General features: G+C 35.5%; 1 pseudogene; it reads left to right on the forward strand.

Moving 5' to 3' along the window:
* The first annotated feature begins 41,010 nt into the window (after positions 1–41,010).
* LOC136147881 (RUN and FYVE domain-containing protein 1 pseudogene) lies at positions 41,011–50,154 on the forward strand (annotated as a pseudogene).
* The last annotated feature ends 21,935 nt before the right edge of the window (positions 50,155–72,089 follow it).

A 72,089-nucleotide genomic window follows, 5' to 3' on the forward strand; every position in this document is an offset into this window, starting at 1 on the left:
GATGATGAAGATGATTCAGAAGATGAAAATAACACTGATAACAGAACTAACTCAAATGGACCATCTGCAAAATTGCAAAAAACCCCATCTTAACTAGCTTTTATGAAATTTAAAAGACTGCTACCATATCTTATTTACCACACACTGACATTTAAGGAAGACTTGTACTCTAATTTGGAAAGCATTTGTGTTTTTTTTTTTTTTCTTCCCCTGGGACAGTTTTGTTAAGGAGGAAACTTTTCTTATGTTTCCATCAAAGAAAGACATAAATGCTTAGAAATGAATCCCTTTTCTTGGGTGAGAAGGCAGCTTCAGATCATGGAAATAATATAGACATTTAATAATGTATAATATCCAGTAAGTTGGCAGTTGAATTCTTACTTTATACTTTTTAAATACCCATTGGATTAAATTGTGTGGTGTCTACCTCTTTTAGCTTCTGCTTCTGTTATAAAAATATATGTCAAGGTTTATGGAGAATAACATTTAAAGGAACTGACATGAGCAAGTGATGAAAATTAGGTGTTAAATTTAAAAATGTCAGGTACTTCGTGGTCAAGTGGCTAAGACTCTGCAATCCCAATGCACGGGGCCTAGGTTCCATCCCTGGATGGGGAACTAGATCCTGCATGCTTCAGCTAGAGTCTGCATGCCACAGCTAAAGACTCAGCATGCGGAAATGAAGACTGAAGATCCTGCACATGTGCATCTAAAACCCGGTGCAGTCAAATAAATAAATTAATTAATTTAAATTTAAAAATGACAATTCCATGTAAGTAGAAGGAAAATGGGAATAGTGAAAAATACTGAAGAGAAGGAGAGCCCTTGAGAGACCCAAGAAAACCTTGAATCCACACCTGAACTCAATATACAGACTTCTGGAGATGATACACTCAACAGATAGATATTTAACTTGTACCCTAAGAGAGTCAAATTGGGGTGTGCTTTTATGCTGTGATATGCTGTTTATGTTAAAATGGATATAAGTCTTTAGGTAAGCAACCTGTGATGACTATAACTTAGATATTTCATGCCATTCTATAGTCAGACTTTGATTTTGCTTAACAAGGAACTATTAAATCCTTTAACTATATATATATGTATATATCCTAAAAAAATAACCTATTATGTTTTACTGCTTTAGTCTTTATATTATTTCTCAAAGTATTTCTTTCCCAATATGTACATGAGTTGTTTATTGTTTAAAATTGCTATTACATATTGTCCTAACAAGACCTTGAAAAGAAGCATGCATACTCCATGCAATGTGCACTTTAATTTAAATTGACAAACATATCTGCTCAAATTAAAACAGCAGGATGTACTTGACCATGATGATGCAGTTTATAATTTCAGTGATTTTTAATCACATCTACATCATGAATTTTAATCACATCACATCATGATTTAAATGTTGATATTTTGGCTCTATCATTTATGTTATTTATTTTTCAACCAAAGTACATGGACACAATTAGTATGTACTCTGGGCTGACGGTTAATTTGGGCACTGTTTTTTACTGTTTTCTTCTGTAATATTCCATTATATCTCAAGCAGTTACACATCACCTATGGAATAAATATATTTAGAGACTATAAGGACATGTGTGAATTAATGAAAGAAGAATGAAAGGTCATTGTTACCCTGTCAGTTAATCTCAACTATACATCCTTGTTTCCTAGCAGTGGCAAATGGCATTCCTGCTGTTTCACTCTTCTTATCTCCCTGTCCCTTTTTAGATTAGGGAAGTTTTTACCTAAAGTTTTGTCAGTTTGGGGGATTTAAGAACATTCTCTGGTATGTGGAAGTCTCAGTTTCTTTTCTGTAAAAGAAAAAAAATACTCCTTTCTTTTCAGGTTTGCCCTGAGTCTAAAATGAGAGGATGCATATAAAATCTACAGGATAGACAAATGTAATTCTCCTCCTTTCTCATTTTGTTGAACCTAGTAATTAACAGTCACAAGAGAATCCCTTAACTATAAATTTAATTTGAGATGCAATTACAAGGATATGTTGGCCTCTGAAAGAAATTGATACTTGATGAAGGTGATTCTTACTGGAAAGAATAGAATCACATGGAAGATTAGAGATTTCAAAACCATGAGTGTAAAATCAGGACACAGGTCTCCATCGTTGCGGAGACTGATTGTATGGCATTTAGGGATTATGATGTCCCCAAAATTATAGATTAAATGTATGTTTTAGAAATGCTTTGGAACAAACTAGTCACAGTTTTTAAAAGGTAGAGGAAAAGGAAAGAGAATACTGCTTTGGGGTTGTAAATCTGACTAACAAACTATGGAGTTTGCAGCAGCATTGGCACAATTAAGGATACACTGACTTTCTCAAAAGTTACATTGTTTTTCGGAAGAGAAGTCCATCAGTTTACATAATTCAGGGCTACAAATGTTAGTGTGAGTAAACTTAAAGAATGTCTAATCTAGATACAGCTAAAATACACAGGAGTCATGATCAATTTCAGTGAAGTAGTCAGGTAGTGGGGCAATACCTGGAATCATGATGTATTCCAATAGAAATCCCAGTAGTTAAACATATTATTATATTGTTAACATATAAGACAACTAGAGAGAGTGAGAAGAAATTAGGATGGCAGAGAGATAATTCTGGGGAAAAAAAGAAAAAGATTGATACAAGGATTTCAGTTCAGTTCAGTTGCAGTCATGTCCGACTCTTTGCAACCCCATGGACTGCAGCATGCCAGGCTTCCCCGTCCATCACCAGCTCCCAGAGCTTACTCAAACTCATGTCCATTGAGTCGGTGATGCCATCCAACCATCTCATCCTCAGCTGTCTCTTTCTCCTCCTGCCTTCAATCTTCCCAGCATCAGGGTCTTTTCCAGTGAGTCAGTTTTTTGCATTAGATGGCCAAAGTATCAGAGTTTCAGCTTCAGCATCAGTCCTTTCAATGAATATTCAATACTGATTTCCTTTAGGATGGACTGGTTGGATCCCCCTGCAATCCAAGAGACTCTCAAGAGTCTTCTGCAACACCACAATTCAAAAACATTAATTCTTCTACAAGGATTTGGAATATAGTAAAAAGCATTAAAATTCCTTTTATATTTCCTCACTTAAATATGTATACAAAAAGTAAATGTAGTATTAATACATATTAGAGATTCATCATGTGTGTAAATGTATTTGAGATGAATATTAAAAAATCTGTTTAGAAGTGGAAATCTTCCAAATCTGAAAAATGAATTGCTTTCCCAGCCCTTACTGAGACAGATATTGGGGAGTACCCTTACTAGTGGCAAATTAGTGATATGTAACCCCTATCCACACATACAAATACATGAAAATTTTGCCTTGAGCTAACAGGCCAGGGCTAGCCCTCGGTAAGGGCAGAGAAGGAGGGCTTCTTCACTGATTCATCATTTTGAGCTGAACTTTAGTGTCCTCCATGTTCCACTAATGCAGAGATAGAGCTGCAGCTTTTCTTTTCATTTAAAATAGCAGGCTGAGTTTGGGAAGAAAACTGCATAATTTGAGAAGAGGGGTGAGGAGATAGGGAAGGCAGCGTTTTATTCACTAAATAAGTGCTGCTTATTCAGCTGTAACAAGCCAGTGAAGTCGGAGATTGCAAATGAGAAAGGAGAATCACAGGGGCCTCTATTAAATTCAGCTTCTGTTCTTGATTCAGTTTTATCACTTGCTAAACAAAGCTTGGATTTCAGCGATTTAGGGTTCACAAATTCAGACCAAGTTCTTTCTACTCAGTGAGCTGGGTCAGTTTGTAACCAGTCTAACTTAAAATTCATAAATATGACTTGTTTAATCTGTGGTGTGGACTGAGAGTCACTCAGGATTTTAAATCTCCATTTACTTTCCATTCCTGCAATGCTCCAGCATTAGAGAAATTCGACTCACACACACTGGGAAACTCTAGCTGATTTTGCCTCTGAGATATATTCAGTGTATTTTAGTTCCTTCATTCATCATTTCATACTACCCTTGATTGAAACTGCACTTGAACAGAACTCTCCCGAGTTACTCAGACCTGCAAAGCTTAAATCTAGTCACAGTTTATTGATGGAGACAGTAACACATAATGAAATGCCATTAATTCACACATGTAATATTGGTTTCTAATTTGACGCATCACATGTAATTATCAGTAGATTAGTTACTCAGATTCATAGCCTGGTGACTATGGGGAAAATGTGCCTACTTCTACAACCTGAACTGTAAGAAATTAGAATGATGTCTATTTCTTTTTTTTTTTTTCCATTTACTTTTATTAGTTGGAGGCTAATTACTTTACAATATGGTAATGATGTTGTAATGATGTCTATTTCTTATGAGGACAACTACAAAATCTCTGAAGCCTTCACATTGTTATAGATTTATGGCTCAATTCATAAACAGAGTTCAGGAAAATCAGCTCTGCCACTTGTTATTTCCCTGCAACTCTCATCCCAGACAGTGTTTGCAAAGAGCTTCATCTTGAAAAAAAGCATTTTATTTCAGTGCAACAGTTAGAGGCCATTATCCTGCTTTATTTGGGAGTAAAGGACATCAAAAATTGGCAGCCGTATTTCTGAAGCCCTGGCTTCTGGAAATATAAAGGGATTCGACGTTGATCAGCCTCTTAGGGGGCATGCTGGTTATTCAGGGCATGGACTCCTAACCTCTGATTCTGTGTTTGCTTAGTTAATGTGGAACGTTTGCTCCCCTAGTGCAATCCTGCTTCCACTTAACGTCTGTTGTGCAAGGATAGTTTCAGCAAGTGTTTCTGAATTCTGGAAACTACAGTCATGGGCATATTGAAGTTACAGCTGCATATTCAGAAAGACTGGTCTCTCTACAAGGGAGTGTAAACGTTTGTGGAAAACATTGTGTCTCTTGGTTTCAGAGTACCCACAGCCAGTCAGCAGGAAAGTGTGAGGATGTCAGGTAAACATAATCAAGCCATTTATGGAAAATGTGAGAGGAGAAAGAGGAAGGGTAATGAAGCATAGACAGAGCCAGGCTGTTTCCCAGTCTATTTAGCTAGATTGTCTTTCTCTAATTGGTTTTCTCCCTGGAGGTTAAAAAAACAGAGAGGGTGCGGGAGGGAGAGAAAGAGAGAATTTCAATATTATAAATCTATGCTTTATTACTGCTGCTTTCAATTTTTTTTCACAAAGAAACATGTAAGGCATTGTTGTGGAGCCCAGTAGCAACTCCATAGTTACAGATTTGTCAGCAGTTCCATTGTAGATTGTGTTCCTGAAGATTTCTGTTACAAAAGTAAAATGCTTGCTTTCAGGTAAAATTGGCATAAGTATTCTCAAGCCAGGAGCATTTCGCTTTGCTCATTATTTTAAAAAAATCTACAACAAGTGATTTTTTGTAAGCTTTTTTCTTCTAAAGACTTTTATTTACCTCTTACATGAATGTTGTACAAACTCTCAAATTCAAGGTCCAATTTATTAACTATCTAGAATATAATTACAAAAGGTGGTAATCTCCTAAACTCAAAGTTTTCTTTCTTTCTGTCATGATGAATCTAGTTGAATATCAATCATCAATGAAAATGGGAAATAGGGATGATCTGGATAAATACAGTTCCCAATAAATTCCTAAATTTCATCAAAACAAGTAGTCTGCTTCTTTCTTTTCCAGCAGCTCTCACTATGAATCAATCAGACCAAGAAATAAACTGAACTTACTATTGACCAGGAGACTTTTGTAGAAACTAATGTCTATGGCCGGTGAATTTTATTTTGGCCGGCCCCATATTAATTCTTTTGTCTCACTAATACTTTGCAGGTTATCACACTCAGTGGTTACACCTGATACACCTGTAAAGTCTTCTGATTTCCATGGGATGTTGTCTTCAGTCAGCTCTTGTATAGAAGTCCAGGAGCATTCTCCAGCACCGTGAGTTTCATTTTTTCTTTCCCTTTCAGAACCAATCTTAAGGTTTTTTTGTCATTTTGTTGGTCTGATATTCACATCGTCTGAATCAGAGCTATAGTCTAAAGAGCTGTCATCTTCTGAGACACAAGTATATATGTTGTTCAGACAATCAGAGAAAATACCTGCATAAAATTTACTGAAAAATTCTTCACTCCAAATTTTATGGTGTATGATTTTTGAAAATTTTATGTCTATAATATACACAAGGTTGGAACAAAAACCTTATAGAGCGAAATGTGAATAATAACAACAATCATAAGTTTAATAACGAACCCTTGTTCAGTTTTAAGGTCTATCTTTTCATGGGGATGTTAATTGTATTACTCTCTTAAAACCTATTGATAATATCTCCAGTCAATAATTTGGGTAACAAAAGACATATTAATATGTCTCAAGTCAATGATAACTAAAAATAATACCATCTCTATCAACTTTCATGAATTTACATGATCATGGAGGAGAATAGTCATTATAAGCAGTAAAAAAGAAATATATTTCAACAGTGATCTAAAATGAGGTCCAAGGTTCCTGGATAGACTTTGAGGAAACCCATGAATCTCTGACATTAACTCAACAGGTTTTGCGCATGTGCCTGCATGTGTATGAATATCCCTGTGTAAGAATATATATATGTACTCATTTTTTCCTGACAAAATGAGATTGAGTCAATGATCTAGAAATTCCATTAGTTTTTAGGCAATATATAACTATATTGTATAATAATATGTAACTATACATATTAATGTGTGCTTAGAAGTACATTAGTACTTACTAGTTCAACTAGAAGTACCTAATACTTTTGCTAAAACCTAGTATAATCTGAAATGTTCTTTTAAATATATAATTTTTAGCTATGTATTCATCATTTTACGCAAGAAAGATTGGACAAAGCACCACTGAATATGAACCTTGAAGAAAAGCACTTATAAAAATTGCGAAATGAATAGGAAAAATTGCGTAATAGGAAAAAAGAGATTTACTCTCTGATTCCAATAATATGACCTTGGGTTACATACAGATTTTCTAGGCTTCATTGTCTTCATTTGTAAAATGGGGCTGCTTATGACTCTAGCAATATATTGACTTTTGATCAATTATCATCAGTATTCATTTTTTTCCCACCCCATTATATGTTGAGAGAATTTCACTGAAAAGGCTGATTTTAATCAAATTTGTTCTGAAATGTTTAGGCAAATTTTCAATCATTTTTGTTGTTAAGTCTGATGAAGTTTGGGATTTGGACCTTATTTGCTTTTCTTAGACTTATGTATATATTTTTAAATTTTATTTGACTGCTCTGGGACTTAGTTGCAGCATCCAGGATCTAGTTCCCTGACTAGGGAACCAACTCTGGCTCTCCACGTTGAGAGCAAGAGTCTTAACCACTGGACATCCAGTGAAGTCCCTGCCTAATTTTGGTTTTGTTATTTCTCTCTTCCTCCATGACCACAAAATAGCAGAAATAAGGAACTTTTCTTTTTTTTCTTTTTTCTCCTACGAACATTAGTGGTGATCTATTACTGATTGTGAATATCAGAAAAAGTCAGAGATAACATGTGCTAAGGCCAACAGATCTGTCTGTTAGTCTTCAAAAGGTTATGAGACACCTCAGTGATACCAGAATACCTTGGAAAGTCACTAGAATGCTATTGAATGACATTAGAATGAAAAAAAATGAATGACTGGACATAAACATTAAATATGTCTGTGTGACCTTGTGAAAGTTACTTAACTAACCTATTGCTATTTGTGCACCTATGAAATAGGGATATAAAGTTATGAGGATAAAACATTATAATTATAGAATAATTACAAAATTATTTAACTATTATATTTGTCATTTTTGTTCTCATACCCTTAAAGTGATAGTGAAAGTCACTCAGTTGTGTCCGACTCTTTGAGACCCCATGGACTATACAGTCCATGGAATTCTCCAGACCAAAATACTAGAATGGGTAGCCGTTCCCTTCTCCAGGGGATCTTCCCAACCCAGGGATCAAGCCCAGGTCTCCCGCATTACATGCGGATTCTTTACCAACTGAACCACCAGGGAAGCCCTTAACCTTGATTCTACAAGTTGTATGATTATTTCTGAAGAAAAATCAATCCATAGATGATTACTGGCAGCAATGAAAGGTGTTGAAATCATAGCCTTTGTAAATACATACTGGAAGACAAAAAAAATTGCTCTGTTAAAAACACCTTTGATTTAAGGGTAGTCTGAATATACCTCTCCCCAACATTTTTGTAAACTGCTTCAATTGGATATATTAGTTAAGGCATACTTGCTTATGAAGTCACACTTCAGATGCTTTATATGAATGTTACAAGACATGTAATAATATGATTAATATATTCTTTTTCTCTGAGCAAACATAATATTTGCATTGACTTAAAATGCCTTTTGTATTCTGTACTCTGAAATTTCAGTAATCCTTATTTCATAATTTTATTTCTGTCTAGATATGACTTTTAAGGAATTTTTCAACACAAGACTATTAGATCCCTAATCTTAGCATTAGGAGTTATTTCAACTTCACTCTCAACCCACTGTTCAGCACTGTTCTAAAGCTCTCAAAGTAAGAACCAAGAAAATTGCATTAAAATTTCATCTAATGGTGATTTTGCTTCTCAAGGTGTTTAGAAGTTTAAGATTGCTTGTGACATCATATTTAGTTAGTGCACTAGGTCACTTGGCTGAAAATTCATATAATGCTCTAGGGTTTTCATGGGGAGTGGTCCTTAAAATATCCATCATCGGTCTACTATTTTTGTTAAGAAACTCTTCATCATAACTTTTTTTCTGTTTTTAAGTTCAAAGAAAACACGACTCTCCTGCAATACATTTTTTCCCTCATTTTTATCTCCTTTGGGAATTTTTCTCTTCTTCTAACTCTTTTTCTAAAGGGAATGTATAAAGGTAACAATATATATTTAATAATTTATATAATATACTGAATATTATAATAAATATGCAAATATATTTTTATATTTACATATGTACATATACACATTTTATATGCTTAATAAAATATGTGATCACATTTATATATTATGCATATTTGTATATTATATATTTTTTATATATTTAATAAAATATGTAAATATATATTTATATACCTGTCACCCAACACCTATATGTTTACAAGTTGGCCTGTGTATAATATCTTTGCTGTGTAACAAATTGCCTCAAAATTTAGCAGCTTGAAACAACCAATTAACTCTCTGACATGGTTTCTGAGGATTGGAATTCTGGCAGCAGCTTAGTGATATAGTTCTAATTCACATTTTCCCATGAGGTCACAATCAGGCTGTGAGCACATGCTGCTTTTCTCTAAAGGCTTGACCTCATCTCAGCTCATTCACCTGGCCAAGGAGAGATGGCTTTAGCTTCTTACCTCTTGTACTCTTCATACCATGAACTGCATGCCTGGCTTTCGCAGACACACTGACACCAGAGCGTGGCCAGGATGGAAGACACAGTGCCTTCCTGCTCTAATCTAGGAAGATACATACCATTACTTCTACAGAATTGTATTGGTCATATAGACCAAATTATGTGCAAGTGATATACATAAAGCTATATGTAGGCAGAGAATAATTCAAGGCAATCTTGAAAACTGGTTAATGTAGCCAACATGAAAAGTAAATAGTCAGGAAATAACTGGGATTTTTATTCACATTTCCTGAAATATTCGCAAAATTATACAGCTGTTGTTACTGTTGTTGTTGTCCAGTCCCTCAGTTGTGTCCATCTCTTTGTGACCCCCATGGACTGCAGCACACCAGGCTTCCTTGTCCTTCACTCTTCTGGAGTTTGCTCAAACTCATGTTCATTGAGTTGGTGATGCCATCCAACCATCTCATCCTCTGTTGGCCCCTTCTCCTCCTGCCTTCCATCTTTCCCAGCAACAAGGCGTGTTCCAGTGATTCAGTTTTTCGCATCAGGTGGCCAAAGTATTGGAGCTTCAGCTTCAGCATCAGTACTTCCAATGAATATTCAAGATTGATATCCTTTAGGACTGACTGGTTTGATCTCCTTGCTGTCTAAGGGACTCTTAAGAGTCTTCTACAACAACACAATTTGAAAGCATTTATTCTTTGGTGCTCAGCCTTTTCTACGGCCCAACTCCAACTCACACATCCATAAATGACTACTGGAAAAACCATACCTTTGACATACAGATGTTTGTCAGCAAAGTGATGTCTCTGCCTTTAATACACTGTCTAGTCTTGTCATAGCTTTCCTTCCAAGAAGAAAACTTGGAAGTGTTTTACATTCATGGCTACAGTCACCAGTAATTGTGGAGCCCAGGAAAATAAAGTCTGTCACTGTTTCCATTGTTTCCCATCTATTTGCCATGAAGTGATGGGGCCAGATGATGTGATTTTAGTTATTTGAATGTTGAGTTTTAAGCCAGTTTTTTCACTCTCCTCTTTCATCTTCATCAGTAGGCTCTCTGGTTCCTCTTCACTTCCTGCCATTAGGATGGTATCATCTGTGTAGCTCTGTTTATTGGTATTTCTCAGCAATCTTGATTCCAGTTTATGATTCATCCAACCTGGCATTTCCCAAGATGTACTCTGCATTTAAGTTAAATAAGCAGGATGATAATATACAGCCTTAATGTACTCCTTTCACAATTTTGAACCAGTTTATTGTTCCATGTCTGGTTCTAACTGTTGCTTCTTAACCTACATACAGGTTTTACAGGAGGCAAATAAGGTGGTCTGGTATTCCCATCTTTTTAAATTTTCAACAGTTTCTTGTGATCCACACAGTCAAAGACTTTAGTGTAGTCAATGAAGCAGAAATAGATTTTTTTTTCTGGAATTACCTTGCTTTTCCTATGATCCATCAGATACTGGCAATTTGATCTCGAGTTCCTCTGTCTTTTCTAAATCCAGCTTGTATATCTGGAAGTTCTCTGTTCACATACTGTTGAAGCCTATCTTGAAGATTTTTGAGTACTACCTTGCTAGCGTGTGAAATGAATGCAATTGTGCAGTAGTTTGGACATTCTTGGCATTGCCATTCATTGCAACTGGAATGAAAAACTGACCTTTTCCACTTCTATGGCCGCTGCTGAGTTTTCCAAATTTGCTAGTATATTGAGTGAAACACTTTAACAGTATCATCTTTTAGGATACAAAATAGCTCAGCTAGAATTCCATCACCTCCACTAGCTTTTTTCATTGTAGTGCTTCCTAAGGGCTACTTGACTTCTATGCCCTAGCAATTGTAAAAGGTGCTCTCAAGAACATTGGGGTACATGTGTCTCTTTTAGTTATGGTTACCTCAGATTGTATGCCCAGGAGTGGGATTGTTGGGTCATGTGGTAGTTCTATCCTATTTTTTTTAAAGGATTCTCCATACTGTTCTCCATAGTGGCTGTATCAGTTTATATTCCCACCAATAGTGCAAGAGGATTCTCTTTTCTTCACATTCTCTCCAGCATTTGTTTGTTTAATGATAGCCATACCAACCAGTGTGAGGTGATACCTCATTTATTGATTGTTTTTCTGATACTGAGATTCATGAATGGCTTGTATATTTTGGAGATTAATCCTTTGTCCATCGCTTCATTTGTAATTATTTCTTCCCATTCTGAGGGTTGTCTTTTAATCCTATTTATAGTATCCATTGCTGTGCAAAGGCTTTTAAATTTAACTAAGTCCCATTTATTTCCATTACTCTAGGAGGTGAGTCAAAGATGATCTTGCTGTTATGTATTTAAAATGTGTACTGCCTTTATTTCAAATATTCTGGGAGGTGGGTCATAGAGGATCCTGCTGTGATTTCTGTCAGAGTGTTTTGCCTATGTTCTCCTCTAGGAGTTTTATAGTTTCTGGTCTTACATTTAGATCTTTAATCCATTTTGAGTTTATTTTTGTGTATGATGTTAGAAAGTGTTCTAGTTTCATTCTTTTACAAGTGGTTGACCAGTTTTCCCAGCACCACTTGTTAAAGAGGTGATCTTTTTTCCATTGTATATCCTTGCCTCCTTTGTTGAAGATAAGGTGTCCATAGGTTCATGGCTTTATCTCTGGGCTTTCTATTCTGTTCCATTGATCTATATTTCTGTCTTTGTGCCAGTACCATACTGTCTTGATGACTGTGGCTTTGTAGTATAGTCTGAAGTCAGGTAGGTTGATTCCTCCAGTTCCATTCTTCTTTCTCAAGATTACTTTGCCTATTCGAGGTTTTTTGTATTTCCATACAAATTGAGAAATTATTTGTTCTAGTTCTTCTCTATCTGTTTGTGTCCTCTTTGATTTCTTTCATCAGTGTTTTATAGTTTTCTATGTATAGATCTTTTATTTCTTTAGGTAGATATACTCCTAAGTATGTTATCCTTTTTGTTGCAATGGTGAATGGTATTGTTTCCTTAATTTCTCTTTCTGTTTTCTCATTGCTAGTGTATAGGAATACTTGCAATGCTAACAATGAGAAAACAGAAAGAGAAATTAAGGAAACAATAAGAGATATTAAGGAAACAAAAGAGAATTAAGGAAACATGCCAGTCAGGATGGCTGCTATCCAAAAGTCTATAAGCAATAAATGCTGGAGAGGGTGTGGAGAAAAGGGAACCCTCTTACACCGTTGGTGAGAATGCAAACTAGTACAGCCACTATGGAAAACAGTGTGGAGATTTCTTAAAAAACTGGAAATAGAACTGCCATACGACCCAGCAATCCCACTTCTGGGCATACACACCGAGGAAGCCAGATCTGAAAGAGACACGTGCTCCCCAATGTTCATCACAGCACTGTTTATAATAGCCAGGACATGGAAACAACCTAGATGCCCATCAGCAGACGAATGGATAAGGAAGCTGTGGTACATATACACCATGGAATATTACTCAGCCATTAAAAAGAATGCATTTGAATCAGTTCTAATGAGATGGATGAAACTGGAGCCCATTATACAGAGTGAAGTAAGCCAGAAAGATAAAAACCAATACAGTATACTGACACATATATATGGAATTTAAAAAGATGGTAATGATAACCCTATATGCAAAACAGAAAAAGAGACACAGATGTACAGAACAGACTTTTGGGCTCTGTGGGAGAAGGCGAGGGTGGGATGTTTTGAGAGAACAGCATCAAAACATGTATATTATCTGTGGTGAAACAGATCACCAGCCCAGGTGGGATGCATGAGACAAGTGCTTGGGGCTGGTGCACTGGGAAGACTTAGAGGGATGGGGGTGGGGAGGGAGGTGGGAGGGGGGATCAGGATGGGGAACACATGTAAATCCATGGCTGATTCATATCAATGTATGACAAAAACCACTACAATATTGTAAAGTAATTAGCCTCCAACTAACAAAAATAAATGGGAAAAAAAAAAAAAATGTGTACTGCCTGTTTCTTTCCTCTAAGAATTTTATAGTTTTTGGCCTTACGTTTAAATCTTTAATACAAAAAAACAAAAACAAAAAAATAAAATAGAAAAAAAATGAATCTTTAATTCATTTTGAGTTTCTTTTTTGTGTATAGTGTTTAGAAAGTGTTTGAGTTTTGTTTTTTTACATGTAGCTGTCCAGTTTTCCCAGTACCACTTATTGAAGGGACTGTCTTTTCTCCACCGTATATTCTTGCCTTATTTGTCAAAGACAAGCTGTCCATAGGTACATGAGATTATCTTTGGACTTTCTGTCTTGTTCCATTGGTATATATTTGTGTTTTTGTATCAAAACCACACTGTCTTAATGACTGTAGCTTTGTAGTGTAGTCTGCAGTCAGGAAGGTTGATTCCTCCAGCCCCATTCTTCTTTTTTAAGATTGCTTTGGCTATCCGGGGTCTTTTGTGTTTCCATACAATTTGTGAAATTTTTGTTCTAGTTCTGTGACAAATGGCATTGGTAGTTTGATATGGATGGCATTGAACCCTTAGATTACCTTGGGTAGTATCGTCATTTTAATAATATTGATTCTTTCAGTCCAAGAACATGGTATATGTTCTTATAGTTTTCTGCATATAGTTCTTTTGTCTCTTTAGATGTTTTTATCCTTAGATATCTTATTATTTTTTTTTCAGTGGTGTATGGGATTGTTTCCTTAACCTCTCTGATTGATTTTTGTTATGAAACAAACATGAGAACCGAGAAAAACTTAATATAATGAATACCTGGATAATAACAAATTTTAAGTCATTTTAAGTCATATATCTTTTATATATATATATATGTGTGTGTGTATATATATATATATATATATATAGTTTTTGTCATATACTTTTAATCAAGTGAAAATTAAACTTATAAGGCCACCTATGAAATACTTTTAAAATAAGTTCTTTACCTCCCATCTTAGAGTTTTTATCATTTGTGTTATTATTCTCATGTATGTGTCTGTACCATGTACTTGCACATTCACAAATAATACACAACATTATCAGTTGTTTTTTTTTTCTGTATAAATGATAACATTTTGGCACATATTGTAACTCATTCATTTTAACTCCAGTATAGTGCATTGACTTAATATCCCTCAATTTATTTATCACTAATCTTACTAATGGATGTATAAAGTGTTTCTGAGTATTTCTAATTATGAGCAGAACTGAATCAATACTCATGTATTTCTCTCCACCAGCACATGCCTGAGAACTCTTTAGAATAAGCCTGGTTGTAGAATTGCTATGTAGTATGGTACATTTCACAGTTTGTCAGTTTATATTTTACTAGTAATATAGGAGAGTCATCTTATTTCCATACCCTTGCTTGATAGAGCCTGTGTTATTTTTTTCAATCTCATGTGTATGAAATACTGTATATCTCCTTTTATTTTTCATTTGCCTGCTTCTGAGCTTTAATGAGATGGATCATCTTTTTGTGTTTTATTGTTATTCAAGTTTTCCTATCTACAAGTTGATATTCTAATTCTTTATATATTTTTCTGTTGATCATTGTGTTAAATTGATATGTATGAACAATTTTCAAATACTGATTATTTTCAGTCATATATATATATATATATATAATAAAAATAAATATTACATCTTCCTAACCTATGCCTTAATTAATTTTATATATGTTACTTTATTTATATAAAACTTTTAAATCATCAAATAACAGAGTGTATTCTTTTTCCTTATGGACATCATTTTCTTATGTTTTAACTAAGATATCTTTTTCTACCTCAAAATCATAATGATATTCTTCTGTATGTTTTAAGTATTTTAAGATTGCATGACTAATGTGTGTGTGTGCCACACAGCATTGGCAATATTTATTGAATTTGTACGTGTTCCAGGTACCATTATAAACTCTGCCTATTTGGTTCTTAAAACATTATATGATATGCTTCATACTTTTACTTTCATGATCCAACAGAGGAAACTCGAGTGAAAAGGTTAAGCAATTGCCCAACAGTAGGCAGTCTGTGTTAAAAGATATATGCCCACTGGAATTCAAATCCAGGCATTCTGTCTCTTAAGTAAATAGACAGCCTATAATTTTAGTATTAACTCAATGCCCCAGATTGATAATGAAATATAGTCTCAAAATTCACATTTTAGGCTTTTTCTTGCATAATTAATTTAACATAATTAAATACTTTGTTTACCACTTATCTATATATGATAAATAATGTTACAGTTTGTATTTAGATAAATTTGTATAGCAAATTTATTTAGATAAATTTTTATAGCAATCTTTAGTACTATCACAATTAATTTATTATTTCACTGTATTAAATGCCATATAACTGAATTCCTTTAAAATTATATAAGGAGTTTCCAAAATTGAGAAATGACTCTCAAATATTTTCAAAAGAGAAACACTTGGCTTTTCTTTTCTACTAACTGCAACTTTTTTGTCCTATCAAAAAAGAATTGCTAAATTGCTATTTAAGTCTTAAAACTTCTCCTTCAAGTATACATAAACTGGTTATTTTTAATTTCTGTAGTTTTAAAATATTCTCTTGAATTATTATTTTATATTCTTTATTAACAGATTAAAGTAATGAGAAAGTGCCTCCCAGTACCCTTTTCAGTTTCTGGGCTTTAAATGCTGCCTATTTAGGTCCATCCTCACCACACCACCTCATGTATTCTAAATTTGTGTGAGATCACCCCTGACTGTGAATTTTCCCAACCCATTTTTACTTATCAATTCTGTGTATATAAAAATATGGTTTGAAGAGTTCAAATGTACAGCTCTTTCCACAGGATCAGAAATGATTGCGTAGCAGGTCTCATTTTAATTATCAGATCATCAATATTGAAGAGGCAGCAGGCTTTTTTTATGATTCTCAAGTTGAGTTGGCTTTGCTATTAGTTTTATTGAAAAATTATAGGATTATGCTACCAGTAGAAGAGGATGCAAAATTCAGAGCTGCTATAAAATTGTCTTTAAAAATACAAATGAAACAGTAAGTAGGATACGTGCAATGGTTTTGCATCCTAAGAAGATTGATAGTTAATATTTAAATAATTAACATTAACATCCTTCTTGTAAGACTGAAACATAAATTGTGGTTACTATTCTCTACATACTTACAAGAAAATGAAGGTTGTCCATTAGCCATTATGCCATGCTGATTCTAAACTTAAATAAGAATTTTAGGCATGGCTAAACGCATAAAGAAGTATAAAACTTTTAAGTATTATTTTTTCTTTAAAGCAGAGTTAAATTGGGTGCTGGCATTGAAGTGTCACAAAGAATAATGACAATAAACCTAAGTGTTAGAACAATATGTGAATTTACTTCGGAGGTATTACAAGATAGCCACATGATTCCAAAAACTCTCACTCTCATTGAGGGTATTTAGGAATGGGGATTTGGAGAATGAGAATTTCTCTAGAGATAACTGATCTGGCCTTAAACTACTCCACCCACCCTCAGGAATAGGAATCCCTGCCCTTCCCCACAAATCGAAAGAGAAAGGCTGCAGTGAGGTCATTCAGTTTGACATCTATTCTCTGAAGCAGAGTGGGATCTGTGAACCTAGACTGAAGGCAGAAGTAAAGAAGAAGGCATTTTGGTTGGGAAGTCCTACCACATGTGTTAGGTATATATTTCCCATAGACCGTATTTGTGCAAAGGGAGAGAGTGATTGATTGAGATTAAAATTAAGGTTTTGCCCAATAATTTTGCCATTTGGTATCTGCACAATTCTCTGAAGAGACAAGTTTTCTTGTGATTCTTATCTGTACCAGCAGATAAATGGTGAGTTTTGTGGTGGCCCTATATTGTCACACCTTAATTAATCTGAATCTGCATTTCCTAGTAATTCCTTATGTATATGGTTTCAGGCCATGGTGGCCATGGGAAAAATGTCCAAGGGACTGGAAGTTCAGCTCAATTCAGTCACTCAGTCGTTTCCGACGCTTTGAGACCCCATGGACTGCAGCACGACAGGGCTCCCTGTCTATCACCAACTCCCGAAGTTTACTCAAACGCACGTCCATTGAGTCTTTGATGCCATTCAACCATCTCATCCTCTGTTGGCCCTTCTTCACCCGCTTTGAATCTTTCCCAGAATCAGGGTCTTTTCAAATGAGTCAGTTCTTCACATCAGGTGGTCAAAGTACTAGAGTTTCAGCTTCAGCATGAGTTCTTCCAATGAATATTCAGGACTGATTTCCTTTAGGATGAACTGATTGGATCTCCTTGCAATCCAGGAGACTCTCAAGAGTCTTCTCCAACATCACACTTCAAAAGCATCAATTCTTTGGAGCTCAGATTTCTTTATAGTTCATCTCTTACATCTATACATGACTGCTGGAAAAACCATGGCTTTGACTAGACTGACCATTGCTGGCAAAGTAATGTCTCTGCTTTTTAAGATGCTGTCTAGACTGGTCATAAATTTTCTTCCAAGAGGCAAGCGCCTTTTAATTTCATGGCTGAAGTCACCATCTGCAGTGACTTTGGAGCCTGAAAATAATAAAGCCGGTCACTGTTCCATTGTTTTCCCATCTATTTGCCATGAAGTGAAGGGTCCAGATGCGATGATCTTAGTTTTCTGAATGTTGAATCTTAAGCCAACTTTTTCAATCTCCTCTTTCACTTTGAACAAGAGGCTCTTTATTTCTTCTTTGCTTACTACCATAAGGGTGCTGTCTGCATATCTGAGGTTATTGATATTTCTCCCAGCAATCTTAATTCCAGCTTGTGCTTCATCCAGCCCAGCACTTCGCATGATGTGCTCTGCATATAAGTTAAATAAACAGAGTGACAATATATAACCTTGACACACTCCTTTCCCAACTTGGAACCAGTCTGTTGTTCCATGTTCAGTTCTAACTGTTGCTTCCTGACCTGCATACAGATTTCTCAAGAGGCAGGTAGGTGGGCTGGTATTCCCATCTCTTTCAGAATTTTCCAGAGCTTGTTGTGGTCCACACAGTCAAAGGCTTTGGCATAGTCAAAAAAGCAGAAGTAGATGTTTTTCTGGAACTCTCTTGCTTTTTTGATGCTCCAACGGGTGTTGGCAATTTGACCTCTGGTTCCTCTGCCTTTTCTAAAACCAGCTTGAACATCTGGAAGTTCACAGTTCATGCACTGCTGAAGCCTGGCTTGGAGAACTTTAAGCTTTACTTTCCTAGTGTGTGAAATGAGTGTAATTGTGTGGTCACTTGAGCATTTTTTGGCATTGCCTTTCTTTGGGATTGGAATGAAAACTGACCTTTTCCAGTCCTGTGGCCACTGCTGAGTTTTCCAAATTTGCAGGCATATTGAGTATAGCACTTTCACAGCATCATCTTTTAAGATTTGAAATAGCTCAACTGGAATTCCATCACCTCCATTAGCTTTGCTTTTAGTGATGCTTCCTAAGGCACACTTGATTTCGCATCCCAGGATGTCTGGCTCTAGGTGAGTGATCACAGCATCATGATTATCTGGGTCATGAAAATATTTTTTGTATAGTTCTTCTGTATATTCTCGCCACCTCTTCTTAATATCTTCTGCTTCTTTTAGGCCCATACTATTTCTGTCCTTTGCTGAGCCCATCTTTGCATGAAATGTTCCCTTGGTATCTCTAATTTTCTTGAAGACATCTCTAGTCTTTCCCAATCTATTGTTTTCCTCTATTTCTTTGCATTGATCCCTGAGGAAGGCTGTCTTGTCTCTTCTTGCTATTCTTTGGAATTCTGCATTCAGATGGGTATATTTTTCCTTTTATCCTTTGCTGTTTGCTTCTTTTTTCTAAGCTATTTTATAAGGCTTCCTCAGACAACCATTTTGCCTTTATGTATTTCTTTTTCTTGGGGATGGTCTTGATCCTCACCCCTGTACAATGTCACAAACTTTCATCCACAGATTTTCAGGCACTCTGTCTAGCAGACCTAATCCTTTGAATCTATTTCTCACTTCCACTGTATAATCATAAGGGATTTGATTTAGGTCATATCTGAATGGTCCAGTGATTTTCCTCTACTTTCTTCAATGTAAGTCTGAATTTGACAATAAGGAGATGATAATCTGAGCCACAGTCAGCTCCTGGTCTTGTTTTTGCTGACTATATAGAGCTTCTTCATATTTGGCTGCAAAAAATATAATTAATCTGATTTCAGTGTTGGCCATCTGGTGATGCCCATCTGTAGGTTCTTCTCTTGTGTTGTTGGAAGAGGGTGTTTGCTATGACTAGTGCATTCTCTTGGGAAAACTCTATTAGCTTTTGCCCTGCTTCATTCTGTACTCCAAAGCCAAATTTGCCTGTTGCTCCAGGTATTTCTTGACTTCCTACTTTTGCCTTCCAGGCCGCTGTAATGAAAAGGACATCTTTTTTGGGTATTAGTTCCAGAAGGTCTTGTAGGTCTTCATAGACCTGTTCAACTTCAGCTTCTTCAGCATTACTGGTGGGGCCATAGACTTGGATTATTGTGATATTGAATGGTTTGCCTTGGAAACAAACAGAGTTCATTCTGTCGTTTTTGAGATTGCGTCCAAGTACTGCATTTCAGACTCTTGTTGACTACGATAACTACTCCATTTCTTCTAAGGGTATCTTGCTCACAGTGGTAGATATAATGGTCATCTGAGTTAAATTCATCCATTCTAGTCCATTTTAGTTCTCTGATTCCTAAAATGTCGACATTCACTCTTGTCATCTCCTGTTTGACCACTTGCAATTTGCTTGATTTGTGGACCTAACATTTCAGGTTCCTATGTATTATTGCTCTTTACAGCATCAGACCTTACTTCCATCACTAGTCACATCCACAACTGAGTGTTGTTTTTGCTTTGGCTCTGTCTCTTGATTCTTTCTGGAGTTATTTCTCCACTGATCTCTAGTAGCGTATTTGGTACCTACTGACATGGGCAGATCATTTTTCAGTGTCCTATCTTTTTGCCTTTTCATGCTGTTCATGGGGTTCTCAAGGCAAGAATACTGAAGTGGTTTGCCATTCCCTTCTCTAGTGGACCATGTCTTGTCAGAACTCGCCACCATAATCCGTCCATCTTGGGTGGCCCTACACGACATGGCTCATAGTTTCACTGAATTAGACCAGACTGTGGTCCATGTGATCAGTTGGTTAGTTTCCTATGACTGTGGCTTTCAACCTGTCTGCCCTGATGGAGAAGGATAAGAGGCTTATGAAAGCTTCCTGATGGGAGAAACTGACTGAGGGGGGAAACTTGAAAGAGACTTGAAAGGTTGAAGTAAATCTTAGCGATTAAATTCTGAAAGTCAATGCAGAGGTCAGGCAGTTTTTGTATCCCTAGTTGCTATTTCACTGACTCACCTAATTAGCATAATGCTGTACTTGAGCTCATAATTCCTGTTTCCTATATCTTCTCCTTTAGCTAGTTGGCCCAATGTGAGTGTGCAACTCCAAATCAAAGAAGGGCTTTTTATCCTGAAAATTACCAATAACTACATAGTTTTAGTTTATGAATCTTCCCTGATTCATAGTTTGTCTTGAAGTTTCCTTTATGTCCTGCAAGGTGAAGTTTGTCTCTGGTCTTATCCATGTCTAGCTTTCCTTTTTGATGGACAGTCTGACTGACCTGTAGGAACTCTAGGGTCATCACCAGATTCAGGACAACAGACAGCTTAACCATCTCCTGCAATTGTATGATTCCTGCAGTCAACTGTGTGTGCAGATGTGTGAGAGCATGCTCATTCATGTCAGACTCTTTCCAACACCAGGGACTGTAGCCTGCCAGGGTCCTCTGTCTATGGGATACCCAGGCAAGAACACTGGAGAGGGTAACTGTTCTCTTCTCCAGGGAATCTTCCTGACCCAGGGATTGAGCCTACGTCTTTGGGCAGGCTGATTATTTACCACTGTGCTACCTGAGAAGGGCCCCCTGCTGTATATTGCTTACTCTATATCTCCCTTTAGCAGTTTTGCTCCTCTGATCAAACTCAGACCTGTGAAAGCTGTAATAGAAAGAGGGTATATCCCTCAGAATTGAGAAAGAGGGTATATCCCTCAGTGATGGGGGAAGCAGGGGGATTACCAAAGAAACAAACAAACAAAAAAAAGCCTGCCCCCGGGAAGGACTCTGCTTTCTAATGCAGCCAAGCCCTGAACACAGGCAGCTTGACTGTTATTGCCCATGACTGCAAGCATTCAAGTCATGTCTTTTCATTTAAGAGAGAACCTACTGGGAAAGGGGGAGTAACTATCATTTTGTGTAAAGTCAAAAACTTTGAATTTTAAGATATGTGACTAAGCATTGTACAGTCAGTACTCTGACTGTATTCACTGTACTGAATTAGGCTCTGCTTTGTGATACAAGGTGATAGCAACTTGACTTAGCTGAGAGTTGGCAGAAAAGTTGTAGGTGGCTAAATTTTTATCTAATGACAAGTGAAAATTAGCCCCACTGAACAAAGTTAAATGGACAGAGTGGTACTATGTTAAACATGGTTTTGATTGCATCCCACTAGCTGTGCTTGTTCACTATTCATTGAACCAGTAGTTCTTGCTTTCTTTACTTCCCCAGTGTTTGTTTACTTTCCTATGTACATCTTCTACTTCTTCCTCTTTTCCAGTATTTTCTTGACTTTTATGCTTTTTGCGTTGCTCTAACATCATCTCTTTGCAAATGTCTCCTTAAGCATAATGATGTCTAAATCAGAATCTGTTTCTTTTGCCTTCAGTGACAACTAGCCCTACTGAGAAACTTCACTTTCACTTTTCACTTTCAGGCACTGGAGAAGTAAATGGCAACCCACTCCAGTATTCTTCCCTGGAGAATCCCAGGGACAGAGGAGCCTGGTGGGCTGCCATCTACGGGGTCACACTGAGTTGGACATGACTGATTCGACTTAGCAGCAGTAGCAGTTGCAACAACAAAGACAAATTAGTAGTCACAAGATTTGAGATTGTTTCCCCTTGGAATTAGGTGGAAATAACCAGCATCCTTTGTGGAAAGCACTAGAGTCTGAAGCTTTTGTCAATTTAACCACTGTGGGTTCATGAAAAATATGCTAATATATCAGGTTGGCCAGAAAGTTCATTCATTTCTAAGTAAAAGGCATATTTTTCATTTTCATGGAGAACTTTATTGAACAGCATATTTACTAACCAAACAAACCTTTTGGTCAACCCAGTAGTGTGACTCAGAACTTTTAGAGCACACAGCCTGATAAACTATGGGGATGTATTTCCTAGTTAAGTTTAAATCCCAAGGAAGAAAAGCCCAAGAAAATGTGTAAAAGTGTGTTATTTTTTATTCACAGTAAACTAGTGTGACTCAAAATATTAGGTAAAATATAAAATAAACAAGAATACAAAAAATGTCTAATATGAAAAACCACTAAATATATGCAAACCAACTTAATTCTTGGCCTGTTTGCTTGATATAAATTAATAAGTCATTTGTGATTCTGCTTCCAATTTTAATGATTGGCCTATGGTAGTGACATTACATCTTTCTTTCAATGAAATAATTTTTGAGATAGAAGTTTAATTATAGAATAAGGCACAGAAAATGTTAAGTGAAAATAGAAAATAACTTTGAAGGGGGATTGACATTGGCTTTCTGTTCTAGTATCACTGCCAGCTTTGGGCAGCCCAGTTCTGTCCCGTGGGGCAGTGATAATGGCAGAGAAACCATCTAGCACAGGCTGCTGCAGATGTTCTAATTCAAGGCCAGCTTGAAGAGTTACCACCAGAACACAGTTATCTACGTTTAAATGAGCTGCCAGCGCCGTCATTTGGCAGTGTTGAGTGAGCAGTGACGAACAGAAAAGAAAATCTAGTGAATAAAGGAGACAGTGACCATAATAAATAGTTGGTAGAAAAAGAGTAGGCTCAAGAGGAAATCAAAAGCAGAGCCATACTTGGGCAGGGAGAGAGAGAGAGGGAGGGAGGGAGGTGAGAAATAGGCAGAAACTGTAAACTGTTCACACAAGTTGAGTGGATCTAATATTACAATGGAAACTTACTCAAGAGGAGTTAAGTTTTCTGTAACGTCAGCAATGCCTCTTCTCCACTCTGGTTACCCTGGTAACATGACTCCTTTCTTACAATAATACCATTATAATGTGATTTTAAAAATGAACACAAATGACGTGAAAAGCAATTAAAGGGCAGATCTCAATCCAACTTGGAAATACTTGATGGAGGGGTGGGGGATTTGAAAGCTATTTGTTTCAAAAGAAGTGAAATCATGATGAAATTCACTGACTTGGACCAAGACAAGTAGACCATGTTACCTTCAAAGGCATTCTTTATTTGTGTGCTGCACAGGTCCACCCTTGGACCAAGGTAAATAGAAACCCTGTCTGCATTGCCATAGGCTTGAGGACCCACACTCTGGTTTCCTTCCAGCTGCCTCTCTCCATGAGCTGAGGCATCCCTGGGTCTGCTGGGATATATGCATTCAGACTCCATATACCTTCTGGACCATGGTATTGAACAAATCCTATGTGCTGGACTTTTGTATCCAATGGCCCCTAGTCTGTCCACAGCCTGCCTGGGTTCTCTCTGCTGCCGCCAAGTCGCTTCAGTCGTGTCCAACTCTGTGCGACCACATAGATGGCAGCCCACCAGGCTCCCCTGTCCCCGGGATTCTCAAGGCAAGAACACTGGAGGGTTCTTTCTAGGGTGGATTATATTAGTGTCATGGGTACCGCCAGGCTCAAGTGTTGGCCAAGGGGAGGTTGTTTGTAGAGACTTTGAGCTCTTTGTATAATACTTATCTGTTAGAGTCAACTTCAAAAGCGTGTGTTAGTCCAGGCCAAGGGACTCTTCTCTGCTGTGCAGGACTGAGCCAGGACTGGAGGAGCAGGGGCATACTGCATGGCTACATTTAGGCACTAAACTCTGTCCTTCCACTTAATTTTGAGGAGCGCATTTTCCAGATGAAGAGATTAGAGCATGTTTAACTCTTTGCTGTTTAGAGTTTAATGTAACATTTATATGTTTAGACATAGGGTTTTGAGCCTCCATTTCTGCTCTTGTCTTAATTTTGCAAATATCAAGGGCAGACCTGATGCTACATGTTATAGATAATTGTACTTATACTTGTGTTGATAGTACTTTTTTTTCTGTAAATGCTTTAAAGGTAAGATTGAATAGTAACCTACACCTATTATTTCTAAGTATTACTTAGAAAATCAGTAAATACAGAATTAACATGATGAATCTTATTCTTGTGAAACTGCTTTGGGCTTTCTATGCATACTGTCATCAAGGATAAGAAAAGTGAACAGACCAGGAGCCAAGAGAGAAAACATTTGCAAAGGTGGCTGCATAAACCTTTTTAAAGATAGATTAAAGATGAAGCACATGAGTTAGCAATATGGATATAACTCATGCAAAGTGCAACATTTTAAAATATATTATCTTGACAGTAAGTTTTGAAAAGCAACTCAGAAAAAGTGTGAGCTAATGCTTCTCAATTGACTTCTTTTGTTCATGACTTCTATATTTTGCCTCAAAAACTGATCCTATATTGATTAAAAGAGACAATTGATATGAAAACATTTTAAATTATATTATGTAAGTGTAAACATTTTTATGTTATCATGAATAAATAAATGACATAATATATGCATACATTATATACAATGAAACCATACTATATAAATATAAATATTAACCTAATTATAGTAAACATTTATGAAAATGTCTTTGAGCTCAATGTTGTATCTTACCAAGTAATCCCAAGACATGTCTACGCCATAGTAACTGAAAGGCCATAACAATTTTTACCCTCACATTTGATTTTAATATTTTATATAATCTTCATTGTAATTATTTGTGTATTTGTATAATACTTATCTGTTAGAGTCAACTTCAAAAGTGTGATGGCATTCACCAAAAATAATGTTGCAGAGAGCTAAGTGACCCATCCATTCCACTGCAGGACTCTGGAGATTCATTATGAGCAAGCACAGAGGAGAGGTCCCTGTCCCAGGGGAGCTTGCAGACCACTTGGGGAAAGGTCATGAAGCAGTCCTGTATTTTAATGAATATGTATAATTTCCCTTACAAAGATTAGTCATGAAGAAAAGTCACTAGATTGGGAGATGGTGGCTCTTACATTTTATGTAGCTTGTGAAACAAGCTAAGCAAGTGCTGATTTCAGTTATGTGCTTCCTGTAACTTGTCCCATTTACCAAGGATTTCATTCTTCTTATGACCATCTCTTCAGGAGTGATCCTGGATTTGTTATAATGAACACAATCAATTGAGCAGAAAACCAACAAGTGGTACTTTTATGACCAGAAATAAAACTCTGTGCCTTCTCCTTTCCTCTTTGGTTATTGTCATTTATAAAATTATGTTCTAAGGAATAGGAAGTGCAGGAAATTCTCTGTGAGAGAAACTATGAAGAAAGGTAATTACTATAATGGAAGCAATAAGCAATTACAACAGAACAAAAGGCATATAATACAAAAGTAAGTTAAATAAAATGCCGTGTCAAGAAACCATTGGTTTACAGTCTATGGTTTAGTTTAAGCTGAAGAAATTGTACAAAGATATTACATGGATTTAAAATGTCGGTATGGCAAAATATGGCAAGCAACTCTAAGGTAGTTAAATGGGGGATAATTCATATTTGTAATATTTTGTTCAAGCTATCCTATTTTTGTTATCTTTAAGTAGGTATCCAACTCAAGCTGAAAAATTATTAACTATTTAAAGAAACAAAATTTAAGCATTATGCAAATATAACGGTATTTTAAAGTCTTAATAACTGTTCTGGTTATAATATAATTGAATAGTTGGAGCTACTGATTAAAATTCAAAGTCCTTATAATTTTACAATTGTATTTATAAACATTTCATATCAATAAAACAATGAATTTAGAGACAAAATATGTTTCAATAATTACTCATTATTTTGCCTCTAGGCTATAATTATACAATATAACAATAATAATTTTCAAATAATAGAAGAAATGACCTTTGTATGCATTTAAAAGAAGCAATCCCTAACTGTTTCCTTCAGGTTATTAAGTTGAATCAAAATCTTTAGCCTGATGTTTTGGAGGATTTTACTTGCTTCTGTAAAATCCACAGTTTTTGTTTGTCATTTAAGCCCAAAAAGCAATTCTGAAAAGTTACCTAATGCTTCTCAAGCATAGTCTGGCTCAGAGTGTTGACTTTAGGAATAAATTGAAAGTATTAGAGATAAGTTCACTGGGAGTTAATGATAGATTGACTTATCATTACATTGTCTCACCAAAAATAATATATTTATTAAAATATAAATGCACCAGAATGGGATGAGTCTTAAATAACACCATTCATATCTATGGTAGATAACCAAAATAAAACTTAGAAATAATTTCTGTGCTTTTGATACAATTCCTTTTCCTGTTACATAAATTTGCAGGAAAAATGACTGAATGAAGACATGCAGATCTTCTAATTCTGATTTTATTAATTTGCCTTTTCTATGTACTAGATGTGGGATGATTGGGGTAGAATACAATTATTGATCAAAATCATGGGAGTTAAATTATGATGAATTTTAATATAAACAAATGTATCTATTAATATTATCAAAATGATGATTACAAGGTTCAGCTGGATCACCATCTCCAGGAAATTGTTTCTTGACTCTAACCTGATCTATTGGAGTTAGAGTGGATTACAGATCCCTGCTCTGTTCATTAGCACCCAGCCCTTGACTCTGCTGTGGCCTAGCTTACTCCATGTTATTGATAATGTCCATTCACTTATCTGTCTACTTCTTTGAACTGTGAGCTCGTTAGAGAAATTGATTGTGTGTCATCCATTTTTTTATTTTAATTTTTATTGATTTTATATTTTTAGACCAGTTTCAGGTTCAAAACAAAACTGAAGGGAAGATACAGGGGTGTCCTCTTTGACTATTATTCCCACATATGCATAGCCTCCCTCATTGTCAATGTCACTCAACAAGATGACACATTTTTTTTTAACCAAGAGTGGACCTACATTGGTGCATCATAATCATCAAAATTGCTGGTTTATACTACAGTTCATTCTTGATGTTGTAAATTTTATATGAGTTTGGACTTATGTCTCATCATTATATCACCAGTTCAGTTCAGTTCAGTTGCTCAGTCTTGTCCAACTCTTTGTGACCCCATGGACTGCAGTGTGCCAGGCTTTCATGTCCATCATCAACTCCCAGAGCTTGCTCAAACTCATGTTCATTGAGTTGGTGATACCATCTGACCATCTCATCCCCTGCGTCCCCTTCTCTTCTTGCCTACAATCTTTCCCAGCATCAGGGTTTTTCCCAGTGAGTCAGTTTTTGTATCATGTGACCAAAGTACTGGAGCTTCAGCTTCAGCATTAGTCCTTGCAATGAATATTTAGGACTGATTTCCTTTGGGATTGGCTGGTTTTAATCTCCTTGCAGTCCAAGGGACTCTCAAGAGTCTTCTCCAGCACCACAGTTCAGAAGCATCAATTCTTTGGTGCTCAGCTTTCTTTATGGTCCAACTCTCACATCAGTACATGACCACATACAGAATATTTTATCTGCCTTAAAATCCTCTGTGCTCTGCCTGTTCATCTCCCTTCCTCCCAAACTCCAAGCCCCTGGAAAGCACTTATCTGAACCTTTTATCGTCTCTGTAGTTCTGCCATAACCAGAATGTCACATAATTGGAATTATACAATATGTAAACTTTTCAGACTGGCTTCTTTCACTTAATAATATACATTTGAAGTTCTTTCATCATTTCATGTCTTAATAGCTCATTCTTTCTAGTGCTGAATAATATTCCATTGTCTGTATGTACCACAGTTTATTTATCCATTCATGTACTGAAGGAGATCTTATTTGCGTCCCAGTTTTGGCCAACAATGAGTAAAGCTACTATAAACATCCATGTGTAGGCTTTCGTGTGGGTATGTTTTCAACTCCTTTGGTTGAATACCGAAGAGCTGAATTTCTGGATCATGTGATAAGAATATATTCAGTTTGGGAAAACTGCCAGTCTTCTAAACTGACTGTACCATTTTGCATCCCCACCAGAAATGAATGAGAGGACTTTGGTTTCATCTCTTCACCAGTACTTGGTGTTAGTATTTTAGATTTGGGGTCATTCTATAAGGTATGAAGTAGGATCTTATTGTTGTTTTAATTTACCTTTCCTTGATGATGCATAATGTGGTATATGCTTTTACATGCTCACATGATAATGTACAATGATGCCACGTAATGTAGAGTATCTTTACACATACTTATTTGAAGATATATCTGTTATTATATCATCTCTCTATTATAATATAATGATAAATTCATGTCATAATACATTTTTCCAAACCCACAGAATGCACAACACCAAAAGTGAACTGCAGTATAAATTATGGACTTTGGGTGATTTGTTATTGCTTTTAGTTGCTAAATCATGTCCTACTCTCTATGACCCCATGGACTACAGCACGCCAGGCTTCCCTGTCTTTCACTTTCTCCTGAAGTTTGCTCAAACTCATGTCCATTGAGTTGGTGATGCCATCCAACCATCTCATCCTCTGTTGCCCCCTTCTCTTGCCCTCAATCTTTCCCAGCATCAGGTCTTTTCTACTGAGTCAGCTCTTCACATCAGGTGGCCAGTGTACTGGAACTTCAGCATCAGTCCTTCCAATGAACACTCAGGATTGATTTCCTTTAGCATTAATTGGTTGATCTCCTTGCTGTCCAAGAGACTCTCAAGAGTCTTCTGTAGCACCACAGTTCAAAAGCATCGATTCTTCAGCACTAAGCCTTCTTTATGGTCCAACTGTCACATCCATACATAACTACTGGAAAAACTATACAGACCTTTGTCAACGAAGTGATGTCTCTGCTTTTTAATACACTATCTAGGTTTGCCATACCTTTTCAGCTAAGCAACAGGTGACTTTTAATTTTGTGGCTGCAGTTACCATTTGCAGTGATTCTGGAGCTCAAGAAAATTAAATATGCCACTGTTTCCTCTTCTATTTGCCATGAAGTGATAGGACCTGATGCCATGACCTTAGTTTTTTTAATGTTGATCTTTAAGCCAACTTTTTCACTCTCCTCTTTCACCCTTATCAAGAGGCTCTTTAGATTCCCTTCATTTTCTACCATTAGAGTAGTATCATCGGTATATCTCAGATTATTGATATTTCTCCTGACTATCTTGATTCTGGCTTCCGTGGTGTCTCAAAAGGTAAGGAGTCTGCCTGTAGTGAAGGAGACCTGGGTTCAATCCATGAGTTGAGAAGATTCCCTGGAGAAGGAAATGGCAACCCACTCCAGTATTCTTGCGTGGAAAATCCAATGGACAGAGGAGCCTGGTGGGTTACAGTTCACGGGCTTGCAAAGAGTGGGGCACGACTGAGTGACTAGCACTTTCACTTTCATCTTGATTCCAGCTTGTAAGACATACGCCCAACATTTTACATGATATACCCTGCATAGAACTTTAAAAAGTAGGGTGACTATATATAGCCTTGACACACTCCTTTCCCTATTTTCAGCCATTCTGTTGTTCCGTGTCTGGTTCTAATTATTGCTTCTTGACCTGTATACAGGTTTTTCAAGAGGCAGGTAAGGTGATCTGATAGTCTCAACTCTTTAAGAATTTTCCAGGTTTATTGTGATCCACACAGGCAAAGGCTTTAGCATAGTCAATGACACAGTAGTAGTTGCTTTTGTTTTGTTAGTTTTTTTCTGGAATTCACTTGCTGTACCCCTCTGGTGGCAGATGCTGATAATTGGGGAGGCTATGCATGTATATGGTCAGGGGCTATAAAGGAAACCCATGCATATCTTTTCAATTTTAAGGTGACTGTAAAGCTTCTCTAAATAAATAAATTATTAATATGATTTTTTTTTAAAGTAAATGTTAAAAAGTTACTTAAGTTGACTTTCCTGGTGGTCCAGTGGTTAAGACTCCATGCTTCCACTGCAAGGGGCATAGACTCAATCCTCCATTGGAGAACTAAGACCCCACATGCCACAGGACGTGATGAAAAAAAAAGTGAATTAAGAAAAAGAGAATGATGTTAATAAGGATGAACTCTCTGGTAAATTACAAACAAAAATTCTAATTTGAAGAAAAATAGAGATAAGGTTAGTACTCAAATAAAAATAACAGAATTCTTAATATGTTGTTAGTTCTAGGTAAAGATTGAACTCTATGATTCTCAGAAACTGAAGTGAAGGGAAAAATATAAATCTTAAGATTCAACATAATCAAGTAAAAAAATTTTTCTGATATTTAAATTTCTGGATAATTTCCCCTGATGCCTCAAGGAACCACTGTGTGATATAATAGGCAAGGTTCTTTAAAAATCTATAAAATTACTACAAATGCAGACTATATGATAGCTCCTACAGCATTATTCAGTCCTAGCTGAGCACATGATGCCTCAGGCAAGTCCAATGAAAGCAATTGTTCAAGATGTTGAAATACTGACATCCAAGTGCAATCCTGAGATTCTGGCTCACTACCAAGTGCTATTCTCAGCATAAAGGGTGATACATGATCCAATGTCCTCCAAGAGCAGCCCCATTAATAGCAACCATATTTTCTGTTTCTTTTCATTTAACTTAATATTCAGGAGCAAAGAGTATGAGATTATAGTCTGTGGGAATCTGGAGACACAGTAGTCATTCTGTTGATTAAAAAGCCCATATGCTTTATAGTCAGCTAAGGATAGTTGATGTCTGAAAAGGAAACAAATTTCAAACCTGGTATTTTGTCTAAAGCAGCCAGGCCCTATCTACATGAGGATAGCGGAAGGAAATATTCAGGACCTGGTGTTTCCTTGGCAAATAATTCTGCCTCTGTTCCAACATAAAAATAAATAAGTGATTGAGGCCTTAAAGACTTATTCTGTACTAGATGGTTTTGATAATTTTACCCTAAGCCATTTTCATAGCAAATATTATCAATCATTCACGAGGGCCCATAAAATATTGCATTTTAAGTGATTTGACTTCCCAGTAAATGATTAAAAGCTGAATTAGTTGTAAAATATACCCTGAGGTAACTAAACATGTTAGCATGTTGTATTCAGTTGTTGGATATAGGCCAATTAGACATTGGAGAATATGTGTCAAAAATTGATTTCAGTTTTAGAGTAGTTAATACTAAATCATTCATTGTGACAAGAAATATATGCTACTAGATCAAATAATAAAGTTTTATCATCAACATTTTGCAGAATGCATATTGTTTGGCTGCTTAGAGCAGTAGCAACAGTTCATTCAGTTTTTATGAGAGACATGTTAAATCATTAATGCATTTAGAGAGAAAAAATGATAAAAACTATGATTTTGAGAAATTGGATTTTTGTATGTTTTCAACATTATATAGCCAGCAGTTTCATGGGTAATAAAATTATGTATCTATGTAGTAGACTCAATGACATTGTGTGCATTATATTAAATAGGATTCAACATCTATTTCTGCTATATTGACTATGCCAAAGCCTTTGACTGTGTGGACCACAATAAAATTTTTGGAAAATTCTGAAAGAGATGGGAATACCAGACCACCTGACCTGCCTCTTGAGAAATCTGTATGCAGGTCAGGAAGCATCAGTTAGAACTGGACATGGAACAACAGACTGGTTCCAAATAGGAAAAGGAGTACATCAAGGCTGTATATTGTCACCCTGCTTATTTAACTTATATGCAGAGTACATCATGAGAAATGCTGGGCTGGAGGAAGCACAAGCTGGAATCAAGATTGCTGGGAGAAATATCAAAAACCTCAGATATGCAAATGACACCACCCTTATGGCAGAAAGTGAAGAGGAACTAAAAAGCATCTTGATGAAAGTGAAAAAGGAGAGTGAAAAAGTTGGCTTAAAGCTCAACATTCAGAAAACTAAGATAATGGCATCTGGTCCCATCACTTCATGGGAAATAGATGGGGAAACAGTGGAAACAGTGACAGACTTTATGTTTTTGGGCTCCAAAATCACTGCAGATGGTGACTGCAGTCATGAAATTAAAAGGTGCTTAATCCTTGGAAGGAAAGTTACGACCAAGCTAGACAGCATATTAAAAAGCAGAAACATTACTTTGCCAACAAAGGTCTGTCTAGTCAAGGCTATGATTTTTCTAGTAGTCATGTATGGATGTGAGAGTTGGACTACAAAGAAAGCTGAGGGCTGAAAAATTGATGCTTTTTAACTGTGGTGTTGGAGAAGACTCTTGAGAGTCTCTTGAACTGCAAGGAGATCCAACCAATCCATCCTAAAGGAAATCAGCCCTGTTTGTTTATTGGAAGGACTGATGTTGAAGATGAAACTCCAATATTTTGGCCACCCTATTCGAAGAGTTGACTCCTTGGAAAAGACTGTGATGCTGGAAAAGATCGAAGGCAGGAGGAGAATGGGACAACAGAGGATGAGATGGTTGGATGGCATCACTGACTCAATTGACATGAGTTTGGGTAAACTCCGGGAGTTGGTGATGGACAGGGAGGCCCAGCCTGCTGAGGTCCATGGGGTGGCAAAGAGTCAGACATGACTGAGCAACTGAACTGAACTGAACGGAATATGTTACTTGAAAGTAAAACTTAGATGTACAAAGGTGTGATAGTATACATCATTTGAAATATACAAAATCAGACGAAACTCAGTATAATGCATTTTTTGCTGTTTTTCAACCATCCTTAATGGATGTTTATATTTGTCATGTCTCATCAGAAAAAACAACAAAAAGGCAGATATTTTCCTATGAGCGAATCATAGAAAAATATGTAGAATTAAATATCCAAATTGTATTTTTAGAATTAAAGAAAAAATTATATGTTATTGTTTTAGAATAAGAACATTTTTTTCTAGATAACACAGTTACTTTTTTATGATAGGTTAGAACACATGACACTCAAAGAATCAAGAAAGTCTAGACTAGGAACATCTTCAGTAAACAACAAATTATAACAGCTTGCCAGATACTATTCCTCAAAAAAGGTTATTTGGAGAGCTGAAATCATACAACAAAGGCATAGAGTTATTCATCTTATGTTGATGATGTAAAAATACTTGAAATAGCTCATCATCTTCCAATCTGTTATGCATTAATCCTGGACACCTATACAGAGCCAGTGAATTTCACTTACAGAGACTGATACCGAGACAGTCTGTACTGAATAATATCCTGACTGGACCACATTCCAGACTTAGTAGAATGAGGGGAAGTGGGTAAATGGAAAGCAGCATCTGCTGTGTCTCCTAAATAAAGCTGGTGTAACAGAGGTTTCCATAAGAATGATAATATTACGGAAGCATTTAAACATAATTGGATTGCTTTCAGTACAATTACCCTGTAAATGTGCTTTGAGTCTTCCTATGACCTTCTGTATCTAATTGGCAAAATTTAGTAGGAGGGTAGAAAAGCAATAAGGACAGGATGTTCATTTTACTGTTTCAGCGGCATAATTGCTACTTATTAATAGTAAGTTTTGCTTTTCTCTATCATTTTGAACCTCATTGTTGAGTTTCCAAAATAGTTTTATAGTATTTATATTTGTGCATACACTTATGCATTATATTTTATTTTATAGCACTGCAAAACACATTGATTTAATTTGTACTCCAGTATTATTTCATATCACCTGTCTCTGAAAATCTTAGCGTTTTCCATTAAACTAATACACAGATATTCTAAGATTCTGGTGTTAAACTATTTAAGAGACCTAACAGCTGAGCATGGGAGGAAATAAATGCATCAATAAGAATTAATGTGTGCTCAAATAATTATATTTCACTTGTGTCCTATCTTTTTATTGTAATATTGTTGATGGCCACGCGACATACCATTGTTACATGAAAATTCAGATTAGAAAGATTTGGTAGAATTATATGTCAAATATTAGATAGAGACTCACCTGAAAAATCACCAAAGTAGCACCCAAGTTACAGTCTTTTGATTGTTATACTTAAAAGTGAAAAGATAATTTATTTAGCAAAATGTATCACTTTTTAAAAGGTATATTTTGTTAATAGTTATGATGTTAATACTTAAAATCACTCTGGTAGCCAGTGGCAAGTTGTTGTCTATGTAAAAATGCCTGGTGGATATACTTTAAATACATGTTTTCCTTGTTGGGTCTCCCAGGTGGCTCGGTGCGTAAAGAATCTACCTGCAGGAGAGGCAGGAAAGGCAGTTGGATCCCTGGATCAGGAAGATCCCTTGGAGGAGGGCATGGCAGCTCACTCCAGTATTCTTGCCTGGAGAATGCCATGGACAGAGGAGCCTGGAGGGCTACAGTCCATAGAATTGCAAAGAATTGGACACGACTAAAGTAACTAAGCATGCACTCATCCTTCTCTGTACTGAAAAAAAAAATTCTTACAGGTTCATATTAAACCAAAACTATAACAATTATTATTGTAAATGTATGTTAAAGCATATCATTCTTCCCCTGCTCTGTTGATGCTTCTGGGAACTTTCTTTAACTTTTGAAGTCACCTTGTACTCGATAATCATTTTAATGGAAATTCTAGGACTCTTTTTCAACCCCAATTTTATTCTTACAGTTAATACTTTCAGAACTTACACAGGCCAAATGCTAATGCAAGAATGAACTTGGTGTCATTATGGTTATTAGAAAGGATTGAATTCAGACACAGTCACAAAGTCAATTATAAGTATAGTTAGAAGTGGGATAAGGATAGAAAACATAAGATTCATATGAAGAAATAGCCATTCATTCTTTGTATAATATTCCCAATATAAACACTAAGAAACTAGATTAAAGCTATCATTCTAAACTACAGCTCCACTTTTTTTCTGCTTATACATTAAAACATCTGTATGGTTTTCTGTTAAATGCTTGAAAACTGTGACCACTGTGCAATCTGATATATTAGTTGACACATGACTAGTATGGAGGATCTCAATGTGTTGTAAATAGAATAATATTTCATATTGTATAACTTTTTGGCAGTAACATTATGCAGGTACCATAAGATCAACTTATATAAAATAGAGATATAGTGATTTTTCAGTTTTAGTGAAGTAGAAATTGCTGCAATGCATTAGAATATGCAAATTTAAATTCTACTTGGGTGAACTTCTATTTAGAGACAAGTATTCTGCCAAGAACATAAAGCATTTGTAAAACAATGCTTTCCCAAAGTTTTATACAGTAGTCTGATACTTTTTTTAATAAAATGAAAGCTCACTTTTTTTTTCACTTGTTTAGGCATGAACAAGTTAAACTACTTTAAAGTTTGTTGTCTATAAACTATTGTCTTCTGAGTCAGTGATTTCTCTGAGCTTCATTTCTTTAACAAATGACAGCAATAAAGACAGTAAAGTAATGTTATAAAAGCAATTAACATTAATACAAGTTTTAGGAAATGTATGAAAATGTTTTTGAAACATCAATTTATGTCTTGAATCCCTTACAGTGGACAGAATATGCCACCAAACAAAGCCATTTCAAGAAAAAATACCTGATTAAAAAAAAGGTAGAACAGTGAAAATAAAACATGAAAATTTCTCAACTCTGGCTTTCTGTATAACAAGTCAGTGTGCTACATTAGTCATTAGTGCTACATTACGATATAAAAAGACAGAAATAATAGAACAGAGTGACAGAGGATGAGATGGTTACATAGCATCACCAACTTAATGAACATGAATTTGAGCAAACTCTGGGAGATAGTGAAGGACAGGGAAGCCTGGTATGCTTCAGTCCATGGGGTTGGAGTCAGACACAACTTAGCAACTAAACAACAAAATTGTCATGAAACTATTTTAACAATTTATATGAGTTATTTGCTCCTTGTTCTACAAGAAGATATTAAGTTTTACTTTATAAATTGTTTTCTATAAAACCACAAAGTTATTTTGTTAGTATCTAGAAGTTATGAAAGGGCTTCTCTGGTGGCTCAGCATTGCCTGCTAATGTAGGAGACACAGGTTCAATTCTCAGGTTGGGAAGATCCCTTGGAGAAGGAAGAATACTCCAGTATTCTTGCCAGGAGAATCCATGGACAGAAGAGCCTGGTGACCTACAGTCCCTGAGGTGGCAAAAGAATCAGACATGACTTAGCAACTAAATAACAGCAGAAGTTATTGAAACAGTAATATATTCAGAGACAAAATATTACTAAGAAGATACTATTGTAAAAGCAGATATTTTTTTTTGGAGAATCATGTGTTTATATGTTTTAGTAATGGAATACGTATCTGTTAGAATAATCTAGGTTATGCTGTTATAACAATCAATCCACAAACCTCAACAAAAAATTATTTTTTTCCATGCTTCATGTCCTTCAAGGTTGACTGGGGCCCTGTTACATGTTGTCCTCAATCTTTGACCCATGTTTACAGATAATCCCATCAACTGAAACTGTCAGTTTGATAGAGAGAAAAGAATTTGGTGTATCAAATGGCTTGTAAAGCTGTAGTGTCAAGTAACACATACTAGAAAAAACAAGTTATGTGGCCATGCCTCACTTGGTAGTGTGGTAAAGAGATTGCAGCTTACTAAGTTGTTGGGGGGAAATTAGTAATACTTGGTTTTTGTGTTAAGGACTAACATAGAAGTGCTAAGAAATCATATTTAACAATCAAAATCTATTATTATGCCAGTCTGGTTGTTAAAAGATGACAGAAAGACAAAACTGCATTACTGTACATTCTGGGCTTAACCAAGAGCAAGTCAAAATATATAATTATCACTAAAAAGCAAGTAAATAATTGTTTTAGAAGGTTCACAAAATAGCATAAGTTTTTCTATGGAATATTATAATGTTTTCACTATTTTAGAAAAAGAAAAAAGGAGAAAGAAAGGGGAAAATAGAGTAACTGTGGTTAGGTTCACCATTAACTTCCTTTGGTTTAAAAATGCATTACTAATGGCATTATTCTGGAAAGCCATAAAAAAGACTTTAAATTATTATTTTAAGATATGAGGAAGTATTATTAATAGACTGGGTTGTCTGGAGCCAGATTACCTGTGTTTGATTTTTAGTTTTATCATTTATTAGCTGTGTAACTTTGGATAAAATATCTAAATAGCTGTGTAACTTTGCTTTTTCACCTATAAACTTAGACTCATAATATAACTTTAAGAATTATTAAGAGGATTAAATGAGTTTATGCAAGAAGGGCCCCTAGATCACTACCTATTACTCTGTAAGAACTCAGTGGAGGTAAGTCAATTATTTTACAAATCTCTCCTATTTAACATAAAACAGCTAAGCCAAAAATGATTTTAGATTCTACCCTTATTCCTTACTATGTCACTGTATCTCTGAGGCATTTGAGGAAGAGTGTGTTCGGAGGCAGGGACTGGGGGTTTGCAGATCCTTATAGTAAGGCATACCCATTTCTAGTGGGGTGGCCCCCTCAATGTCTAGCCATTCTGTTCTTTCATATGGTACTTTGAAGTGTCATTTGTTACCCAAATTCCCTGACCTCTCTCTGTAACATTTAGAAAGGCACACAAAAAGAAGAAAAAAAAAATGAGTATGGTGGGGAATGGGTCATATACATACTAGGGGAAAAGATAGAAAAAATATGGTTTATAATCATTAGTGGCATGTCTATTTACAGGGTATTTTTTCCCACATAAATGCTTCCCTCCTTCCAATATGCCTATTTTCCTTTTATATGTAATCAGTTTTAAATCCAACTTAATTAAAATAAGTGGATTGCCTAATTAGAAAAAGAATAGTAAAAAAGGTAGAAGAAATTGTAAAGATCAGAGCAGAAATAAGTGAACAAGAAATGGAGAAACAGTATCAAAGGTCAATAAAACTAAAATCTGCTCCTTTGACAAAATGACAAAATTGACAAACCGATATACATACTCATCAAGAAAAAAGGGGAGAAGAAGACTCAAATCAACACAATTAGAAATGAAAAAGGAGTGGTTACAATAGACAATGCAGAAATAGAAAGGATCATAAGAGTATTATGAGCAACTATATGCCAATAAAATCGACAACCTGGAATAAGTGGGCAGATTCTTAGAAATGTTCAACTGCTACTGCATCAGAAAGAAATAGAAATTATGTGAAAGCCAATCACAAGCACTGAAATCAAGCTGTGATCAAATATTTCTCAAAAACCAAATCCCAGGGCCAGATGACTTCACAGGTGAATTCTATCAAACATTTAGAGACGAGCTAATGCCTATTCTTCTCAAACTCTTTCAGAAAATTGCAGAGGAAGGAAAACTTCCAAACTCATTCTATGAGGCCACCATTACCCTGATACCAAAACCAGATAAAGACATCACAAAAAAAGAGAAAATTACAGGCCAATACCACATGAACATAGATGAAAAAATCCTCAGCAAAATTCTAGCAAACAGATTCCAACACCACATTTAAAAGATCATACACCATGATCATTCTGAGTTTATCCAAAGGATGCAAGGATTCTTCAATATATACACATCAATCAATGCTATACATCATATCAACAAGTTAAAAGATGAAAATCATATGATAATCTCAATAGATGTAGACAAAGCTTCTGATAAAATTCAGCACCCATTTGTGATTAAAAAAAAAAAAAAAAACTCTTCAAAAAATGGGCATAGAAGAAACCTGTTAGTTGCTCAGTCATGTCTGACTCTTTGCAACTTCATGTACTATTACCCGCCAGGCTCCTCTGTCCCTGGAATTCTCCTGGCAAGAATACTGGAATGAATAGCCATTCTCTTCTCCAGGGGATCTTCTCAACCCCGGGATGGAACCCAAGTCTCCCACGTTGCAGGCAGATTCTTTACCTTCTGAGCCTTCAGAGAAGCCCGATAGAGGAAACATACCTCAACATAAAAAGGCCATATTTGATAAGTCCGCAACAAACATTATTCTCAGTGGTGAAAACTGAAAGCATTTCTTCTAAGATCAGGAACAAGACAATGGTGTCATTCTCCCCCTTATTATTCATCACAATTTTGGAACTCCTAGCCATGACAATCAGAGAAGAAAAAGGAATAAAAGGAATCCAGACTGGAAAAGAAGAAAAACTCTTGCTGTTTACAGATGACAGGATACTGTACATAGAAAACACTAAAGTTACTATCAGAAAATTACTAGAGCTAATCAGTGAATTTAGTAAATTCACAGGATACAGAAGCAATACACAGAAATCCCTTGCAATCCTGTATATTAAAAATGACAAATCAGAGAAATTAAGGAATCAATACCACTCACCATTGCAACAGAAATAATAAAATACCTCAGAATAAACCTACCTAAGGAGACAAAAGAGCTATATACAGCAAACTAAAAGGCACTCATGAAAGAAATCAAAGAGGACATAAATAACTGGAGAGATATACCATGTTCCTGGATTGGAAGTGTCAATATTGTGAAAATGATTAAACTACCCAAAGCAATCTACAGATTCAATGCAATCCACATAAAATTCCCAATGACATTTTTTTCATAGAACTATAATAAAAAATTCACAATTCATATGGAAACACAAAAGACTCCTAATAGCCTAAACAATCTTGAGAAAGAAGAATGAAACTGAAGGAATCAACCTTCCTGACTTCAGATTATATTACAAAGTCATCAAGAAAAAATAATACTAGCACAAAAGCAGAAATATAAATCAATAGTACAAAATAGAAAGGCCAGAGATAAACCCATGCACCTATGGGCACCTTATCTTTGACAAAGGAGGCAAGAATACAATGGAGAAAAGATAGATTCTTCAATAAGTTGTACTAGGAAAACTGGACAGCTATGTGTAAAAGAATGAAAGTAAAAAACTTCCTAACACCATACACAAAGATAAGCTAAAAAAGGATTAAAAACCTAAATGTAAATCAGGACCTATAAAACTCTTAGAGGAAAACATAGGCAGAACACTCTCTGCATAAATCACAGCAAGATCTTCTGTGACCCACCTCCTCAAGTAATGGAAATAGAAACAAAAATAAACAAATGGGATCTAGTTAAACTTAAAAGCCTTTACACAGCAAAGAAAGCCATAAACAAAATGAAAAGACATCCCTCAGAGTGGGAGAAAGTAATTGCTAATGAAGCAACTGACAAAAGATTAATTTCCAAAATATACAAGCAGCACAGGCAACTCAATATCAGAAAAACAAACATCTCAATGAAAAATGGGCAGAAGACCAAAATAGACATTTCTCCAAAGACTATATACATATGGCTAATAAACACATGAAAAAAAATGCTCAACATTGTTTATTATCAGAGAAATGCCAATCAAAAGTAAAATGAAGTATCACCTCATACTGGTCAGAATGTTCATCATCAAAAATCTACAAATAATAAATGCTGGAGAGGGTGTGAAGGAAAGTGAACTCTCTTGCACTGTTGGTGGGAATGTAAATTGATACAACCACAATGGAGAATAGTATGGAGATTTCTTTACAAAAAACTGGGAAAAAACTACCATATGACCCAGCAATCCTACTACTGGGCATATACCCTGAGTAAACCACAATTCTAAAAAACACTTATACCCCAGTGTTCATTGTAGCACCATTTACAGTAGCCCAGGACATGGACGTGACCTAGATGTCCATCAAGAGATGACTGGATAAAAAGTTGTGGTACATATTATACACAATGAAACATTACTAATCCATAGAAAGGAACAAATTTGAGTTAAGTTCTAGTGAGATGGATCATTCTAGAGTCTATTACTCAAAATGAAGTAAGTCAAAAGAGAAAAACAAATATCATACATTAATACATATATGTAGAATATAGAAGAATGCTACATGATGAACCTGTTGTAGGGCAGCAACAGGGCTTCCTCAGTGGTTCACCAGGTAAGGAACCTACCTGCAGTGCAGAAGCTGGAGGAGATGTGAACTTGATCCTTGGGTTAGGAAGATTCCCTGGAGAAGGAAATGGCTCCCCACTCTAGCATTCTTGCTTGAAAAATCTCATGGAGAGAGGAGCCTGGTGGGCTACGGTCCAACGGATCACAAAGAGTCAGACACGACTAAGTGACTGAGCACACCGCAGCAATAGAGATGCAGACATAGAGAACAGGCTTGTGGACAGAGCAGGAGAAGGAGGAGGTGGGATGAGCTGAGACAGTAGCATTGAAACATACACATCACCATGTGTATAATAGACAGCCAGTGGAAATTTGCTGTGAGATGCAGGGAGCTCAACCTGGTGCTGTGTGACAACCTAGAGGGATGGGATGGGGTGGGAGGTGTGAGGGGGGTTCAAGAGGGAGGGGCCATATGTATACTTATGGCTGATTCACGTTGATGTAGGACAGAAATCAACACAATATTGTAAAGCCATTATCCTCCAATTAAAAGTAAGTAAATAAATTGACTGGAAATAAGTTATGTAAAATAATTTAAATATTTAAAATAAGAACTTTATCAAATTGCTTTTTATGTAAAAATTTACAAGTTATCTTACCTTATCTTTAACTATATAAACTTTAAAGATTTTTTGACAATTGTATGATACACAGTCTTGCTGCAAAATCACCTAGGTCAAAATCTACCATATTATTAATACTCCAGAATTCTCCTTTAGCCCCAACTAATTCCAAATTCTATTTTCCCCCTGACATAAATATTTTAAATGGATGATACATTAAGTATGTATATATGTGTATATATTTACATATTAAGCCTATGTATATATATATATACACACACACATAGCACAGTAATATATATTCAGATAACCTGACTTTTACTCAATCTTCTTCGTGTTTTATTCTCCACCTATGTAGGAAACACTAACATTGTTTAGTTTTGCCTGTTTTGAATTCATATACATGAAATTAATCTATGTTTTCTTTTGTGTTATATATAATTCATTCAGTATTATATAAAGTTCTTCCTCATTGTGTGTAGTTCTAGTTTATTTCATTCTGTTTCACTGCAGTGTAGTATTCCTTAGTATAAATATATGGCCATGTTACTCATTGTACAGTTGTAAACTTCAGAGCATTTGTACCAGAGATCAACAAGGACATAGTCACATGTATATAGCAAATATATACTTATGGTTTGAATTGCTTGATTATGTGTTATGGATATTTCAAATGAGCAAGATAATGCCTCATGTGTTCTAAAATATTTGTATCCATTTACAGAGTAGTATATGAAAATGTGTGATGCTCCACATCCTTATATTGGTATTATCAGACTTTCCATATTTCTATTCTGATAAGTTTGAAATCTCATTGTGGTCTTAATTTACACTTTTCTGATAGTAGAATTTCATATTGCTGAAGCAATATTTTATATATTTATTGCTTATTGCAATGTCCTCTTTTATGAAATGCGCATTCAAATCTCTTGTTCATTTTCCAGCAATGTTGACTGTCAATCTGATAATAGGCTTTTGTGTTTTCACAGATTCCAAAGGGAAATATATAAACATATCTGCACTAAATAGTTTACTGTAGGATTTGTCTTACTGTTAATAATCAACTTTAGGAAGTTCCCTTATATTTCTAGACTAAAATTTTACACAAAAATATTGACATGAATACATTTTAAATTAAAATTTATTTGAATCTGAGATGCTCATTAAAATGCTCTTTTTAATATTATATTTTCTCTTTTAATATGTTAAAATGACATGTAAATGTCATACAATGTGCTACACTAACCTACATTAATATATATGGCTGAATTGTTAGCTCATATTTTCTCTAATATATTCACAATTGTAATTGTGTGTAAGATCACTCTATAATTTTCATTTTGTGTACTGTCCTTATAAGATCTGATAATAGTTTTTTTCTTTTTCCTGGCTTCATAAAATTAGTTTGGAAGTGTATTAGTTTGGAATTATATCTTCTTTATCTCTTTTATAAATCTTACCAGTTACTCTCTTTGGACATGAACTACTTGATTTGGGCTACTTTTTCAAAGGTAGTATAATAATATATCAATATATCTATATGAATATTGATTATATACATATATACATATACACATACATATGTATACATATACATATATATGATATATATCATATATATGTATGATATATGATATAAGATGTATATTATTATATCATATTATAAATATTTATTATATATAATATATAATATAATTATATTATATTAATTATATTAATGTATTAAACTATATTATATGTGTATATTTATAGAAATATAATAATTATATTAATTAAATAATAGTAAATAAATAATTAAATTAATCAAGTTTATTTATTAAATAAATTAATTTTAGAAATTAATTATTAATTATTATTAATTAAACTAAACTTTAAATTTTAATTAATTAATTAAAAATTTAATAATTAAATATAACTATATTGTAATCCTATGAATTATATTAATAAATTAATACATCACTCTATAATATAATTATATATAATATAATAATATTAATATATATTAACATTATATGTTAATTATATATCAATTATATATCAATATAATAATATGTCAATTTAATAATATATCAATAATATAATCAATATATAATCAATATATAATCAATATCAATATAGTCAATATAATATATGTTATATATTATATATCATTAATATTATATATATCAATATAATTAATAATATATCAATATATTAATAATATATCAATATAATAATATATCAATTAAATAAAAAACCAAGGTCTTCTGTACAAGAATCATTGCTAAGTCAATTATCTTTGATCCAGTTAAATTTGTCTTAAATAGAAGCTTCTAAATTTATCTACAGTCAACTGAGCTTTATTCATTTCAACATATTTTATAAACAATTGAAATTTTCCTATATCTGGCTTCTGTCACCTTACATATGTATTTTGTATTCCTGTATTAGTTTTCTTTTGCTGCTGTAACAAATTTTCATACATTTAATGGCTTAAAATAACAAAAAGTGGTTTTATGGTTCTGCAGGTGAGAAGTTAAACCTGGTCTCACTGAAGTAAAATCAAGGAGCTCACAGGGCTGTGTTCTTTTCTAGAGACTGAACAGGATAGATTCCCCTACATTTTTCCAGATTCTAGAGACCTCCCTCCTTCCTTTGTTCACGGCCCTCTGTTGAAGCAAACATGGCCATTAGACTGGAACGGCTCTGACACCTTAATGGTCGATGTAAGCAGCCCCAAAGCTAAGCTACAGACAGTGCACTTAAGTCTGAGAAAATGAAATATATGAACACTCAGTCACAAACAGCAAACTAAGCTCTACCAAGTAAGGCAACCGCATAAGGGACAGCCAGTCAAAATTGGTTTACCTTTGCTGTCTTGTCTTCTGTATTAAACTCTCTCCCGTAGCTCCTGCCTGCGAGTGTGCCTAACCACGTTTTGGGTGGCACTGTCTGATTCAAGTTGAGATATGTTAAATAAAACTGAAAATTTTAACATTATTCAATTTATCTTTTAACGCTCCCTTCCATTTTCAGGATATATTTTTCTCTAACTCTTTTTCTGTTTTCTCCTTTGATCACAGCTGAGAAAGTGTCTCTGTTGTTAAGAATTCCGATAATTGCAATGAATCCACTAGGAAGATTCAAGTAATCTCTCCAACTTGAAGTCCTTAAACATAATCCTTTCCTCAAGTAAGAAGATATTCACAGGTTCCAGTGATTAAGACATTCACCATTGTATCTTTGAGGAGCAATTATTTTGCCTAATGCAATTCTTTATTAATAATTGCTTATTTTATCCAGGCAACAATCCATTTCTGAACAGATACCATATACCTCTATAAGTACTAAATACATCTTAAGAATATAACATCCAATTGAAATCCTCTCCCAGTTTAGACTTACAGTAAATGCAACTAAATCTGTAAATCAATGGTGACAGTTGCACAGTAAAAGTGTACAATAAATATTTCTTGTTCATGTTTTGACAAACAAAACAGATGTAATCTTCCCCCCTAAGATCTATCCTCTGTTAAAGAGATAAACACTAAATTAATAAACATGCACACTGCTGCTGCTGAGTCGCTTAATGGTGTCCAACTTGTTTACAGCCCCTTGGAATGTAGCCTGCCAGGCTGTCTGTCCTTGGGATTCTCCAGGCAAGAATAATGGAGTGGGTTGCCATTTCCTTCTCCTGGGACCTTCCGGACCCAGGGATTGAACCCGAGTCTCTTGTGTCTCCCTTATTGGCAGGCCGGTTCTTTACCAGTGGTGCCACCTGGAAAGCCCAGACAAACAAAAAATAATTACAAATATTTAAATATTCTATGATGGATAATATAGCAGGTCATGAAAGCGAATAACAGGAAGGGTGTACTTAGTTTGGGTGGTTAGAAAGGAGTCTCTGAGAAAGTATCATTTATGCTAAAACCAAAATAGAATTAGGTAAGGGAAGGTGAGGGTTCCGAGAGTATTTCAGGTCAATAGAACAGGCTGAAGTAGGGCACTGAGCTAGGAATGGGATCAGAGCTTTATGAAACTTGAAAAAAAAAAATGGGCTGGGCTGGGCTGGATTATAATGAATGAAGAGGGCAGGTGGGATGCAGGGGCCTGGGAAATCATTGAGGTGAAGGGCCTTGGAAATGAAATTAGTCACAGGTGCAGTGATAACAAAAATGAGACAGTGACTTTTTAAAATTTTTTCCTTTAGATGATTAGTGAAGACAAAGTATATAGGGATGGTCTTTCAGAAGAATTGACTTTGGAACTGAATTTTGAGTAATGAGTATCTGTCAGGCATAAAGGGAAAAAAAATGACATTCTGAACAGGATAAGTAGTATGCACGGAAGGGAGGGAGACAAAGAAATACAGTTTTGTGCCATGTAAAAATTTTATGAACATGCTTCCTCTCTTACCATTCATCTCTTTACTAAAAAAAAAATCATCAAAGAATTGGAAGCAGAGACTGCTTCATCTTACTAGAAAAGTTTGTCTAAATTGACATTAATCCATTCATCTGCTCTTTGGGGGGTTAACTTGTTTAGCCATTACTGAATCTACTCAACTGCGCAGGAAGCTTCAGAAAATGCGTCTGAATTTGAATTCTTATTTTGCTAACATATTTAGTCAGCATGTTTAATCTCTTTGAACCCATTTTCACATGATGATATTTATAATTGTATATAGTCTTACTTCCTGTTGTAGTGATATTATATGTTGAATATTTCTAATATACAGTCCATACCCACCTGTTACATTTTTATCTCCTCTAAGGGCTTCCCCTGTAGCTCAGGTGGTAAAGAATCCGCCTGCAATGCAAGAGATCCTGGTTCAATTCCTGGGTCCGGAAGATCTACTGCAGAAGGGTTAGGCTACCCACTTCAGTATTCTTGGGCTTCCCTTGTGGCTCAGGTGGTAAAGAATCCACCTGCAATGTGGGAGACCTGGATTTGACCCCTAAGTTGAGAAGGTCCCCTGGAGAAGGGAAAGGCTACCCATTCAGTATTCTGGCCTGGAGAATCCCGTGGACTATATAGTCCATGGGGGTCACAAAGAGTTGAACACCACTGAGTGACTTTCACTTTCACTAAATATTTATAAAGTGTTATATGCAAGGCATTTTGCATTTGAAGGTACAAATACAATACACAGTGCTTAATTTCACAGCATTCATAAGAGAATGAGCCAAAGATATAAGAAACTATGAGACAGACCAGAAATATTACATAACTGGCATCAGTTCAGTTCAGTTCAGTCTTTGTGACCCCATGAATCACAGCACACCAGGCCTCCCTGTCGATCACAAACTCCCAGGGTTTACTCAAATTCATGTCCATCGAGTCGGTGATGCCATCCAACCATCTCATCCTCTGTCGCCCCCTTCTCCTCCTGCCCCCCATCCCTCCCAGCATCAGGGTCTCTTCCAATGAGTCAACTCTCGCATGAGGTGGCCAAAGTACTGGAGTTTCAGCTTCAGCGTCAGCCCTTCCAATGAACACCCAGGACTGATCTCCTTTAGGATGGACTGGTTGGATCTCCTTGCAGCCCAAGGGACTCTCAAGAGTGTTCTCCAACAACCGCAGTTCAAAAGTATCAATTTTTCAGCACTCAGCTTTCTTCACAGTCCAACTCTCACATCCGTACATGACCACTGGAAAAACCATAGCCTTGACTAGATGGACCTTTGTTGGCAAAGGAATGTGTCTGCTTTTTAATATGCTGTCTAAGGTTGGTCATAACTTTCCTTCCAAGGAGTAAGCGTCTTTTAATTTCATGGCTGCAATCACCATCTGCAGTGATTTTGGAGCCCAAAAAAATAAAGTCTGACACTGCTTCCACTGTTTCCCCATCTATTCCCCATGAAGTGATGGGACTGGATGCCATGATCTTAGTTTTCTGAATGTTGAGCTTTAAGCCAACTTTTTCACTCTCCTCTTTCACTTTCATCAAGAGGCTTTTTAGTTCCTCTTCACTTTCTGCCATAAGGGTGGTGTCATCTGCATATCTGAGGTTATTGATATTTCTCCCGGCAATCCTGATTCCAGCTTGTGCTTCTTCCCTCCCAGTGTTTCTCATGATGTACTCCGCATATAAGTTAAATAAGCAGGGTGACAATATGCAGCCTTGACGTACTCCTTTTCCCTGGCATAGTTAATCTCTTATTGGAATTCAGAATAAGCAAGAGTAAAATATGAAATTTTAACAGGCATTTTGGCCTTGGATAAAAGGAATAAGGTTTGGGGAAGTGTGGGGAAGGGCTACTATTTGAGAAAAGCCAAAGTAAAGGCCTAAATTGAAGGAAGGTGGTGAATCATCACCTTGGCAGGAACACAGGGGTCTCTCATACAGACAAATGTAAGGACAGCTGCCCTGTAAGTTTTCAGTCTCTGAGCAACCCTGCAGTCTAATCCTGAGTGTTCCTTTCTTGTCACTTACCCAGCCAGCTTTCTCTAATTTGTCTACTAAGTATTAAGGTCTGATTTATGGGGTTTCTGTCTGTGACTAGATATCTGTATCTGACTTTTTCTCTAGTTCATCTTTTACTGCTGTTTATTCTTGGAGACTCAGACTTTACCTGAAATTAGAACTGTTGTTAAGTAGAACAAGGTTTCATTTCCTCACATATGTATAGATAAGCAGAATTTTTAGAGAGTATTGTTATGATATTTTCCTCTATGGGAAAAGAAAGACTGAATTATTATTAATAATACTAAATTTAAATTTCAATGTGCTGGATGCCAACCTCTGCTTAAAAGGAGAAGACTTGGATTCTCAGGTTGGAGTGATCGATTTTTCTCTCTACATTAAAGATGTGCAGGATCTAGATGGCGGCAAAGAGCATGAAAGAATCACAGATGTCCTTGATCAAAAAAATTACGTGGAAGAACTTAACCGGCACTTAAGCTGCACAGTTGGGGATCTTCAAACCAAGATAGATGGCTTGGAAAAGACTAATTCAAAGCTCCAAGAAGAGCTTTCAGCTGCAACAGACCGAATTTGTTCACTCCAAGAAGAACAGCAACAATTAAGAGAACAAAATGAATTAATTCGTGAGAAAAGCGAAAAAAGCGTAGAGATAACAAAACAAGATACAAAAATTGAACTGGAGATTTACAAGCAGACTCGGCAAGGTCTGGATGAAATGTACAGTGATGTGTGGAAGCAGCTGAAGGAGGAGAGGAAAGCCCGTTTGGAATTAGAAAAAGAACTGGAGTTACAAATTGGAATGAAAACCGAAATGGAAATTGCAATGAAGCTACTAGAAAAGGACACCCATGAGAAGCAGGACACTCTGGTCGCCCTGCGCCAGCAGCTGGAGGAAGTCAAAGCCATTAATTTACAGATGTTTCACAAAGTCCAGAATGCAGAGAGCAGTTTACAACAGAAGAATGACGTCATTACATCTTTTGAAGAAAAAACCAATCAAGTCATGTCCAGCATGAAACAAATGGAAGAAAGGTTACAGCTCTCAGAGAGGGCGAGGCAGGGGGCCGAGGAGCGGAGCCGCAAGCTGCAGCAAGAGCTCGGCGGGAGGAGCAGCGCCCTGCAGCAGCAGCTTGCCCAGCTGCACGAGCAGTGCGCAAGTCTAGAGAAAGAGCTGAAATCAGAAAAAGAACAAAGACAAGCTCTTCAGCGAGAATTACAGCATGAGAAAGACACTTCCTCTTTACTCCGAGCAGAGCTACAACAAGTAGAAGGATTAAAAAAGGAGTTGCGGGAGCTCCAGGACGAGAAGGCAGAGTTACAGAAGATCTGTGATGAGCAGGAACAAGCCCTCCAGGAAATGGGTCTGCACCTCAGCCAATCAAAGCTGAAGATGGAAGACATCAAAGAAGTAAATAAGGCACTGAAGGGCCATACTTGGCTGAAAGACGATGAAGCAACACACTGTAAGCAGTGTGAAAAGGAGTTCTCCATTTCCCGGAGAAAGCACCACTGCCGGAACTGTGGCCACATCTTCTGCAACACGTGCTCCAGTAACGAGCTGGCCCTGCCCTCCTACCCCAGACCAGTCCGGGTGTGTGACAGCTGCCACACCCTGCTCCTTCAGCGGTGCTCCTCCTCCACCAGCTCCTAAGGCAGGGGCCTCAGCAGGGCCTGCTTTCTAGACCAGTTGCCAGACTATCTTCATGTCTGTGGGCAGCCTCAGAACAGTGCCAAACTCTCTGGGTCTTGAGTTAGTCAGAGACTTGGAAGGTTGGTTCCCAAGCCGGGCTGCGGGCCCTCTGGACGCAGCACACGGGACTGGAAGCTACTTGTGCCTCTCCTCTCCAAGTTGTACGGAATCAACTCCTCTGGATTGACATTCTCACTTGACACCACCGGCTTTGGTTCAGATGTAACTTCATGATTTTGCTATTATCATTTTTCAATTTCCAAAGAATTAACCTCTTTTGCAACAGCCCAACTAGTTGTAGTAATCAGTTCCTTTTCCTCCCCACCACCCCAGCATGCCTTCCCTGCTTGAGTCAAGAAAGTCACACCCTTGTGAATATCCATCATTAGCCCTGCAATAAAACTATTTTTCATTCTGGTATAAAAAAAAAAAAAAAAAAGAATATAGTTTTTAATAAAGGGGATGATCTTTGCATATGGGTGTATGTAGTTTTTCCTTTTAATATGATTAAACTTCTTTTCATTAAGAGAAGCAATGCAATTAGTTATCACATTTAAATAGAAACAGTTATGAAGAAATGTATCTTGTTCATAGATTTGTCCTATAGTCAGGTGTATTAAGTTCTATTCGTGTATGTATGTGCATGCACAAGTGTATGTGTGGGTGTGTGGGTGTGTGTGAGTGTGTGTTTTCAATGATATCTTGAAATCTGGCTTTACTCTTAGAATTTCTTTACAGCAAGAATGTCAAAATTTCAGGTAGGGGACAGGAAGAAACAAGTCAAATTTGAGGAGGGTGATAAATATGCCTTTGATTATTTATTGATCCTTTAATGTATTTCATAAAGTATTCTAGAAGGTTACTTTAAATAATTTCTTTAAAATGTATTATAATCCTAAGATATAGGTGCTGTTATTTCCTTTCTATAGAGGCTTTGATACCAGATCTGGTTTAAATCATAGAAAAGGTGATCCCTTATAGCTCACGTTTTGTTTCTTGGAAGGAGAATTAAATCACCTAGAATTTTTTGAAATTTGTGTCTTCTGAAAAAGAAATTCCCTTTTCTCATGGCTCTTGAAAATTCAAGGTCATTTAGAACACTGGAGTAATTCTCTTTCTATAGGCATACCCTTTCCAACATCATGATCACTATTAGAGTTAAATACTTCTGCTTTAAGTTTACTTTATTGCTTAGTCATCTGCAAAGTGTTTATAGTAAGTCATTGATTGAAGCTGCAAATCCATGTCAACTATCTGGGGAACCCCTTTGTGTGAAAATCTCTGCCTGTTGCTCCTTTGGAATAAACAAATAATTAACACCCTCAGCCACAGCTGACTGGACCAAAAGTTGACTCTGGAATGGAGAAAAGTAAAAGTGAAGTTACTCAGTTAGGTCTGACTCTTTGTGACCCCATGGACTGTAGCCTACGAGGTTCCTCCCTCCATGGGATTCTCCAGGCAAGAAAACTGGAGAGGGTTGCCATTTCCTTCTCCAGGGGATCTTCCTGACCCAGAGATCAAACCTGGGTCTCCCACATTGTGGACAGACACTTTAACCTCTAAGCCACTAGGGAAGCCCTAATCTGCCTGCAATGAAGGAGACCCTGATTCAATTCCTGGGTTGGGAAGATCCACTGGAGAAGGGATAGGCTACCCACTCCGGTATTGTTGGGTTTCCCAGGTGGCGCAGCTGGTAAAGAATCTGCCTGCAATGCAGGAGACCTGGGTTCAATCCCTGGGTTGGGAAGATCCCGTGGAGAAGGGAAAGACTACCCACTCTAGTATTCTGGCCCGGAGAATCCCATGGACTGTATAGGGGGCTCACAAAGAGTCGGACATGACTGAGCAACTTTCACTGGAATGGAGAAGATACACACAATTCATAAACTGTTTTCTGATTTATAGCATACAGGCTTGCTCACACAGATAATGCAGATCAATCACTTCAAATCTAAAAAACTAAGCATCTATGTTTTTTGAGCTAGAAACCACCCCTAAAGGTCATAATACGAAAGGGAGATTTAGGACATGTTGTCTGGGGGCACAATAAGGTTCAAGAGGATGTCAGTCAAGAGGAAAATCGTGCAGAAAGAAGTGGCATTAGAGGAGGCCCTGTGGCTCTGAGATGCCGAGAAAATGACTTAGGCTCCTGGTCTTCCAGAACTTTATACCTGTGAAATGAAGGATTGTTCATCCACTGTTTAAAAATCTATATAATCCTGGGGATCTTTATATTTATTCACCCCATCTAGTTTTACTTGAGTTAATTTTAATATTTTATGGTTGTAAACTAACAAAAGATTTGAGTAGAAAAGCAAAAGTTCATTTATAGGTTCCCCTTTTTTTAAGAGCTTTTCTTCAATTTTATTTTGTTGAAAACATTGGGCTTCCCTGGTGGCTCAGAGTTTAAAGCGTCTGCCTCCAATGCAGGAGACCCGGACTCGATCCCTGGGTTGGGAAGATCCCCTGGAGAAGGAAATGGTAAACCACTGCAGTACTCTTGCCTGGAGAATCCCACGGACAGAGGAGCCTGATAGGCTACAGTCCACGGGGTCGCAAAGAGTCGGACACGACTGAGCGACTTCACTTTTCACTAAACATGTTTTCACTGTGGAAAACAATATAGAGACGCCTCAAAAAATTGAAAAATAGGGCTACCATATGACCCATCAATTCTACACCTGGATATTTTTCTGAAGAAGGCAAAAGCGCTACGTTAAAAAGAAATATGCATCTGTATGTTCACTGTAGTATTATTTACAGTAAGCTAGATACAGATAAATAAGATGTGATACATCTACATATATAAATATAAATATTACATATGTAATATAATATTCTATGCATAATAGATGATTACTTAGACATAAAAAGTAATGAAATCTTGCCATTTCCAATGAAGTGGGTAGACCTGCAGGATATTTTGCTAAGTGAAATAAATCACACATAAAAATACAAATATGCTATGATTTCACTTACATGTGGAATCTAGAAACAAACAAATGAACAAACATATAACAAAACAGAAACAGGGTTATAGATAAAGAAAACAAGCAGGTGGCTGCTCAAAGGGAGGGATAATGGGAGGAGGAAAGAAATAGGTGAGGGAGACGAAGAGGTATGTACTTACATTTGCAAAATAAATGAGTCAGGGATATTAAATATACAATGTAGGGAACATAGTCAATAGTAATATAATATCATCATATGGTGATATATCATGACTAAACTTATTGTACTGAACATTTTGAAATGTATAGAAATATTGAGCCACGATGTTGTGTCATAGAAAATAACATAGTGTTTTAGGTCAATTATACTTCAAACACACACACACACACACACACATACACACAGAAAAACTCAGAAAAAGAGATCAGATTTGCTCTTACCAAAGATGCAGGATAGCAATAGGGAAAATTGGATGAAGGTGGTCAAAGGTGCAAACTTTCAGTTAATAAGATAAAAGACATTTAAGAGATAAAATGCACCACATGATAAGTATCATTAACACTGCTGTATGTTACATATGAAAGCTACTGCGGGAGTAAATCCTAAGAGTTTTCATAAGGAAAACATATTTCATTTTTCTTTTCTGTTCTTTTCTAACTGTATGAGGTGATGGATATGAACTAAGCTTATTGTGGTAATCATTTCATCATGCGTGCAAATCAGATCATCATATTGTTCACCTCAAACTTATATAGGACTATATATGAATTATATCTCAGAAAAAATCTAAGGGAAAATAAAAGACCTACCATTAAAAATTGCAAGAATATCAAGTGATTTTAGAATTAAGGTCTAGCTAACCTTAACCAGGGAATTCTTCCAACGCCATTTAACATAGTTTGTGTGTGCATGCACGCTAAGTTGCTTCAGTCATGTTCAGCTCGGGGCAGCACTACAGACTGTCGCCCACTAGGCTTCCCTGTCCATGGGATTCTGCAGGCGAGGCTACTGGAGCAGGTTGCTGTGCCCTCATCCAGGGGATCTTCCCTACCCAGGGACCAAACCTGTGTCTCTTAGGTCTCTCAGCGTTGGCAGGAGGATTCTTTACCCCTTGAACCACCTGGGAAGCCCTGGCTAGTCCATAGTAATACAATTATAACAACTTACAGTACATTCTGTGATGCTAACGTAACCTAAATAGCATCACCTGATATAGCAGGAAACAATATGAACAATATATAATAAATATAAGAATAGTGTGAGTGCACTTTGGAATATCATATTTTATAAATAGCCTTCAGAGCTTCTCTATCATGAACAAAAATACATTGAATGGAGCATGCTAATATGAAAAAGTATATTTTCAGTCAGCTGCGATGTCTTCACAGAGTGCCACAGATTTAGCACTCTAACATAAATTCAAAAGTAGCTCTATTTTCCAGAGCTACAAAATAAATATACAACATCAATTTCTTCCGTACAGAGGAATCATTTTTGCACTTCTGCACAAAATGTAAGACCTCTTCTCTTAGTATTTTCCTTCAGTTGATTAAAACTCTTAATATCTGATGCAATTGAAAACTCAGGGATTTAGGATTAAATGACAATTTAATGTGAAAAATGTGCATAAATTTTCTTACACAAGAAAAGTGACTGCTAAACTTAATAAAGAATAAGACTCAGACAAAAATCAGCAAATGATACAAATCTAAAGTGACATAATTTTAAGCAGCAGAAGGTCAAGGACAGAAGTAGGTCCCTTCATCAGTTTTTCCTGCTGCCTGTAACAGAGTCAGCTTTGACACTAGAGCCGCCCTGCTTGTTATTCATTTGTGGTAATTGTTTTACAGATGATTATGCATTAAATAACTATTTAGTCAATTGTATATGACTTGTTCCTTATCAGTAATTTTTAAATTGGGAATGTAAAGAGCTTTATAACCTTTCTCAGAGATTTTCCTGTAATGTCTCATAAACCTTAATGTTGATTAAGTATTTTCAAAGCATAGGTTTAATGAAGCTGCTGCTTTCTATGTCAGTTCATTTAAAGTGTTGTATCAGATATGGTTTTGATTTCTCTTAAGATTTTGTTTTTTATATTAACATTTTATTTTGACACTCATATCTGCATTTTATTTTATTTAATGTGTTTAATTGATATTATTGCTGAAAACTCCAGGATTTTGTTGTTGTTGTTTTGATGCATTTTAATGTTTACAACAGTTAGGAGAAATCACTTTTATCACTCATCATTCAGTGTTCTTGTTTGTGGTTTATTGGGTTTTTTATTGAAATATATTTAAATAATGAAATTAATATTCATTGTAGTCCAAATCCTATATCATTTGAATGACATATATTGCTTCTAAATTGTGAAATTACGGTGAGAATGATACCTTTAAAACTGTTTAAATGACTAAAGTAAGATCAGCGTTTACCTTGTGATAAATTGTATAGTTCCACAAGTAAATATAGTTTAAATAACTTTCTTGATTCTTCCAGAGATATTAAATATTAAGACTCTAGAGCTAGTGAACGGAGAAGGCAATGGCACCCCACTCCAGTACTCTTGCCTGGAGAATCCCATGGACGGAGGAGCCTGGTAGGCTGCAGTCCATGGGGTCGCTAAGAGTCGGACAAGACTAGGCGACTTCATTTTCACTTTTCACTTTCATGCATTGGAGAAGGAAATGCAAACCCACTCCAGTGTTCTTGCCTGGAGAATCCCAGGGACGGGGGAGCCTGGTGGGCTGCCGTCTGTGGGGTCGCACTGAGTCGGACACGACTAAAGCGACTTAGCAGCAGCAGCAGCAGAGCTAGTGAAAGCACTAGGCTCACATTGATTATGTCTAATGAGTCTTAAATTAATGAATCACCTGCTTGTGCAGGAGCTGCTGTAGATATCTAAGTGGGCAAAATTGAGTGGTTTTAAGTTTATTTATATCTCCTGGAATTAATGGTAAAAACAATAATGGTAACAGAATTTTCTACCAAATGATTTAACAATTATGATCAAGCATTCAAATTATGAATATTTTTATATGACCAAGTTGCTACATCATGCAGTATTTGGTACCCAAGTTAAGAGCTCTTTCACTAGGAACAACCATGAAGATGTTACTGTTTCCTATATATCTCGCTTTTTGTAAAATATAAAATGTCAGTATGCTGACATTTAAACATAAGATAATGCAGTTGACTCAAAAGTGAGCACAATGGATCCATTCATAGGTTCTTACCTAGTAATAATAACAAATTCAACATCAACAATAAAAATAGTACTTAGTACAATTGTCAGTACTTCTGAATACAACTGTGAGTACTTCTCTCAGTCATTGAATCGCTACTCAGTGCAAGTCACTGTTCAAAGCAATAGGGGTAATCCAGACAAAAATGTTAGGGAGAATTATCATTTAAAAATTCAGGGACCAGATGTTTTCAGATAAGTCATTGGTGCTCTACAAATTCCATGTAGATGGCTATAAACAGTTTTCACATTATCTTCACTTATAAAAAACTTATTCACATTAATACTATAGTGAGCAATAATATAAATTTATACCTGGGAGTATAGGATTCAAAGACGATAGAGAACTGATAATAGTCATGGAGGTAGGCGGAACGACAGAGAAGGGGAGGGAAAGAGAGCAGGGAGGGAAAGAAGGAGGAGGAGGAGAGATAGAAGCACAATGTTTAACTTAAATCTGGAATGGAAAAGTCAACCAAACTGTATACAAAATTAAACTTGCTATCTTAAAGTCGTTATGCTCATGCTCCAAATAAGTGGAGTATAAGCATTTATAATAGAAAAATGTTTTAATATCATCTATATTGTTTCAGTAACTTACTTTTCTGTGTTTTGTACTTCATACCCTAAATACAAAGATCTTTCTCTTTTTTTTTAACTTTTAGCTAGATACTTTTTTAAACTCCACTAAAAATATATTGATATCTTTATTTTTTACATGCTTTCTTGGAGATTTATCTCAAGAGTCTGACTTTGTTCCAAAAAGCATTATAATTTGCTATTTTCTGATTCTCAGCATATGAGTTTTAGGATCCATGAGCAATCTACCCTAATTAATAACCCAAATTTATGCAAATATGTTTTTGAGTTAGAATACATCTAAACACCTGTCAAGTAAACATTGATTTTTATGATGAAAAGGTCAATTATTTTTCTATCAAATGCCAGTAAATATTCATTTATTTTATACATCTAAATTATTGAGAACATTTACAATCCTTCATTAAAACATATGTCTATGTGATGTCTCCCAACATGTCAGGAGTACTGTGAAGAAGAGTAAGCTTGTCAGGATTGTAAATGTTAAATGGAAAAGTCTCATCCTACAGAATTCAGTTTCCTGAAATTTCTAAATATTACTTTAAAAAATAAAACACTGTGGCTTAATACAGCACTATTTATCTACCTATCTATGTATTTTTTCTACACACACACAAGCTGTACAAATCTATATCCATACTAGTATATATGCTATAAACTACAAAATAAATATATACATATTTATCATATATATATTTATAAATAGTTTCCCTTTGATCAAAAGTTCTTATAAATTCTCTGTTATCATATTTGAGCCCTGACTTGTTATATAGGTGTTAAATGTGTGTATGTAGGTTCCGAGATGCTGTAATGACTCAAGGTATGATAGGTCCATCTCAAAGTCTAAAGATCAGAGCCTAAAACATTCTTGCATACTGAAAAGACTTAGGAGCCAGATTGTTCAGGCTTGAAAACATATACCTCTGTCATTTATGACATTATATATTCTTGATATTATATTTAATTATTTTGGCCTTATTTGCCTATCTGAAAAATTAAAATATGATCCAAAAAGGGAACCATGACAATTGACTAGGAAAAGAAAAGTTTTTCAACAAATTTTGAAAGGACAGCTAGATATAAACATGCAAAAGACTTAAATTGGACCCCCACCCCACATTGTATATAAAAAATAATTAAAAGTGTTCATATATTTAAATGTTATAACTAAAACCATAAAACTCTTAAAAGAAAGATAGGGATAAAATCTTTGCCATGGATTAGACAATGATTTCTTATATATGACAGCAAAAGCACAAGCAGCAGAAGAAGAAATAAACTGAACTTCATTAAAATAAAAACTTGTGCTCCAGTGGATACCATCAATAAAGGAAAACTCTCACCCACAAATAGGAAGGAAATTTTTGCATATCATATATACCATAAGGGAACTTGCATCCAGAATATATAAGAAACAATTTTAATTCAAAAGTAAAAACCAATCCAATTTAAATAATGGCCAAAAAAGTTGAATAGAATTCCCTCCAAAGAAAGTATATAAATGGCCAATACACATGTGAAAAGACATTCATTTGTAAAATGTAACTCAAATGACAATGAGATACAAATTCACACTGATTAGGGTGGCTACAATCAAAAAGACAATGTAATAAGTATTTCCACTATTAAAAAATCTAAAGACAATAAATGCTGGACAGGGTGGAGAAAAAGGAATCTTCTAACACTGTTGGTGGGAGTGTAAATTGGTACAGCCACTATGAAAAACGATATAGAGATTCCTTAAAAAAAACTAAAAATAATGTTACCATATGATCCGGCAATCCCACTCCTGGCTATGTAGTACCCAGAAGAAGCCATGATTGCAAAAGATACATGCACCCCTATATTCATTGCAGCAGTATTTCCAATAGCCAGGACATAGAAGCAACCTAAGTGTCCATCAGCTGAGAAATGGATAAAGAAGATGTGGTACATATATACAATGGAATATTACTCAGCCATAAAAATAATGAAATAATGCCATTTGAAACAAATTGGATGGACCTAGAGATTCTCATATAAGGTGAAATAAGTCAGACAAATATGAAAATGAAAGTTGCTTAGTCGTGTCTGACTCTTTGTGACTCCATGGACTGTATAGTCCATGGACTGGAATTCTGTATAGTCCATGGACTGGAATTCTCCAGGCCAGAATACTGGAGTGGATAGCCTTCCCCTTCTCCAGGGAATCTTCCCAACCCAGGGGTTGTACTCATGTCTCCCGCATTGCAGGCAAATTCTTTACCAGCAGAACCACAAGGGAAGCCCTCAGACAAATATATGATATAACTTATATGTAGAATCTAACATTTTATAAAAATTAACTTATTTACAAAAATGACTCCGAACAGAACTTAATTACAGAAACAGACCTAGAAAATGATCTTAAGGTCAACAAAAGGGAAGGAGGGGAGGAATAAATTTGGAGATTTGGATTAACATATAAGCTCCACTATATACAAAATATAAACTATTTAAAAAGTGGAAGCAGTGACAGATATTATTTTCTTGGGCTCCAAAGTCACCGTGGAGGATGACTGTAACCATGAAATTAAAATATGCTTGCCTTTTCGGAAAACTTTGACAAACCTATACAGCATATTAAAAGGCAAAGACATCACTTTACCAATAAAGGTCAGTATAGTCAAAGCTCTTGTTTTTCCAGTAGTCATGTATGGATGCGAGAATTGGACCATAAAGAAGGCTGAACGCCAAAGAATTCTTGAGAGTCTCTTAGACTCAAACCAGTCAATCCTAAAGGAAATCAATCCTGAATATTTATTGGAAGAACTAATGATGAAACTGAAGCTCCAGTACTTGGCCATCTGATGTAAAGAGCCTGCTCGTTAGAAAAGCCCCTGATGCTGGGAAAGACTGAAGGCCCAAGGAAAAGGGAGTGGCAGAGGATGAGATGGTTAGATGACATCACTGGATCAGTGGACATAAGTTTGAGCAAACTCCAAGAGACAGTGGAGGACAGAGGAGCCTGGCATGCTGCAACCCATGGGGTCTCAAAGAGTCAGGCACAACTTGGCAACTGAACCGCAGCAATATATAAAAAAAGATAACTAATAAGAACCTACCACAGAGAACTCTACTTAATACCCTTTAATGACTTTTATGGGAAAAGATAATCTTAAAAAAATGTGGATATATGATACCAAATTCACTTTTCTGTACGACAGAAACTAACACAGCTTTGTAAATCAACTATACTCCAATAAAAAAAATTTCAAAGAATAGTTGTTGCCAAGATTATGAAGAAACTTGAACCATCATACCCTATTGATGGGAATATAAATGTTGCTGACAAAATGGAAAATTGTTTGTCCTCTCCTTCAAAAATTGAACATATAGTTACCAGCAATTCTATTCTCAGGTATATACCAAGAAAATTTTTAAATGTTCATGTAAGAACTTAAACACATATGTTCACATCAACATCAATGATAAGTAAAAAGTGGAAACAGTCCAAATGTCTATCACCGATGAATGTATTAAAAAACTGTGATCTGGCCATACAACTGAGTGTTATTCAACCATAAAAAAGAATAGAGTACTGTTACACACTTTAGCACAGATGAATCTTAAAATCATGCTAAGTGAAAGGACCCAGGAAAAAATAACCCATTTATATGAAGTGTTCAGAATAGGCAAACCTTTAGAGACAAAAAGTAGATTGATGATTGCCAGGGGCTAGGCTGTGGCAGGAATGGAAAGTGACTGCTAATGGGTTTGGAGTGTCTTTTAGGGATGATGATAATATTTTAAAATTAGGTAGTGGTGATTGTTGCACAGTTATATCAATCTACTAAAACTGCTGAATTGCACACTCTGAAAAATGAATTTTATGTTATATAAATTATATCTCAAAAAAAACTTTTATTGAAAAAACTGGAATGTGAAACTTAATCCAGGGGATGTTCTCTAAACATTAAACAACTTAAGTATGTAAAATGCCTTCCATGCTTGGCAGCCAGAACATATTCAGTATATAGTTGCTATCATTATATCATTACATTAATCATATTTGAGGGCTCCAAAAATCTTGACACTAACAAATGCATCTGCCTTTTGGGATGTGAAGTCCATTGAGTTCTCCAAGCAATAATACTGGGAGTGGGTTGCCATTCCCTTCTCTAGGGTATCTTCCTAACCCAGGGATTGAACCTGGGTCTCCTGCATTACAGGGAAATTCTTTATGATCTGAGTTACCAGAGAAGCCTGCCTTTTGGAAAAAAAGGATTTATTAACTGAACAGAAAGGATAGTATCTGTTTTTATTTTCTTTGCAATTTCTTTACTTATGGTCTGCATAAAAGAAAATTAAGCAGATGCCTATTTGTATTCTGCACCATATTATGTAAAGTTTTGTTCTCACCAATCATTCTAATCTTAGAGACTCATAAAAGCATAGTAACTAAAACTTCAAAAATAACTTCTTCAGATAATATTATATAAATTATTGTTCAGATTCCATTTAAAATTTAAACATTTGAGGTAATTTTTTCTTTGCAATCAAGTAAAAATAATAAAATATGACATATGGTTGTTCATTATACAAAACATGTATATAATTGATTTGGGTAAGAAATCATTAGCAACTAGGATTAAAGTTTGTATTTTAAGGCTTTTGAAGTAAAAGTTGTGTTCTCTTCTATATTTCTAACTTACTTAAAATTTCTATAGAGTCAAGGTGACTTTAAATTGAATGTTCATTCAAATCTCTGTTACTGAGTATACTTTCCCCAAATGTGCTCATGCTAAGAACGTGAAAAGGAATTGCTCCTCCTGGATTTTCTATTCTTCTTTTGTGTATCAAAATCTCATTGAAAGGAAAATTAATGTATTATAGTGGTAGATATTAGTTTGCTTGACCTTTAACTCAAGTTTTCATGAGCACACAAGTAGGGTTTTATGTCTCTATGTGGAATTTTAAAATGTCCTCACTGTTGGCTTTTACAAATGAAATATGACTACAAAGAGCATTGGTAACTTCCAGGTAAAAGTCATTACGAGAAAATGTATGGTATGTCTCCTTCCTTCTGCCATGGTGACTGGACATACTCCATAGAGAGAACGCTCCATTTACCTGGGCCACCTTGTAAGAAAAATTTGAGACAGACTTATAACCAGAATGAGAAGTGCATGTATATATCGGTTTGTTTTAAGCCATTGATGTTATTATTTATTACAAGATTGCCTGGTTAACACTATGACTTGGGTTGCTTTGAAAAGTCTAAGATATCAGTATTAAGTGTGCGTGTTTACTGTGTTCAGTTGCTAAACCATGTCCAACTCTGTGACCTACCTAACATTTAAACATTAGGTCGAATGAAACATTCAATAACAACATATGCACTCTCATATTATGCATTATTCAGAAAGATATTTTTAAGTTAGAACTTTACCTTGAAGAAGCATACTGATCAGCTTTATGGTGTGAAATCATAGTCTACGTACAATGTTTCTATCATGGAAAGTGTTAGCCAGTGTTGAAACCTGTCCATTACTTGTAATACAGAGATTTCTTCACACATTTGTTTCATGACATCTAAATGTAATTTACAAGACTGGGGGGAAAATGATAATCTATTTCAAAATAAGTAAATTCATTATCAACAGAAGCTGTTTTTATCCATTAGATGAAGCAAATGACTTTTCTTTTTTTTTTTTTTTTTTAGTTTTTTTTTTTTTTTAGTTTTTTTTTTTTTTTAATATTATTTTATTAGTTGGAGGCCAATCACTTCACAACATTTCAGTGGGTTTTGTCATACATTGACATGAATCAGCCATAGAATAAGGGGAATCTCTCGATTGTGATTCCTTTGCAGGGGTCATCTCTTTTCTCTAGTTCTGCTACCTGTGTAGTTCAAGTGCTGATTAGCTTCTTCTGGAACTCTTAAAAGAGTTGCCGTATCTTGATCTTCCCTTTACGTGTTTTCAAAGCAACTTTTATCAAATGGAAACCTCCCTCTTAAAGAATTTCACTGGCTTCCTTTTGCCCTCAGCATGGCATCCAGTCTCTTTTTCACAATTTAGAAGCTCTTGCTATTGAGACCCCAGTGGGGAATCTTCTACCTGACCATAGCCTTCTTCCTTCCTTCACTCCATATTCAACCACACTGAGATAGTTAGAGTTCACATAAGAGGCCAAGATCATTTATTCTTCCAAACATTTGTTCACAATACTTACTGTGTTAACAATATCACTTTTTAGGGAAAACGTGTCAATAAATATAACAGCATCACCCTGAGCACATAGTCATTAAATTCCACTCAGTATGACTAAATGAACAATTTCTTCACCTTGCGCCTTGTCTTTAGCTGTTTTCCCTAAAATTGGACTTTCATTATTCCAGCCCTATCTCAAATTCAACATAAATCTCTCTGACTACAAGATCAAGATTGGTCCACATTCCTCCCTAATGAGTCAAAGCTGCTTTTCAGGGCCCATCAACCCCTTCCCCACTGTATGCTCCCTCACAGACTATCATTCTTGATGTACTCCTCAACTGCAAACGCATCTGAGCCTTTGGTAGCTCTTATTCATCCACTGTTCCTTCTCTCATATCCATTTTTGAATATTATCAATTTAAATCTTCATTATTTGTATAGTAGATTATATGTGTGGTTTTAAAAATTGTTTGGAAGCATATAAGATTAAATATTTATTTTTTTCCTTCTGCTCATTATCCATTCAACAAGAGAATGCTACTCTTTAGCATTAGCCTTCTGATGATCATAACCAGTATAGCATTTTAAATAGAATATTAAATTGAATAGATCCATTCCACTCAAGGGTTTAATGAAACTTAAACATTGTTTTCAGTTTTCCTTTCATGATATGTTTTCATCCATTATTTTTCAATTATCTATACTCATTTTGTTGAAAGAAAAGGGACATGTGATCTTATTGCCATAAGTGAAATAGTGTACACATGGTGTTAGAAATTAATCTCTTCTAGCCTCCATTCCCACTCCTGTAGTGTAATCAATCTTGGCAGATTGCCATAATTCTTTGCCCATTTATCTCCAGCTTACAATCCTGTGAAGCATATGTGCACATCCATAGGAGTAGCAGACACTGTTAGTCACTCAACCAATATTCATTTTTCTCTGTTACCTTACAAACAGACCCATTTTTTAGGGAGGGGTTTGCCAGTGCGCCCTATAAAATGTTTGCTTCCTTTTAGCCTTCCAGTCAGACAGGGGCACGATGAGACACAGCTGGGCAGTGAAAAGGATTTAGATGTCAACTAGGTGAGCTTTTGGAAAAAAAAATTAAAGGAAGAGAAGCTCAGCTTTTCCCTTGTAAGCTTTTTCCAGACTTTTTCATTATCAGATAGTTCTAATAACTTCTAGTCATTGGAGATGTCTTGGTAAAACTTCACTCAAGTGGATGGACCTTTCAAATACTGAGAAAATATTTGGAAAATTGTTGATAGCTGCAAGACCGGCACAACAGTCATTCTGTCTTTTGTTACAAAGATTGGTATCTGCCTATCACAGTAAAATAGAATAATGCCATGATTCCTTTGTTCAGTCTATCAGCTGTTTAGATAAACTGTATATTGTAGAAAACTGGTTCCCAAATTATGAAATAGAATCTTGGATGATATTTATTAGATTTCTTAGATTTAAAGTTGTGGTGTCTTTAGAAATGTCTTATTTCATTTCATGAAGGAAATTATACCTTTGTGAAATTCAAAAGTAGATGTTATCTTAGGGTGGAACACTTAATTTTGAGATCCTGTTTGATGATGAGTGCAATAGCTAAGTATGTGGTTTTTCTTTATTCCAATGACAACTTTAATATGTAAGTACAAAAATTAATGCCCAGTTGTATTTAATGATTATAATTCATAAGGCTAGCTATATTAATTTCTACCTGGCTTTAATTTATTATGTCTTTACCTAGGAGTAGGTTTATGTTTTCCATGTGGAGAATAATGTAAATTTTTATCACTAGATTATTACATGCATTTCAGCATGAACATTTACAATTCTGCATTGATGTAACTTTAGATGTTTTTCTTGATACTAAAGAGAATATAATCCAGTCTAAATTACATATTTCAGCATAAAATAGTGTAATTTTTCAGGGAGGTTCTTATATACGTAGTGGTGAAAGGTAGATGTGAGCTCACAATAACCACAGAACTTGAGACAAGGAAGGGAACATTTCTTCATATAATTTTAAAATTGAGGTTTCTTGTATTTTTAAATCAGAGCCAGCAAGTTTCAAATTAATATAGTCTTGAAATGAGTTCAGCAACGTTTATTCTAAATTTAAATTAAAAACTTTTTTCCCCTTTTCTTTCTTTTCTTGCTGACATTTGTATCCAACATAGCTTTCTTTCCTATTTAATTAGTACTTCTTGACTTTTGACTTACACTTAGTGACTAGTTTATCTTGTAAACCATGCCATTATCTTTCAAAGCTTCATCAGTTTTTTCAAATCTTCCTTTTTTAATTTTTTTATTAGTTGCATACATATAAACTTTCAGAGTTTTTGGTCCAAGGACCACGTTTATCTTGCCTATTGCATTTCACAAACGGAATCAGAATGAGAGATAATTTATGACCCAAGCCAGTCGAAAAACCCTTGGTGGCCACTATCTAATCATTCCAAAACAAGCATAGTCAAAAACTATCAGACCAAGAAAATCACAAGGTGTCAATCAGTACTTTACTATATCAAGCAAATTACATACTGCTTGGCTTCTGAGCAAAAGTACCTTTATGAACTGACACCACTCAAATTTATTGGAAATCTTGGTAAAGAAAAACATTACAAAAAAATGCTTTCTAAATTAGAAAGTATTGCATATAGTTTAGGTGAGTTATTATTAAGACTATATTATGAGGAAAAAATCAACGAATGACAGAAATTTAGAAAACTAGCCTGCATGTACTGATCATATCTCTCTTTCTGGTAGGACAGTATAGGAGAGCAATAAAATCAGTTCAAGACTCAGAAATGGGGGGATATTTAGCAGTTAACTTGATGTAACCCAGGGCAGTTAAATGCAGTCATATTGGAAACAGAATGCTAAGATGACCCTCACTGAATCATGCCTTTTAAAAATCTTTTTTCTTTCGAGTATGTGATACAACCTAGGACTTGCTTCTTGCCAACAGAATATGACCAAAGTTGTGAGATAGTCTCTCCCATGAATAGGTTATATAAAAGTCCACCTGAGCAGACTGGTATAAGAGCTTCTCCCATTGGCTTTGAGGAAGTGAGTGGCTGTGTTGTGGACAGCCTGTGAGCAGGACACATTGCAAAGTTCTAAGAACCTCTGGGAGCTGAGAGCCAGCGAGAAAGTGGGGCTCTCAGTAGATACAACAGCAAGGAAATGAATTCTATCAACAACAGTATGAGTTTGGAAAAGGATCTCAAGTTCCAGAAAAAAATGAAAAATGACAGCCAAGCCAACAGATGGTCAAAATATGAGACCAGAACAGAGGATCTGAACTCCTGACCTGAAAACTGATAATGAAGAAATGTTGTGTTAAGTATCAAATTTATGACAATGTGTTATACAGCATAGAAATTGATACATGTAATGAAAAGGGTTTAATCTAGCCTCTAGGAGTAAAAGGTACACCTCATATTTTAGAGACAGGGATAGCATTTTTGTCCAGGAAAAATCATATAATGAGCGGGCTTGGCACTGGTTTATAAAAATAAATAATATATAAAAATGAAACATGCACACAGATAAATATTGGGATAAATTATCAAAAGAATAGCAATTTTTTAATGGTGTCTAGATGGTTTAATATTAAGGAATCAAAATGTAATTTAATTGACGCTGAAAAATAAATGGCATGCTTTTCTGTTAAAGGACACACTATTTAATGTAAAAAAAAAAAAAAACACTGGAAATAGAAAGCTAACAAAATCAAGTATGAATAGTCTATCAGAATTCTCATATTAAGCTTAGACTATGTATTAGAAAGGCAAACTTTTTTTTTTTTACTTTTTTTTTAAACTATGAAGTAAAAATCTACACATTTCTTTGGAATCATTCTAGAATTTTGTGTGCGTGTCAGGGATGGAGAGTATTTGCTAATTTTCTTAACACCAGGGTAAGGACCTGGAGAAGGAAATGCCAACCCACTCCAGGTTCTTGCCTGGAGAATCCCATGGACAGAGGAGCCTGGTGGGCTACAGTCCATAGGATCACAAAGAGTTGGACATGACTGAGTGCCTGAACACACACAAGTTTACAGAAATGATTTCACTGGAAAATAATTACTATAATGAGCATGCTTGCTTGTAAACGTGCACTGTATTAATTTTTAAAACATTTGGTAACACATAAACATCAAGTGACGGAAACAAATCAAACCCTTTGAACCAGTTATTTCACAACAGTTATTTCCTTATATCTTAAGGAAATAGCTAAAATTTGTAGAACTTTACAGTAAAAGACTTTTACTGCTCTACTGTAACAAAAATGTTTCAATCAATCTAAATCTCTCGATGTAAGGAAATTATTAACACAACCAGGCCTTAGGTGATTTTGCAAATAGTTTATTTGCAGTTAGTAAATTTCTGTCATCTCTAAATCTAGTTTGCTCACATTTTCAGGGGGAGCTCTGGAGAAATGAATCTACAATCCTTTGACTTTCTATACAGAGACTGCTATTTCCCTGCATTGCTATGTCCTTGACTACAGAGCATCTTCCTTCTCTTAAAGAAAAAAAAGAGCAACTCCTTGACTGTGACTGTGAACATTTCTGAAAAATATATTAATTTTTTATTGTGAGTGTATATCTGTGTTTGTGTTCATTTTAGGCCCTGCATGTGAGAGCTTATTGCACATAACCATCTCAAAAAAAGCTATGGACATTGGAAGAAGGAGAGCTGGTTCAAAGTTTAAATTTTTATTCTTTTCGCTATTAGGCCAGAGAAAAAGAATCATGCTTAAAACTGCAGAAGGTGATAGCTGAAAGGGAAGCAAATGAACAGCACTGGAAAATAGAAGTAAGTGGTATGACTTGAGTGTTAAGCTTGGGAGCTGCCAACATCCCTGGTGGTTCCCGGAAAGAGTATGCAGGAGAAACGCATTTCTTTCTTCATTCCAAAGTGACCACCTCCACTTGGTAGCTCAAGTGAATTTGTTTTTGTTGGAGTCTCTCTCAGCCCTCTTCCCCAGCTTCAAGCTGCGATGTGCACCAATAGTGCATTAAAAACGAGGGAATCCCTGTTCCTCAGGGAAAAACGATAAGAATTTTTCTCCTATCATCTCATGTCTATTTTTCCTATAAGGTTGTTTAAGCATTTGAGTATCCCAAGAAGCCCCAGGTGCCCCCCACCACCGCCCTGCAAAGGATTAAGTCTAGTCGACTTCCTCTTGCTGCTTTTGCCCACATCATGCTCCACCTTTCTTCCACAACACAGTTTATAGACTGCAACCGATAAAAGGCAACTGAAACTCAATTTTAAATCACTCATATTTCCATATGAATGTCAAGTTAGAGGCATAGCTTTTAAATTTTTCATTTGAATCTCAAACTTTGTAACATTTCATGCTTTATAAGTTTCTTGATGATTTTCAAAATAAAAATGTAAATGTTATAAACTACTTATTGGAAATTATACCAAACATCAAAATGATGCCATTTATGATCACATCCAATATTATAAATAAGACTTGAATGAAACACATAACACCTGTATGCACATTTAAGACTGGATAATATTGATACGAAGATAGTTTTCGATTTGTTAAAAGGAAGTGTAGGCACTCATTTGTATTTGTACCTGGGGAGAATTGCCTGGGCAGAAATAACTCATTGCACTTTAGATCACTTTATATAAGTATATCCCTCAAGTACAAGTAATTATTGCCTTACTTAATCTACCCACAAATTGCAAACACTTTGAACTCAAAGTATGCAAACAACTGTTCTTATTAGGATTGCCCTTGAGATTGAATACTATATATATGCAACTGTTTATTTTAGTAGAACATGGAACTTATTCAAGTATACAGATTCTCTTTGTCATGTAAAATATAACAATAAAAGGCCTAACTTAAACAGATTTTAGCTCATAGATACTAGATATTAGCTAACTTAAACAGATTTTAGCTCATAGATATTAGATATTAGCTCATAGATCAGAATCAACATCTATTAAATATTTTCTAAATTCATTGGTTTATTTATTAATTTAACCATTCATTTAGTTCTACCTTTCACAGATTTCTTGGTATTTTTAGAGAACTAAGACTTTTAAATGTATCATATTTGACTCTCAATCTATTTAGCAAAACATATTTTTTAAACTATTACATATATAGGACACTGAATGGCCAATAATGCATTCTTAATTAAACATTTAAAGGATCTTTTAATTACAGTATCAATATTTTTAAGAGAGAAAAATGATTTATTTTTCTAGAATGTGATCTTGAAGGGTTAAAGACTGCAACTGTCACCAAAAAGTCAGTGCTTAACATAATTTGCAGTTATTCTTTTACTTGTTTATTGTCTGTCTTCCCACTAGAGGGCAGGGCCTTCTTAGTTTTGTTAACCAGTATACCTTCATGGCAGTTAGTAGGTGCTCAAAAAAAATTTTTTTAAATAAATAAATGAATTAATTCTTTGAATTTATGCAATCCAAAGTTCTGAGTCCCACATTAAATGATATGCTTTATTTTTACTCACGTTCCCACTGAACTGCACTGCTTGTACCACCTATGACAGAAAATTCCTTTTTAGTTTCTGAGTTTGCACTTTGGGTAAGTACAGTTATCAGGCTGCTGTGAAGTGAAGTTGAAACATCAGACAAACCCAGGAATCTCAACTAAGCCAGCCCAAACAAAACCTTTTGAAAGCATCCTAGCTGAAACGTATGATTTACAATCAACTAGGCTTTATCTTCACTGTGATGTGAGCAGCAGGCATCTCAAAGCATCAATTGTTCAATCATATCCCTGTAAAGATGGTTGGAAGCTGGCTGGTTTCACAGAATGTAACAGCGAGGATGGTGCTAAAAGCAATGTGAGTCTGTTGAAGGAATTGCTTCCAATATTATTCTATAAAAATACAGCATTTTAAAATTTTTAACATTTTAGCTGTCAACTACTCTTTCTATTAAAATGTCCTCTAAAGATAGTGAAAGAACCCTAACAAGTTTCATTTAGTAGTGGACTCCCCATGTTCTCCTATACAATTGGATCTATCAGAAAACAGATAGGGAGTATTAGTATAACCCAGGTAAGAGATTTATTTTCCAAATTGCTAGCCAGGTAACCAACAAAATTTGTTGGAAAAAAAATGTCAGTATTTTCTCCATGCTTTCTTCTACTGAGTAAGATTACTAAACAACTATAATGATTAAAACAATATATGTGTGTGTGTATACTTAAACATAGATATATATTTAGATTTATCAAGTATAAAAATAAAATCAATAAAGATTTTGATTTAGTTATATTGAAGGCATTAGTTTAGTGAAAATTGGCAGCTTTCAATTGGGTTGGCCAAAACATTCATTTGATTAGTGAGTAAGTTGTTCAATAAAGTTCTTGGTGAAAATGAAAAATGTACATTTTATTTTACTTAAAACCAAATGAACTTTTTGATCAGCCTAATAATATTGAGATTTGTCTTCCAAGAATAAATCATAATCATTGCTTTCTTTTTGTGAAGAACCACCACAAAAGTAAAAACTAACTTTTGATGAAAACTTACTTTGTGCCATTAACATTCAAATCATTATATGCTTTGAATCATTTAATCCCCAATACAATCTATAATAATTGCTATTACTGTCATTTACATTTTACAAATGAGAAACTGAGGCTCTGAAAGGTTATTGTTTTTCCCAAGATTATGTAAAAAGCAGGCAGGTCAGAGCTGCCTGCCTCTCCCAGAGGATCTGTTCGGTCTTATTGCTGTCATCTTATCTGACATTTTGTTGATGCTTCCTTATTTTCTGTTTTTTCTCCCTGTTGCTATATGTTCAGTTTGGTGCCTCATATAAGTTATAATCTGTTTTATTACTCAGAAATATATTTTTTCCTTTAAATCACGACTTGAATCTGTCTTTCTAAGTTTATTAACTTTGAAAAAAATGTCAACTAATTCCCTGATGTGGAAGATGAAAAGATTGATGAACTTATGAAAGCCTTCTTCAACCTCTCTTCCTCCTTCTCAATAAAATATTCTGGGATTTTTATCACAATCATTAGAGTAGAGATAGCTAATAACATTCATTATGTTTTATATTATATAACTTGTCTTTTGAGAATATAAACTTTATCATTCATTTCTCAATACAGTCATCACAGTTATTTAGTTAAGCCTACATTTTGGTGAATCTACTTGTCTCTATCAATGTTTTCACAACATATGATATCAGGTAAGATGCTTCTTCTGGAAGTAAGTTTTAAAAGTTCCATTAAAATTGCCTTAAAAATTTAGGAAATATATATGCCATAATTAGGAGTTCACAGATAACACAGGATCCAAGAACATTGCAGTGAACATTGGTCTAAATGATGTCATGGAGAACCACTGTTACCTTTAACCTCAGACCTTGAGTAGGTAGCTGGAGAAACTTTAGACAACTTCGTCACACTCAAACATAATGAGATGAAGAGGAGAAACATATCTGAGTGAAAAAGGGCAAGTTTCTCTATCTCATTTCTTTCTTAGTCATAAAGAAAGTTTTCACAGAAGTTAGTGACATATTTTCCCTTCAGTGTTGTTGGACTTTCCACTCCCAGTTTTGAAATTTTATTGGGAGGAAGACTGGAATGAGCATGTTTAGCTTAGATTAATTTTACAGGTTTTTGAATGTTGGGAACTTTATCAAAAGTCCCCAAATACTCTCCTATTCATAAGTAAGCTATTTTTTTAATTGTTTTGTGAATATCTAGAATATCAGTGAACATTATACATCCTGAATTACTGCACACTAAATATATCGTCCTGATGCCTTTGTATATGAAATACAGCTTCCTAAGAATCTAATTCAGAATTCACAATACTTGCCTTCATGCTTGATAGATAGGCATTACTGCACTAACTTCTGGCACTAAATAGTGTCTTTTGTATTTGTAGGCTATTTTACTTTTTTATACTCTCCGTATCACTTCTGTATCCCCTTGTTGATGCTCAGTCCTTATGTCATATCCGACTCTTTGTGACCCCGTGAACCGAAGGATGCCAGGCTTCCCTGTCCTTCCCTATCTCTCAAAGTTTCCTCAAACTCATGGCCATTGAGTTGGTGATGCCATCCAACCATCTCATCCTCAGTCACTCACGTCTCCTCCTCTCTTCAATCTTTCTCAGCATCAGGGTCTTTTCCAATGACTCAGCTCTTTGCATCAAGTAGCCAGAGTATTGATTATCTTTAGTATTGACTGGTTTGATCTCATTACTGCTGAAGGGACTCACAAGAGTCTTCTCCAGCACCAGAATTCAAAAGCATCAATTCTTTGGTGCTCAACCTTCATAGTTGGACCATAAAGGTCCAACTCTCACATCTGTACATGACTACTGAGAAAAGAATAGCTTTGA

This window comes from Muntiacus reevesi, chromosome 16, assembly GCF_963930625.1.
Source record: "Muntiacus reevesi chromosome 16, mMunRee1.1, whole genome shotgun sequence".
NCBI classification, from domain to species: Eukaryota; Metazoa; Chordata; class Mammalia; order Artiodactyla; family Cervidae; genus Muntiacus; species Muntiacus reevesi.